The sequence below is a fragment of the Urocitellus parryii genome, chromosome 3 (assembly GCF_045843805.1).
Source record: "Urocitellus parryii isolate mUroPar1 chromosome 3, mUroPar1.hap1, whole genome shotgun sequence".
Classification (NCBI taxonomy): domain Eukaryota; kingdom Metazoa; phylum Chordata; class Mammalia; order Rodentia; family Sciuridae; genus Urocitellus; species Urocitellus parryii.
This window is the reverse complement of record NC_135533.1, coordinates 200546412-200617988: the sequence shown is the minus strand read 5'-3', so window position 1 is coordinate 200617988 and position 71577 is coordinate 200546412. Positions and strand designations below refer to the sequence as shown.

Genomic DNA, 71577 nt, shown 5'->3' with positions numbered 1-71577 from the left:
CCATGTCCAGCACCACAGAAAAGCATACAAACAAAAACAGTGATGTTGCTTCCTCTGTTCAGACATGGATAGATCATCAAGACACTTATCACGTAGGAAAACAAAACAACAACCAAACAAAATATCCTGGGGAAAAAACCAGGACATAGTGTGCTATCGTTTGCATAAAAATAAAGAGCCAGAGATACATATTTAAAAAAAAAATCCAAAGAGTTCAAGAAAAGTAGCAAAGGGCCACACAGCCACCACTAGCAATTACAGGGTGAAGACTTACTTACTGTTCCTTAAAAAAAAAATCACTTGACTTTACACACAGATAAGACTCATTCACTACAGAGGTTTTTAGTCAGCTTTTTAACTGCTGTGACTAAAAGACCTGACAAGAAAAATTTTGAGAAGGAAAAGTTTATTTGGAGCACACAGTTTCTGAGGTCTGAATCCACAGATGTCCAACTCCATTCCTTTGGACCTGAGGTGAGGCGGGACAACATGGTGGAAGGGTGTGACAGGGGAAAGCCATGGGGATATGGTACCAGGAAGCAGAGAGAGAGAGCACGCCACTCACCAAGAACAGAATAGATACCCCAAAGACAGGACCCCAATCACCCACCTTCTCCAGCCTCATCCTACCTGCCTACAGCTACCACCCAATTAATGTCTATCAGGATATTGACCCACTGATTAGGTTAAGATTCTCTTAACCCAATCATTTCACCTCTAAACTTTCTTGCATTGTCTCACATGTGAGCTCTTGGAGGATACCTTATATCTAAAGCAGAACATTCTGCCCCTGGCCCCCAAAAGCTCATGCCCATCTCACAATGTGAAATACATTTAGTCTATTTCCAAGAATCCCCATAGCCTTACAGTTTCAGGATTGTTCAGAAATTCAAAGTATTCACCAAACTCTTAGTGTAAGCTTTGGTAAAATGAAAATCAATACATATATATGCTAAGAGTAAACATTTCCATTCTGAAAGAAGAAAAAGGGACCTAGAAAGAAGCCACGGGACCAAAGCAAGAACAAAATCCAGCTGGACAAACAAATCCTGTGGCTCTGTGTCCAGCATCTGGGACACACAGCACCATGTTGTTCTCTCCAAAGGGCTTGTGTAGCTTTGCCCCTATAGCTTTGTTGGTTGCAGACCATATGGTCTCTCTTTTGGCTTGTCTGTGTTCAATCCCTTCAGCTTTCCTTGGATGACATTCCATGGTACTGGCATTTCTTAATCCCGAAGGTCTCCACTGCAGCTTTGGCTTCCTTCTCACATCTCCACACATGGCCCTCTCAGTGGCAGCCCACAGGAACTTGAACCCTGTTTCACTTTTCCTGACCTCCAGGTCTTCCTTTGAAATCTTGGTGGAAGCCTTCATGACCCCTTAACTCCAGCATCCTGTACTCCTACAGAACCAGCACCACGTGGTTAATGCCAATGCCTACCACCATCTCAAGCAGTAATCAAGTTTCTAGGAACTCTGGCTGTAGCAGCCCCTGTAGGCCTGAGTGGCTGGGCGTGATGAAACAACTCCCGGACCTGCCCTGTGCAAGTAGGGTGCCCACTGGTCTCTTCTCAAAGAAATTTTTTCTTTTACAACCTTGAGCCTGAGATAGGTGTGGTCTTGCCAGTTCCTAAGATGCCATCAAGTCATCTTTCCTATTGTCTCTGAGTAAAATGTTTAGCACTTCTTGAGTGGCTATAATGTCTGTAACAACCACAACTTCCCTAGCCCCGGTTTTACTCACACTTTTCTGGCAGAACTCCAAGTGTTTTCTAATCTGTTGGTTCTGCTTTCCTCTCCTGGTTATCACAATAAACTTGGCCAAAAGTTGCTAGCAATATCCGTGCCATCACCTGAATACTATGCTATCTAGAAACATATTTTTTTTTTCCTGATTAAGAAGCCCATTACCAGGGCTGGGGCTGGGGCTCAGCAGTAGAGCACTTACCTAGCATGTGCAAGGCACTGGGTTCAATCCTCAACATCACATGAAAATAAATAAATAAAATAAAGATATTGTGTTCTACTACAACTAAAAAAAAATATTTAAAGAAGAAGAAGCAAAAGCAGAAGCCCATTGCCTTTGAATTGAGCCTCACAGAGAGTCACAGGACATAGGCAAAAAGTAGATAATTTCTTAACTAGAACATAACATGAATGGACCCTAGTTCAATTTCCAATAGAGTCTGCCTTTTGCTCTGAAACCTCATGAGCCCAGTCTTTACTGTCCACAGTCTTATTGGCATTCTGGTCTTCTGTGTTTCCACCAGAACTTACCCATTAAGCTCTGCTGACAATAATCTAAAGTTTTTCCAATTTGCACCACAAATTTTTTCAAAATTCCTTCAAGAAATTCCAAAAAGCTCCGAAAGCTTCAGGTTAGTCACAGTAATGACCTCCCTCTTGATATCAATTTCTGTTTTAGTAAGCTTTTTCACTGCTTTGACCAAAAATCTGATAAGAGCAATTTTAAGGAGAAAAGGTTTTATTTGGAGCTCACCGTTTCAGAGGTCTCAGTCCATGGACAGCTGACTCCATTGTTCTGAGTCTGAGGTAAGGCAGAACTCCAAAGTGGAAGAGTATGGCAGAGGAAAGCAGCTTGGGACAAAACATCAAGAAGCAGTAAAAGAGAGCTCTACTCAACAAGAACAGAATATATACCTCCAAAGTCTCATCCCACAATGACATGCCTCCTCCAGCCACACCCTACCAGTCAATAATTACCACCCAATTAATGCTTATCAAGGGATTAATGCACTAATTAGGTTAAGACTCTCATAACCCAATCATTTCACCTCTAAACTTTCTTGCATCCTCTCACATGTTGGGGACCATCTAATACTTAAAGAATAACAAGAGATCTGCTGGTAAATGACATAGGCTTGTGTAGGAGGAGTGAAGCCAGTTTGCCCAGATGCCTCCTGGGTGTCCAGGCTGACCTGTGGTGAACTGTCCACCTCCCAGACAGCCATATCAGCAGGCCTCAGGAGACAGACACCCTTAGAGACTGCACCAGGAAGAGCAATGGCAGAGAGAGAGAGAGAGAGAGAGAGAGAGAGAGAGAGAGAGAGAGAGAAGGGAGAAAACAGAAAGAAAAAGAGGAACTTTGGCTATCTTTTGGACACTCAGAAAGATCTTGAGGAATTCTGATGATGCTTCACTCAGGACAAGCTCTTTAAAGTTATCTTCCCTCCAAGGGCACCTTGTCTCTCAAGACATCTTTCTGCCTCTCAGGATATCCTTTTGCCCTCAGCAGCTCAGAAGGGCTACTGCTGCTTGGCAGCCTTCTGCTGGGGACAGATCCGGAGACCCTGGATTATCCCTGTTTCTTGTCCCAGTCCTGGCCTTCCAGTGCAGTAACAAGTGACCATTGCCTATGACCATGCCTGGCAACCCCCGCCTCCAGGGTCTTGGCACAGGAAGCCCCACTAGCTCTCCCTCTGAAAGGGGCCTCTCAGCTCCTTGTGCGTGCTTTGGAGCAGAGATACTGAAAATCCTGAGGCCCTGGCAGGAAAGATACGTGGCAGAGTTCATATTTCCCAGATGTCTCTTTCTTATCTGCCAGGATTAATCTTTGGTGACACAGCCATTAAACTAGACAGAACATATGGGGAAAATGAATCTGATGCAGACATCCTGAATAATAAGGGGTGAGAACCGTGGGGAGAACTCGGAGTGCTGAGAAAGCCCTGCCCCAGGACAGCACATGTAACCAGAGGAAGCAGGGACCCTGGAAGGCCAGCAGGTCTCCTGGGACCTGAACACCACCACCTTGGAATCTTCTGTCATGGTTTTGTCACTCTATCAGCAGCTCCCCCAACTCAAAAATTGGACCAGGCTGGAGGGATGCCTATTTCTTGCTTTCTCCTCCCCACCTTCCAGCTGGGGTCAGTGAAACCAGGTAGCATGCCAAGGCCGGCATGACCATGGGCTGTGCTCTGGGACAGAGGATCCCTTCAGACCCCCTCCCCACATTAGGAACAGAGCTAGGCAGTGTCTCCAAGTCTTTTTTTAATTCCTGAAGAATTACTAGTTGTTATTACAAAAACAGTGTTTTTGTAATAGCAACTAGTATTTTAGACTCCTGCAGCCAGGCACTATTCTGCTCTAAGAGAAATGTCCCATTGGATCTTTGCAATGACCTTAGGAGGGAGATTCAATGATTTATCCCCAGTTTACAGGTGAGGAAACTGAGGCATGGAGAAGGTTAAGACCACAGAGCAGGCTAGAGGTGAAACCAGGGAGTCTTCCCATGTGTACCCTTAGGTCAGTAACACATCTCATTACTAACAAAGCCGATGGGAGGTCTCAGTTTCCATCTGTGGCTGAGGGGGCTTGTGAAAACACCTGTCTAAATGGGACAGGCTTTGTCATTCACTTGGAGGTGGGGAATCCAGCCTTGGAGCATACCTCATAGCTGAACAGGGACACTTGCCCCCAGGAAAAGAAAAGTCACAAGCAGAGCTCCTGCTACTGTACCCAAAGTGAGAGGAGGATAAGGGTGGATGTTACTCCAGCACTGGGAGGTGCCCCCTGGCCTGCATGGCACAATCACCTGGGGAATGTTTTAAACATTTCCATATGTCCAGTCTCTCCAAATGCCTGTCCCCGATGAAATCTGCTGCTCTAGGAGGGACATCTGTATGTTTGAAACTCTGCAGGTGATTCCAGTAGTCAGGCAAAGTTGAGAACTACTTCTAGGTCAACATTTCCTGGTGGGACAGTAAGAAAGTCCAAGAGAATGGCCACTTGCCTTTTACATGAATTTTGGGATGTGGACTGGGGTGAGCAACAGGCACAAAGCCTGTTGTGAATTCATTCTGGCCTCAGCTCCCTCTGTGCTGGCTGAGATCCAGGTGCAAAGGAGTGGGAGTTTGACAGTAGAGAACAGAGGGTGCATTGCTACGAGGGCCCCTGCGGAGAAGGCCAGGCTGCCATGCACCTTCTGGCCAACTCAGGTGAGCCCCCAATGGCCATTCTATTCCAGAGCTTCTGCTGCCTGAGTCAATGTCTTAGAATACACCCATTGCTAAATAGGTAGATAGATAGATAGATAGATAGATAGATAGATAGATAGATAGATAGACAGATAGATTAGACAGATGAAAATAAAAAAATTTTAAAATAAAAATTGATTAATCAATTAATTTTTTTAAAAAGAATACACCCATTGCAATTTCAATGCCACCCCCCCACCAGCAACCATTGCTCTTTCCACTGCCTCGGGAGATGGTCTTCTCCACTCCTGTTAACCTCTCTTGACAGACAGCTTGTCCTTGAATTAAACTAAAACTCTCTTCCTGTGACATCTACACCCTGACCAGAGCTCTGCTCTGAGGAGACATAAAGAGAAGTTCTCGGGCTGGGGATGTGGCTCAAGCGGTAGCGCGCTCGCCTGGCATGCGTGCGGCCCGGGTTCGATCCTCAGCACCACATACCAACAAAGATGTTGTGTCTGCCGATAACTAAAAAATAAATATTAAAATTCTCTCTCTCTCTCTCTCTCTCTCTCTCTCTCTCTCTCTCTCTCTTTAAAAAAAAAAAGAAATCTGATTTTTCATTAAAAAAAAAAAAAGAGAGAGAAGTTCTCTTCCCACCACAAGAGTCCTTCAGACACAGTAAACACTCCCACTGCCTCTAGAACCTGCTCTGATGTGACCTAGCACTCTTAGTTCCCCTAGGGCTGCCCAGATCTCCTGGTGCAGCCTCCTTTTACCATTTTTGGGTTTCTCCATGCATGGTCATTATGTCACCATGTACCAGTGGCAGCCGTGTGTCCCTTGGCCCCGAGTTCTTTCTGTATCTTGCAATTATTCTCTCGACTCTTCATTGTTGTGCTACTAAAACAGTGTGGTGAGCATTTTACAGATCAGGAAGCTGCAGCTCAGAGCTGCCAAAGTCGCCTGTCCAAAGTCAGGCAACAGATCAACGACAGAACTGGGGTACCGACCCAGGCCTGCCTGATGCCAGGGCTCAAGTTCATCTCACTCAGCCGCCTCTGTCAGTCGCAGAACAGCATGCCACAGCAACCTCTGAGCATGCCAGGAGCATTAACACCTCCCTGGCCTAGAGACTTCCTGTGTCTTCTAAGCAAGCATAAGATTACCTTTATCCTTTCTAAAACCACCTACCTGTCAAACTTCAGGAGGCCCAATCCAATAAACACCCCCCAAAAAACTCACCTGCTGCTGAAGTTCACCCCACCGCATCCCATCCCCAGCCCACCCAGGGGTGCTAAGAATGATTCCAGTTTTCCTCCTAAACGCCTTTGGATTTTGCCATTTCTATTTCTAACAACTAGCCTTGGGTCCTTCCAATATATTTTATTACTTGGAAAAAATTAGATGATGGCTCATACTGTACATTTTTTTTCATGGCTGCAGTTCCTAGGGAAAGTCTGAAAGGCAGGAATGAGCCTAAGTCTGGTCCAACCCCTTCCACACCGTTGCACGGTGGGCATGTTCTGGTTGTTTCCTGTGCTGGCAGATCTGGCCACTTGCTCCTTCCTCAAAGCTCTGGTGGGGTCAATGTGTGATGCAGAGAAGGCTAAGGCTTCTTGTAAAGCTAAAGAATGCTTCAAACCAGGGAAGAAGGCCAGCCCAGGAGGGAAAGGGGGGTGGTTTAAGGAGATGGCGTCTGAGTCTCTTATTATAGTGTCCACTTAATACAGTATCCACTTCACTGGTTGTGCAGTGTGTCCACAGATGAGTCATGAATCCCATATTTCCTGAAGCTCAAATACCATCAGTATATCTCACATCACTACTGCAGACACCTCTAAGAAAAATATTCCAACCGTTTTCTTATCTAATCAGCCATGAGATGCATCTCAATTTCAGAAATGCTAAAATGCGAGGGGGGAAAAACGGTGTGTCTGAATCCAGGAAATGAGGTAAAAAATACTTGAAGGTGAAATGCATTTGGGAAACCTTGCAGTGAAACAGTCCTCCTTACTGTAGGACTTTTCAGAGTTTTAATATGCTCAGGTGCACAACGAGCTCCTAAGAAGAGGGAAGGAATGAGCCATTCCTATTGGTCCACACGTGGTGGTCCACAGACACCTTCCTACCAGAGAATCCCAGAGAAGAGGCATCCTGTAGAGGCAGATAGTGAGAAATTGGGGAATGAGAAGCCTACAGGAGACTGAGTCCAACCTCTGGGAGTACTTAAATCTAAAAAGTAAAGATTATCAATCAAAAGAAAGAAAGAAATCCAAAGACAGGATTACTTGCACTGTGAGAAAAAAAGAAACCGTGGTGCAGCTTGCATGTATGAGAATCACCTGTTCTGACGTCGACCTTCTGCGCTTCTGGTCCAACTTCTATGGTGCTTTCAGAATTCTGTGGAGGAAAGCGAACCAGAGGGTTATAATTAACATAACCATGTTTGCTCACCCCCAAAATCCATTCAGGTGACCTGGAAATGGGAATTTGAAGATCAGGATTCTTGCTGTCCATCAATAGATAAATGGAGAAATAATGGCAGTGTCCCCAACTCCCCCCTCACACACACACAAACACACATACACAATGGAACATCACCCAGCTCTAGGAATGAAGCAAATTCGGACACATTACTACAACATGGATGAACTTTGATGATATTGTGCTAAATGAAATAAGCCAGTCACAAATGGATAAATATTGTATGTTCCACATATAGGAGGTACCGAGAGTAGACAAGTTCATGGGGACAGAAAGTAGATTGGTGGTTGCCAGGGGCTGAGGGTGCGGATCAAGTGGGGAATTATTGTTGAGGGGTACAGAGTCTCAGTCTAGGAAGATGAAAAAGTTCTGGGGCTGGATAGTGGGAGGCCCCCAGCACTATGGTCGGGTGACTCGATTCCCTCTCCAGGGGGAAGAGATCACCTACAAAAGCCGTTTACCTCCCAGACTCCAGGGGAAAACAGAAAAGAAAGGAGCAAGCCTGATAGGCAAGGCCCTGACTCGGGTATGGGTCACATCCGAGGGATGGGTAGGGCATGACTCTCTCTGCCCTGTGGGCAAGAGACTTACTAAGAGCCGGTTGCACAAGCTTAAGAAAGAAGAAGAGTCAGCTCTGTCTCCAGCTTTGCTCGTCCTCTTTCTCCCACTGGCATTTTATCTTGACCTCTTGGAGGTAATTGGGAGAGGTGATGGAGTGTGGATCCCTGGTCACTCTGAACATGCACGGCCACTTACTATCCAGTTCCTGAGTCACAAGTGCACTCAGCCCCCAGCCTGCAGCAGGCGACCAGCTGCTCCGTGCAGGTTTTCTGATTTGTCTTACTCATCCCAAGATTGAAATCCACCCTTCCATGTGGTTACCCCTCCCCGCCAGGCCAAGGACTCAGTGAAGGAAGTCCTTTCCAAGGAAGATTCCTCACAATCCAAGACCCTGGTGAATTCCCCTGTTTCAAGGGTCACAAAGAGGCATTTGCCCAAAGTGAGACTGCTGGGGAGGGTGGGGGTGGGGGTGGGGGATGGGGGTGTTGTTTCCTCCCTCAAACAGCAATTGGCCTGTGTAGTGACACTAGAGCGATCATGCACTGAAAGAATCTCAACTCTGTTAACTTGTTTAATCACCTGGAAAGCAAACTGCAAGAGGAACCCTGCTTCCGACAGATGCTCCTCCTCCTCTTTGTTCAAACCACATAAAGGTCATGCCCACCAGACTCTGGCCAACTCCACAAGACCAGGGTTACCACCAGACATCTGCATGGGCCAAAATGACCTTGTTCTAGAAGTCAGGGCCCTACCACCCCCCAACACACAAACATACTTTTCTTTTTTCTTTCTTTCTTTTTTTTTTTTTTTTTTGCAGTGCCAGAGATTGAACCCAGGACCTTGTGCATGCTAGGCAAGTACTCTACCACTGAACCATACCCCCAACCCCCATCCCTTTTTAAAATGAACTATGTGTTCTTGGCTGGAAAAGCTCATTTATTCCCCAGCTATTTATTGAGCACTGACAACACAGCAAGCACTGTTTCCAACACCAGGAACATCAACATGTGTAAGACAGAGACAACTTCCTGCCTTGAGGGGCTGATAATTTCTAGTCTGAATGAGATTGTAAAGAAATGTGTCTCCAGACTTCTCTTTCCAGAACTTTTCCCCCCACACCTCCATAGTGTCTATCCCCACCAAAGTGACAGGCACGCCTTTTATGCCAGCCCCCACAGCAAAGCAATCTCAGCTAACTTTACTGTGCTTTTGTTAGTGCCAAATACGGTGCTAAGTGAGCTATATGTATTAGTTTCATTAGTCTTTACAACACTCTATGAAAGATACTCTCTCGTAGCCGCAGTTCATAGACAAGCAAACTGAGGCATATAGTCAAAGGGAATTGCATAAGCCAGTAAGTGGCAGAGCCTGGGTCTGAATCTATGACCTCTGACTGCAAAATCCACATTAGTAGTTGATAAGCTATTCCATCTTGCTCCTGTAGTAAAGTTTATTTGCTCTCTGCAGTAAAGTTCCTGAGTCTACATACTCCACAGCTCTGGAAACCCAGGGATAGCCATGGTGGGGGTTGCCCTTGGTTGCTCAACTGAGTGTGGCTCTGTTGCATCTATAGAGCACAGGTATGCTGGGGCTTGGTGTGGCAGTGTGTCTCAGTGAAACATCATTATTATTTATTGGAGAGCCTCATTGCCCCTCCCTTGGGCTGGATCTCTGCTTCCTGCAACCAGAGGCACACATACCATGAAATCCGGAAAGCTCAAACGTTACCATAAGACCTTCCAAAGGCTTTTGGTCACATGTCTTTGTAACATTTGTAAAGGCACATATTTTAACTGCCAAAAAAAAGTTCTCTACATCTAAAAAATAAATATTAAAAAAAAATTTCTCTTCCCACCTGCAGTCCATTAGGCAACACAGCATCCTGGGGCTGTGGATGTTTTGATGATATCCAGCTAAGTGGAATTGGAGTCACATTTCACTGAGGTTTAGGAGGGTGCATTCAAGTAATCCACACTCATGTTCATCTATAGTTATTTGTTCTCACATTGTAGTAATGGCTTCCAGGAATACTCCCTCCACCCACTGGGCTGACTCACCAGATGAAGAGCAGAAGGAGCAAGGCCTGAATGGGTATCACATTATGAGCCTGCCGTCCAGTGTTCAACACCGAGAAGCATGTGGATATGGAAAAGAGGGAGGATACAGTTTGAAGTGTACAGAGCCAGAGGAAGCTTAGTCCATGGGAGATTTTTTTTAACACCTTTATTCTACTTATTTATTTTTATGTGGTGCTAAGGATCAAACCCACTGTCTCACATGTGTTAGGCAAGTGCTCTACCACTGAGCCACAACCCCCAGCCCTTGAGTATTTCTTTGTGTAATCTACATGTTTATGCTTTCTGAGTCAAATTGTGTCTTATCTGATGCGTCTTGCAAAAGGACCTGAAGAAATCAGTGAAAAGGAGCTGTACCATGCAGTTCACAGTAAATACACTACGGGGTTTTTTTCTGAATTTTGTGATATTTGTGATCTTTTTCAATTTCTTCAATGTCGTAATTTGTTTCCTTATTCTAAATAATCACTTTTTACACCTGATTTTTTTTTATTCGTAAGTCTGTGTTCTATTTTTAAGGTGATTAATCTCAGCCTCTACAAACCTATATCCGCATAAACATGTGGATTACACAAAGAAATACTCAAGGGCTGTGTTTCATGTATTTCTTGTTTTAACATATACAACTTCCAGTATTTTCCTGAGGAAAAGGTGTCTAGGAGATTATTTGTGTGCATGTGCACATGCGTGCATTTTCTACCTTACCTTTTAACTTGGTAGTTTGTGTGGATATTCTGAATTCCAAGATGGAATTTATCTTCCTTCATAATTTTGAAGATATATTTTTTTAATATTTACTTTTTAGTTTTAGGTGGACACAATATCATTATTTTACATTTATGTGGTGCTAAGGATCAAACCCAGTGCCTCGTGTGTGCTAGGCAAGCGCTCTACCACTGAGCCACAACCCCAGCCCCCAGAATTTTGAATATATTGATTCTTGCCTTTCAGCTTCCAGTGTTGTTCTGGAGAAATTAAGAACCATTTTGATTTTTGTTCTTGTCTGTGAGGTCCATTTCTTACCTCTGAAAGTCACAGCCCTCTTTGTCCCTAGGTTTCTGAAATTTCAACACAGTACTTTGATGTGAGCCTACGTGATCCACTGTTCAGGACATTCCATGAGTTTTCAAGTCCAGAAACTCATGTCATTCCTTCCTGGGGAACTTCTTGAATGATGTCATTGATGTTGTCTTCTCCTCTATTTAATCTGTTCTCTTTTTTTTTTCTAGAAAACCCACTGTATACACATTGGGGCTCCTGAGCTGTGCTTAATCTATCTACCAATTTATTATTTTTTTGGCAATGGGGATTGAATCCTGGGTCGTATGCATGATAAGCAGGTGATACACCACTGAACTACACTGCCAACCTCTCTTTTTTATATCATTTTTTTTAATTTCCAAAAACTATTACTATTAATTTTTTATTACATCTTGTTCCTACTTCATAGGTAATTTCTTTCTGAGAAAGTTGATCATGTTTTTGTTTGCTTTGCTTTGTTTTCTTTTCTTCTTGTACTCTCTTCTTTCTTCCATGTGACTTTTTTTTCTTGTTTGGTTAGTTGGTTAGATTTTTTTTTCTTTTCTTTTCTTTTTACTCTGTTAGACACTTTCCTGGGTTGTCAGATCTGATCAGATTTAAAAGTGAGAGATTAAGCAGCTGTGTCAGCCGGCTTGCCAACTAGGAGCCTCATGGTAGGGAGCTCTTCAACCTGTGGAGGGGGTCAATGTCTATATCTTTTGGTCTTTCCTCTTGTGATCCTCAAACTCCCTAAAAGAAGATGAGAAGATTCTTCCATCTCCAGTATGGATGGTCAAGCCCCTTCATCCGATTCCAGGAGGCTAGTTGGGAAGGGGAGGGAGGCTCTCAGCAGTCAGACACAGATGCAAATGTTCTCTTTTGTCTACCGGTTTTCAGAATGTTTCCTGGGCCTTCAGCTACGCCCGCAGCCCTCAGCCCAGATTCCGACATTTCAGTCTTCCTAGAAAACAACACTCAGACTTCCGGGATGCAGGAGGGACAGCTGCTCAGCCAGAAGGAAATCAGGCAGGGGTCCGGGAGCTACTAACTATGGTACTTCTCAAACAGTTTTCTCCCTCTTCTTCTTCACCTTCCATCTCCAGAATTGGAACTGCCCTTTCCTGAGGGTTTTGTTTTTGTTTGTTTGTTTTTTGAGGACTTCACAGTGTCAACGCTGTCATTTCTCAGTTTTCCCCTATTCAAATAGGGTGTTGGCACCTCTGAGTTCCGAAGGCAGGTACGTACCATCTGTCCCTCTGCTTTCTAGCTTCCGAGGTGATTTTGCTGCTGTCTTCTCTCTGTTCTCCCTCTCTGGGTAGTGAAAGAAGAGTGACCACAACACTCGGAGCAACCAAAAGATCTTTATTGCAGCAGTGCAACAAAGAGAAAGGAAAGAAGGAAAAAAGGAGAGAGAGAGAAAAAAAAGAGGAGAGATGAAGAGGGAGAGAGCAAGAGCAAGAGAGAGACAGAGAGCACGAGCAAGAAAGACAAAGAGAGCAAGAGAGAGGGGGGCCTGGCAGGAGGGGTTTTTATAGCCCAAATCTAATGGGGCCTCTGGGTCTGCAAGCTGCCTTGTTGGCCCAAGGGGGGTTGAGTGCTCAGCCTTGAGGGGGGTTGAATGTTCAGACTTGAGGCAAACAGGTGATAAAGGACCAGATCGAGGGGGGTTTGAGTGTGTAGGCTATCTTGCAGCCAACATCTGTTCAGCCTGCCCTGCAGACAACACAGTTCAGCCTGCTCTGCACCCAACAGGTAGGATTATAAATTTTCAAAAAATCCCTGCTTTGTAGCCTTTGTAGTTTTCACAAAGATCAAAATTTAGAAGGGATGGTTTATTTTCAAAATCATCTCTCCATCTGTCATTCTTCTCTAGTGATGGATGATAACTGCCTGAATTTCTCTCCAGTTCAGAAATACACTCTTCAAATTGATTCCTTCTATTCCTCCATGCTTGTAAACACGAAACAGATCCATACCTTTAGAAGAGGTCAGATTGATAGATAAGGATGAATAAGAACAGGAGGTGAAGAGAACAATAAGATGAGCCCACTGTACTGACTCCCCACACAGTTTCTTTGCCAAAAGGCCATCAGTTTGCTGCACCACCTGGCCTGAGGGGACCGGATATGAAACACCCTTCAACAAACTGACAAACTGAGGTGGGGGCAAAGGTCAGGCAGTCATTGTAGGTCATCAATGATGGGGGGTTGAGAAGATGAAGGCTGGTTATCAAAGAAAAGACAAAGGGTTGCTCTCCGCTAGCCTCTGGGATTGCACTTCCTGGCACCTGGAGTCTTTTGTGTTCCTGATCCTTCCTGCCCCTATGCTCCTAAGGAGAAGAAAGAGAAAGTGTGTGTGTTTGGGTGGGGGGGTGGGGGGATCCTGGGGTCTATAACAGAGCAAGACACACCCAAAGAAGTCCTTTGTCCCTATCTCTTTCTTAAATAAAACTTACTTTCTGTGCTTTCTTCTGTGTTTTGTGGGTGTTTAATCTTCCACAGCCCGGAAAAAGGACCTGATCCTGATCTCTGAGACCAGTATCACCTTGGCAATGCTTTGTTCACATTCCACTCCAAGAACCAAGACATTATTTTAGAACATCTTGCCTTCAACTATGGAGTTGGGCTGACACACAGGATGCTGAAAACCTTCCTGCTATTCTCTCTTTGCTGCCATTGTCCAGACCACCACTAATACTTCACATTTGGAAACTATTATTATTATTTAATTTTTTTTTTAGTTGTAAATGGACACAATATCTTTTTATTTATTTATTTTTTAATGTGGTGCTGAGGATCGAACCCAGTGCCTAGCATGTGTGAGGCAAGCACTCTGCCACTGAGCTACAGCCCCAGCCCCACATCTGGGAATTTTTGAATCTCATGCCATGTTCAAAAAGTTGGTATCAACTATTCCAAGGAGGTCTGTTAAGCAAACCTTGGAGAAGTGAAACAATTAGTCCCTTAGGTGTGACTTGTCAAGCAAGACTTCTGCTATTTTGAACTCAATGTCCTACTTTCCTCTTATTGTTGTTGTGGTGGTTGTTACTATATGTGGGATATAGCATATAGAGTTATGGTTATGAGGAGAGGATGCTGGGATATCTGTGTCTGCTCAGAATTAGGGAAAAAGACAACGCCTGCTTTCTTCTTCCTGATCAGCATAAACATTGCTAAAGGGTGTTCAGGTTTTTTTCTCAAGATCTCTTACTCTTAAGGAATTTGCCCTCAGTTCAGCCAGAATAACCAAGAGCCTCCCTATTTTTCATCCTCTTCCTTCCCTCTAGGCCTCAGTTTCCCCAGAGATCTGCTCAGTGAGGGAAGTGGCCTAGAATTTAAAAGTTTAAGGTCCACTGTAGCTTCTAGGTTCCTCCATAGGTAGGGCTGTTTGGACATCTCTGCCTCTCTTAATAAACTGTGGGCTCCTGAGGGACAGGTTTACTTGATTCTTATTCTTGACTATGCATAGAAGGAAGGGGGTGGGCCTCCTAAGGGACTGACTTCTCACCTCTGTTGACCATAGGGTTAGGGCCGCCTGAGAGGCTCAGTGTCCTTAAGAATTCAAGAGAAGTGCCATTCCTTGCCATTAATCCCAGCGGCTCAGGAGGCTGAAACAGGAGGATTTCAAGTTCAAAGCCAGCCTCAGCAACTTAGCCAGACCCCAAGCAATTCAGCAAAACACTGGTTCTCAGTTAAAATGTAAAAATGGGCTATGGATCGTGGCTCAGTGGTCAAGCGCCTCTGGATTCAATGCCATATATATATATAAAATCCAGACCGCGGACATTGTTTTGGGGGACTGGCCCAGCCTCTGTCTACCATGGACACAGGCAGCCCAAGGAGTCATCAAGTCATTTTGGCCAAACACTGGTCTGCCAGCCAAGAGTTCCTCAAGCATCCACTGTCTCTCCCTTTGGCCCTGTGATCCAACATTTGCTATGTGGCCTGCAGGGTGAAACCCATAGCACCTCTGGTGCCAGAGGTAGGGGGCACAGCTGCAGCTGGTGCTATGCACAGTACTCCCTTGTTCAGGGAGGGCATGTTCACAACTCAATTCAGGGACCCGGGGGCCTGTTCACGTTTCTTCTCTTACCTTTCCAACCTCACGTTTTCTCTCACTCATTCATTCTTCAAAAAATCAATACCAGGAGTTAGTGGTGTAGCTCAGTGGTATAGCACTTGCCTAACATGGGAGAGGCCCTAGTTTCTATCTCCAGACCACACACACACACACACACACACACACAACCACAAAATTTCAACACAACAACTCTGTGAAACTCATCCTGCACTGCCAAATCCTTCCTCTAATTTACCAACTGACCTGGTGACCGTGGGCCAGTCACCCAACACAGCAAGTCTGTCTGGCCTGCCTTGCTTGTAACGGAAGGGTTGCTGTGAGCATTAGAAACTAGCAGGCGAAGTGCCTGGGGTAGGCTGCAGGCTCATGGTCTTGCAAAGAGCAGCCCTAACACCGACTTGATGTCTGGTGAGCCTCAAAGCCAAACAGTAGGAGAGAAAGCACAGGAAGCCAAGACTCAGGTGACCCACGAGTATGATTCCCTTCCAAAGCGGCACACCTGGACAGCGAAGAGAAGTCGGATTGACTTTCCCCAAGTGAGGCCTTCGCACCTTTGGACTAAGAGATCTGATCATTCTTAGCTTTTGGGAAAGAGGACTAAGCCTGGGAAGGTGGAGACAAGTCCGACGTAATGCCACATTGGGTAGGAAGGAACCCAGCTACAGCGCCTAGGACGTCCCCACACCGGGTGGCTGAGGCAGGAAGGGGAGGAGGAGAGAGAGGAAGCACTGGTCTGGTCGGTGGCGCTCCAGCTGCGCAGGGCGGAGCCTGGGCTGGTCCGCCTGCGCGCAGGTGAGCTAGCCAGGGCGGAGCGCGGCGGACGGGGTGCCAGGCTCCGGCGCCCGCGGCCGCCGCTCCGAATCACAGACTACAGTTGTTTTCCCCATCAAGGGCGCCCCAGAGCCATGGCTGGCCAGAACTGCAGGGTCACAGTTGTACTGCTGGGGGGCCTGCTACTGCTTGCGGTGCGCCTGATGCGCGGGGCAGGTGAGTGCGGGGCTCGGGGCTGGGGTGGCGCCGAGCTGTGGGGCGGGCTCTCCGGCCCGCGCTAGGCGGTGGGGGTGCTGAGGAGTACCGGGTGCGGAGACTGCAGAATGGGATGGCGCGGCGGCTCAGTCGGGGTGCTCTGGTGGGATTGGATCCCCAGGACAGCCCGGCTCCTGCTCGCTCCTCATCGGGCGCCGTGGCGATGCCCTCCTGGGTTCCAGCGACCTAGCCCTGGGCTCAGGCTGTGGCACGTGGGAGTGTCTTGGACCAAAGCCTCTCGGTCCGAGTGGATGAGCCCAGCGCTGGCCGAAAAGGAAAAGGCGCGCCGAAGCTTAGCCCTGGGAACATGTCCGAGGGGGCGAGCTGTGCGTCCTGGGGGCTTTGCTGGGATTCTTGGGGAGAACCACACCGGGTGTGGGGAGAGAGCTTTCCGCTCCTAGCGCTCTACCTCCTCAACTGGGCCAAGGAGAAAGAAAAGAGTGGTCCGACCTACGATTTCCCATCAGATCGCCTCCTTTTACCCTTCCGCCACCCCCTCGCCTGCTCCAGAAGTTCAAGAGTGTTAATTCGAAATGAAAGCGCCAGGTAGGAGAAAGCTGCCAGGGTCTGCGCCCCAAGGCCAGACCTTCCTCCTGCCCCTGGCATCTCTGTGTAGTGGACTTTGACTGCAGCATTGGGTAGTTTCGGGGTGAACTTAGGCTAGTTCAGTTTGGGAGGAGGGGCCGCCAAAAGGTCTGAGCCAGTGAGGACGTGCCCTGGAAGTTTTAGAACATAGTAAATAATCTGGTGTCTTCATGTAAGAACTTGAAATGAGGTCTTTTCTGAGACTAGCACAGGTTTTGTGTTTTTGAACGAGGAGACCTATCCAGGAAGTGATTTGGGCTTTCGGTATCATTTGCCGCACCTAAGCGGGTGTTTATGTTTGACATGTAGATAAACTAGGGTAAATTAAAGAATGAAACTAAACTTTGAGGTTGAACTTGGACGTGACAGTGACAATCATCGTTACAAACCCAAGGCAGGAAAGTTTCTTGATTTCTTTCTCCAACATTAGGTGACATTACTGCACAATAGATAGAAAAGATTTAAAACATTGAATACATATTTACTGTAATATCATAGGACTGAAGTTCAAGATCCCATTTGTAGAGAAAGAAATCAGTTTAAGAGTAAAAAACGGCTTAGGGAGTGAAGTTAGGTATAAGTGTGTTAGAGAAAAGTGTGTGTCTACACACATTCTTGGAACTGTGTTGAAAATTGTTTGAGATGTCTCTAACTTTCTGTGATAACAGAAAGAACTTGTCCATGGAAATATGGTGTAAATCAAGGCATTATGGATGACAAAATGATAATCTATCTTGAACTGGCTTGTTACACGTCCAGAAAGTTCTTGAGGGGCTGAGCTCTGTGCGATGGTTTGGTGTATAAAACCCACAAAGCCTAGTAACTTCCCCAATTCACTTTCTTAAATTCCTCCCTATTACCTCAGGAACAGACTCTGAGAACCCATGGTGATACTCACTTGAGGGCTTTTGTGTTGGGAATAGAACTTAGCAGCAGTACATCTGATTTGCCTGGAGTTGTGGGGTGTATCTAACTGGTGGAGGCCTTTGGGAAGTTATTGGAGTCTATCTTGCAAGGACAGAGAAAGCCAGAGCCCTCTCTCTCTCACTGTGGATTTGTTTGATAAACTCCTGAACTCTCTGAAGAAAGACTTAACAGAGTGGAAATGGACTTGGTATCTCCATACAACTGAAAATATAGGACAATTGTGTTTTGATAGGGTGTGTGGGTGAGACTTTGGCATTCCCACCAACTCCCCCACTTCCAGGAATGAAGCACTGATTGAGTTGGAATCATAACCTTGTTAAAACCTTAACTTGGTTGCTTTCCAAGAACTGATACCAGAGTCTGGTTCAGTGACCCCATTGTTACTGCATTGTTTCCTCCAAAAGATGCAGACAGACGGATCAAATACTGTGTTTGTTCACCTCCGGTGAGTGTGTGTGTTGCCATTCTTCAGATTCAAAAGAGGAACTGCTGGCTGGTATCTGGAATGTGTAACAGGCAGGACTGATGAGTCCCACCAGCTCTCCTCCATATCCCACAGATTTGTACGAGTTGAGTCACAGGAGAGGGCTGTTCTGCCAGTCATAGATGTGTGCTGGGGCTTACCTGTCAGCCTTGGTTCGCCTCAGGTATTGTCATTCCATCTGTGATGACTGCACCCACCCACACACATGCTCTTCTAAAGGTTCTCTCTGGCTATCAGTGTAAAAGAAGGATGTTAAAAACAATAGTTAAAAACAACACATTTTGAGTAGCACAGAGTTATCACAGAAAAGTTGGCAATAAATATAACTCAAATGGAAAAAAAAAATCATCTGTGAGCAAACCACCTTGTTCATTTGGATGCAGTCTTTTCATCAAGTGTGTGCATAAACTAAAAATGGGAGAACCTCACTGTATGGCTTTAACTAGTCCCCTATTGTTGGGCATTTAGGTTGCTTCTAATTTTTTCTGTTTAAAATAGAGCATATTCAACAGTGGGGGACTGCTTATATTAATTTTGACAGGTCTAGTCCATGAAAAGTTCTTACAAATTTTGTCATGTAGACGACATAATGATATAACAATGTAATCATGTTGCCAAGGATATAAAATAGTATGTTGTAGAAACTGGATTATTCTATTTTGATTTATCTGAGAATGTTTTTGTGGCTATGTTGCTCTGAAGATTATTTTATTTAATTAATTGATTGATTTTTAGAGACAGGTCTTGCTAAATTGCTGAGGGGGGCTCAAACTTGTGATCCTCCTGCCTCAGTCTTCAGAGTCACTGAGCTTCTATTGCGCCCAGCTGTTTTGCACATTCTTGACTATTTGGTCCAGCTAAAATTCTGGAAGTAGAGTTGCTGGGGTGAGGAGGGAGTCTTAGGGCTTCAGATGCACGTTTCTATGTTGCTGTGGCAAGGTTGTCCTCTTGTCCTGCTGTATCCTCCAGCCGTTGCTGTGTGAGTACCTGTTTCTCACACCTTCCCAGGCTGTCACTGGGGTCGCTTCACCAACATCCATGAAAGTCCTCCCTAGTTCAGCAGGCAGTCTGAGCAGGGTTGTTAGATGCTCAAGAGTCTGAGGAACTCCCTCTATCTAGGTAGTATTAGTAGCCCCAAAGAAAATAGATCTGCAACCCTTGGTTTATAACACAAGGCTCACCTGCATTTTTGCCTAGTAGTGCTGACTGGGGTTTGGATGGGGTGGGGAGGTAGAGGTGACAGAGCAATTTGCTGGCTAGAAAGACCGCTGATGGAGGTTGGCATGGATGGGGCAGTAGGAGATGACAAGACCTCTGATGGGGGGAACCCATGGCTGAATCTGTCAGCCTTGGTGAGTAAGAAAAATTCTTACCCTTTAATTATCATTCTAAATTATAAAAATTATTCCACAATCAAATTATTTCAAACCACCTACCACAACCTTGTAATTAGCCCATCACCTTCTCCCGGCAGCTGGAAGCATTCTAGACCACCAGGCCAGGACAACCGGGTTCCTTCCCTCACCTCTTTCTAGCCTTGGATTTCTACTGGGTGCATCAGTTTTTAAAATCACTGACGACCACTGCTCCTTGTGATGTGGATGCATATTGAGCATTTTTTGCACCAGTCACTCTTCTTTTTTGCATGTGAGCATCTCCCACGTAACATCAGTAATCTATTCCCGAAAACTAGGCATTTTGCATGAAAACAACTCTTTACATCTCATTCTTTGGTGTGGGGAAAAAATCTAACCACCCACTGCACAGCAGTACAAAACCCCCCAGCAGTTTCTGAAAGAATAATGAAACATAAAGAGATACATATATGGAACTAGCAACTAATCCTATTGAATGTAAAATGCATAAGAAATCCCTTAGAGACTTCCAGGGCATTTATGTGATTGTCCACAGACAGCTGCTCTGTGTGTGGTGACCCCGCTGTACCTCCCTTTGTTGACATGCCAGTGTCTTTCTTGCTCCTGATGTTTTGGTCCCATTGTATTTGGAATGCAAGTCAAGACTACCTGTGCATTGTCTTGTTTAAAGTGCTGTATTTGAAGATGTAAATATATGTGTTTCCAAAAGAGAACATTGGCCAAAAATTACTTTTTTTTTTTTTTTTTTTGTAGTACTGGGGATTGTACTCAGGGCCTTGAGTATGCAAAGCAAGCACTCTACCTCTTAGTTGCAGAAGTAGCACATCCGCCCTTTTTTATTTTTTAATTTTGAGACAAGTTTTCAGTAGATGACCCAGGTTGACCCAGGCTGACACATGATCCTCCTGCCTTGACCTTCTGAGTAGCTGGGATTACAGGAGTGCATGGCTATGTCCCTGCAAAAATAACTTTGATGGATGAAATCGAAGTTCTACAATAAGTCATAAAAATGATGCCATTTTCTCCTGAGAAAATATAGATAAAACTCTTAAGTGGGCCTCTGTGTTGTGCCACTCTCTGTTTTCAAGCACGTACTGCTACCAACTTCCCTTGAGTAGGCACAGAGAGGTGAAGTGACCAGCCCAGGGCCACCCAGTGGCAATGGAGTGATGTTGAGGCATCCGGAGAGTCTGACTCCAGAACCAGCTCCCAACACAGTGAGCTGTGCCCCACACACCGTGGGCCTCGAAGGCACATGTGCTTGTCAGCCTTGAGACATTCACTGAGCTCCAGAAACTTTCTTTATTAAAAAAAATTGCCCAGCACAGTGGCATACACCTGTAATCCCAGCAATTTGGGTGGCTGAAACAGGTGGATTGCAAGTTCAAAGCCAGCCTCAGTAATTAAGCAAGTCCTTAAGCAACTTAGTGAAACCATGTCACAAAATAAAATAAAAAGGGCTGGGGATGTGGCTCAGTGGTAAAACGCCCCTGGGTTCAAACCCTGGTACCAAAAAAAAAAAAAAAAAAAAAGTCAAAAACCAGTTCATGTTATTTGTTCTAGGAATATGTATATGTTTTTAATCAAACAATTTAAAAATTGTGTAGAAAAAGAATTACACAGTTACACACTATCTAATGATGTTAATGATGTCTCGGTCAATGGTGGGCCACATATACAACCACAGTCCCATAAGAATATAGTGGAGGTGAAAAATTCCTATGGCCTAGTGATGCTACCTCAGTCCTCATAACTAGAGCAATGCATTCTGCACACACGTGTGATGATGCTGGTTGAAACAACCTACTGCACTGCCAATCATACAAAAAAAGAGCACGGACAGTTATGGGCAGTGCAGAATTTTGGATAATGATCATAAGCAAGTATGTTACTGGTTATGTATTTACTATACTACACTTTCTATTATTGTTTTAGAGTATATTCCATCTACTCATTAAAAAAAAAAAAAGGCTGAGGCAGGAGGACCGCAAGTTCAAAGCCAGCCTCAGCAACCTAGTGAAGCACTATTTAACCTTGTCTCTAAATAAAATACAAAATATTTTTGTGGCTCAGTGGTCGAGTGCCCCTGAGTTCAATATCTGGTACCAAAATAGTAGTAGTAATAATAATAATAATAATAATATTAGCCAAGTGTGGTGGTACATGCCTGGAATCCCAGTGACTTGGGAGGCTAAGGAAGGAATATTGCCTGTTGGAGGCCAGCCACAGCCACATACCAAGTCCCTATCTCAAAATTACAAAAGAAAAAAGTTGGGAATGTAGCTCAGTGGTGGAGCCTTGCCTAGCATGGGCGAGGCCCTGGGTTCTATGCCCAGCACCACAAATAAAAACGGTTTATTATAACCTGTGCTGCTAAACTGGCAGCAGCCTACGCACAGCTTGTGTTTACCATGTCGCCATGTTAAGTGAGTGACCTACACCATCTAGGTTTCTGTACGTACAAGATATGACATTTATGCAACCATGAAGTTGCCAGGGATACATTTCTCAGAAGGCATCCCCATTGTTCCATGACTGTACTACAAAATGGGTGGGGCAGTGTATCCCCTCCTGCCTCAGGCTCTGGACCTCCTCCCAGAGGCAGCCACAGGTTTCTTGTGTATTGTTCTGGAGCTATTTTTATGCTGTTTATAAGTGATGTACCTCCCTCTTGTGCACATAGCGTACTATAGTGCCTAGTGTAGTATTTACCCCATAGTCCTCTTGTTTTTCGCTTAGGACTCTTGGTGTTCATTTCATATCAGAACATACAGAACAGCCAGGTGCCTTTTGACAGCTGCACAATATTCCTTGTCGGGGGGAATAGCATGTTAAATTTAACCATCCCCTTATGGATGGATTGTCCCTGTTCTTTTGTTACTATGAACAGAACCTCAGTGCCTATCTTTGAAGCCAACTTTGTTGGGCAAGTTCATCTGTAGGCAAAATTCCTAGAGGAAGCTGGGTTCAGTGGTGCACGTTTGTAATCCAGCCTCCAGGCTTGGGAAGCTGAGGCAGAAGGATTGAAAGATCAGTCTCAGCAAAAGCGAGGTGCTAAGCAAGTCAATGAGACCCTGTCTCTAAAATACAAAATATGGCTCAGTGGTCACGTGCCCCTGAGTTCAATCCCCAGAACAGCCCCACTCCACCCAAACAATATCCCTGGAGGAAGAATAACTGGATCAAAGAGTTTATTCAGAAAGTCTCCAGAAACAAATGGAGGAAAGTAAACAAGGAGGTGAAGCAAGTAAATAAATAAATATTTTATAAAAAAAGAGGTGCAGCAGCTTACCCAAGGTCATGGCTAGCAGGTAGAGGCGCTGGCTGTGGATCAGGTGGTCTCCTCCCAGAGTAAGAGCTTCCACTCCATTTTCTGGTTTATTTATTTATTTTCCAGTTGAAACTAATCACAAATGTCAGGTGAAACCTTGTCTCATTTTGAATTTCCTTTCACGTATTTGCATTTGGTTAATGTTTTATGTCTGCTCTGAATCTCTTCCTGGGGTATGGATGCCTCCATCAGTTAAATCCCATGTAAATCATGCAGTCGCTGGGTCCTCTTCAAGCTCTCTGTGGCTATTTGTCTTACAATAAGTTTTTCTTGTTAGTGAAAAACACGCAGAGACTCCCTGTTCCTGGGTGGTGACCTCTCCGTCTTTTTCCTCCTCTGACACACATCTAGAAAGTCACATGACTTCATGCCTTCCATTCTCTGCTCATTACACTTCATTGTGCAGAGTGACCTTTTGTTGATTGCAAGGGGCAGGGTGACCTCTTACTGATTGCAAGGGATGCCTTGCGGTCCTGATCTTCCTGAACCATTTCAGGATGCCCTGAGCCCTGCATGTCAAGCAGACCGAAGCCTCTGGTGGCTCTTCACATTTACACCCATGATTGGTTAGCTCTTAACAATTCCATACTTTAGGTCTCATATTTAGGGTAAAAACCTGTCTTAAGCTGCTCTGATACATATACCCAAATGTGTACGAATAGTTCACACACGATAGATATTTTTTTTCTTGCTCACCTAAGATGCAAAACAGAGGATGTCCTCCAAGCTGTGATGTAGGGACTCAGGCTTTTCCATTTTTTGAGACCTGCCGTCTTCAACATGCTTGCTTCTGTGTTCATCTACATCAAACAGATAGAGTCAAGCAGCTCATGAGAAATCTCACATTGGAGGTTTTCGTGAGCCACAAAAGGAAGTTGCTCACATCACTGCTGCTGCTGTTGTGTGGGCTGGACCTCGACAGCACAGCCCCACTGAGGCAGAAGGGAGGCTGGGTTGTGTAGTATGGTTGTGAGCCCAGGAGGTAGCCGGGAATATCCATGTTGCAGGCAGCCAGCAGAATGGTCAGGATTCCCAGTTCTAACCTCAATCATGTCAACAGTTAGCTTTATATGAGACTGGGGGCAGTTGCCTCACCCCTTTGGGCCTCCGTTTTCTGATCTTTATAATCGATGAGTTTGACCACACATAGAAACTTCTTGCACACGTGTTTTATGAACTGATTTAAACCAAAGCCAACTTATGGACCTCCTTGGGGACCCTCAGGAAGTTTTATGTCCAAGCACCACGAGTTAAGTGGCTAGAATCACACCTGGTACCTGGTGGCCTTTGGTACCTACCTGTGGAATAAACAAGTCCATGGTCAAGGTCTGTTGGCAAATCTTTCTAGGAATCTTATAGAAGTCAGGTCACTTTTTCAGGTCACACTGTGAGAAAGTGGCAAGGGCAGAAAATTCTAAAGCTTGGGTCTTCTGGCTTCAAATCTGATGCAAATCAGATAGACGAGGAGGAGAAAGGAAAAACAGTCCCCAAGGCTTCACATGTGGACACAAATCCTGGGAAAACTGGAAAGTTAGAGGAGAAAAGAAAGTGTGGATGGTCAAAGGAGCCCAAGCTTGCTGTCTCTGCAGAGGTGGGGGAGATTGTTCTCCACCCTGCACCAGGGCCTGGCCCCTTTGCTCTGTGAAATGTGCCCAGGGTCTCCGCTGATCCCTTTCAACCTGGGACCAGGAAACAGTGGATGGGGTGTAGGCAGGTTGGCAGGAACACAGTCCTTCTCTGGAATAACCAGAAAATAATGATGAACTGCTAATGAAACAATGAAAGAAGCCAGGTAGTCCCAGGTACAGTGTGGCTACAGTTGTTATTTGCTCTTTCTGTGTGTATCTCACAGGAAGACATAGGGGGAAAGGCTGAAGGAAATAGCAACACCTCAAGTGTCTGCCTTACATGTGGCTCAGCAGGGTCCTCATGGTGAAGGGCAGTTTATTAGTAGCAATAATGAACATGACAAGAACTTTGTATTGTCCCGTGAGGTCCTCCATTTTAACTACATCACTGTATAGCCATGCAGATTTGTGATAGAATACAGTAGAAAATCAGAATATTCTTTATAGACATCTGATTGGATGTCTTTAAACGTTTACGAAATTAAAAGTTCTTTCTTGCTGGGTGCCATGATGTGGGCCTGTGATCCTGGCTACTCGGGAGGCGGAGGCAGGAGGATCACAAGTTCAAGGCCAGCCTCAGCAACTTAGCGAGACTTTGTCTCAAAATTAAAAAATAAAAAGGGCTAAGGATGTAGCCCAGTGAAAGAGCACACTGGATTTTATACCTATCTTCAATTACTGCATTTAGAAAATAATGTGCACTTCTTAATTCTCTCCTGGTGGGGGCCCAGGGAACCACTGAGAGCCTTGTTAACCTGACTGCATAGGGGATGGGCTGTCTTTCACTAGCAGCCATACTTCTGGTAGACAGAAACACCAGTCAATAATTAGACTGCAGGGTCAGTGAATGCCTCGCCTGAGTGCAAACATCCTTAAATAATAAATTTGAAAATGTCTTGAAAAAGAAAATTAAAACAGCTTCAGGAGCACAGATGGTGTAACTTCAAGTTCTTTAATGAAGCACAAGCACTCCTAGCCTCAATGACAGAAGATCAAAGCGTTCTTAGAGAAATGTGCCATTTGTGCAAGAGTGTACAAGGTGACAATCTGCTATCTTTGCCTGGGATGATAAAAACAGTCTCTAGAAATAAAAGTCCCATCCACTTTCTGAATCCAGAGATAGCACAGAGTTGAAGTTGGGCCGCTGTCTTTGTTTCTGGGTCTGCCCACTTCCTTGGCATTTTGCCATGTCACAGAACACTTGGAACCATGAGAAGCATCTGCAATTCCTGATAATGTGTGGTCCAGCTGGAAGCCGAGCTGGAGTGGTGCGTGTCCAGGCACGTGCCTTGTTTGCCCAAATAGACGCCTTATCTTCTATTACTGATCTGGAGGCAGGAACATCAGGCTATTTCAGCCAAGGATGTTTCACTAAAACAATATGAAACCTCAGAGCAACTTACAAACATTTGGCATGCAGGTCCCAGGACATCACAGAGGTGATGAGATTAAACCTCTGTGTTTGAAGGTCTCAGGGCATCTCCCAAACCTGACACTGGGCTGCTATGCAGGTGGTACACGGGTCATAGTGGAGAGGTATGTGCCCAGTGCCTCTGCTCTGCTGGAGTCCCCAGGCCACAAGGACCTCGTCTCAGGAGGACCCAGCCTATGTGATGGACCATCCTCTATCCACTGCACTGCTGGCAAGTCTGGTTCAACACTTCTAAGGATACGACATCCAGCCGCCATAGGTTACTACACTTCTGAATTCTTGCATGTCACCATATTTCCCATTTCCTCAATGCACACATCCCAAAGAGCTCAGATTCTAGGCTAGAAACTGACCCAGAGCGAGGAAGTGGAGAAATGGGTGGCTTGGAGCCAAACACCTCCTGGGCTCATGGTTACCTTTCTAGCTTATTGACAGTGATCTTACTCAGCAAGCTTTGGCATTGGGCAAAGCTTGGTTCAAATCTCGACTCCACTGCTTATTAACTTGGTGAGTTGGGCAAGTGACTTAACCTCCCTGAGACTCTGTGCTTGGTTACAAAACAGCAACAGCCGTATCTGGAGGTTGGCTGGAGGTCCCTATGAAAGGACATTTGTAAATCACTCAGTCCTGGCCTAGAACAAATCTCTCCACTAATCAGAATTATTATGATTTTGATCATCTGAGTTGAGCCCAAGAACATTTGTAATTTCAATGGCAGATTCTCATCATCCATGTAATCAGCTGCCTATTAGGAGATGTCAATGCTACGACCTGCTTCAGCTACTCCCAGGGATTAACTTTGGGCACCTATGGGGATATATATGGGGGAAATTCCTAGGAGTGGAACTGCTGGATGAAATCTGCAAGAAGCCATTTTCAATGACATTAGAACGTTTCCAAAAGCTGTTTGCAATAGAGTACCTTCGTACACACGAATTTCCTGTTAGCCAAGGAACTGACCGGACAGGTTTTGTACAACGTAAGTGCTGTGCTCAGTTGCACATGATCACTGAATGAGAATGTCCTAGAAGGCTTCTAGGGATGGCAGCTTTCCTTTAGACAGGAGTCTTAAGTGGAGATGGTACTGGAGCATGCCAGAGCTAGAACCCCCATGGACTGGATGGAGTCTGGCAGTACCCCGGCCTTTAATTCTTATTGAGAGATGGAGAATCCTCTAGAACTGGTCTGGAAGTCGCTAACAATCTTATCAGGTACATCAGCCTTGGTTAACCCTGTCAGGAGCTTGCTCTTATTTTGTCAGGACACAGAAGACACTTTTCACTTTGTAAACAGAGCGCGGGTCATCTAGCAGAAGCCCAGCCACACCCAAACGCAGCCCCATCCTGGAATAATATCTTCCAGCCTTTGAGTCCTCAACCTCTGTTGGGCAATATAACCCAAGTTCTAGCCAGAATCACTGGGAAAGGTGTATGTCTCACTGGCACCTACCAGGTAGATAAATTACACTGCCTCCAATAGAATACCAGGCAGCCATTTAAAAGAATAAGGTAGCGTTCTTTAATCTGATGTGGAGTAACGCACAGGGTACATTGTGGAGAGGAAAACCCAATGTTCGGAACAGTGGTGTGACGTGCAAACTTTTGGCAAGTTAAAATAAATAAAATTAAATAGAAATGGTATATAGATATACACCCACACTTTCCTCGACTACCCCTGGACCAATGCACCCCCAAAATGGTAACGGTTGCTTCAGGGAACAAAACCAGACTTAAGGGTAAGAGAAAAATATTTTACTGGTCAGGTGTTTATCATTTCATTTCATTATTTTATGCCTCACATAATATTTATCTAAATGTAAAAAAATATTTTTTAGTTCTATTGAGGTGTAGCATACACACCATAAAAGTCACCAACCTCAGTTGTGCAATTTGACAAGTCCTACCAAGTGCATGATATGATATTTCCATTTCCCCACAAAATTCCTTCCAACCCCTCTACAGTCAGTTCCTGCCCCTTGGCCCCTGGCAATGACTGATTTGCCTTCTACCACCATAGTTTTGCCTTCAAAATATTCTCTTCCTTCCACCAAAGGGGTTATCGTGTGTATGTTTCTGTGTGTGTGTGAATTGAGTCCATGTAGTTTTGCTCAACTTTTGGTTCTCATTCTCATTAATGATTAGCAATTAATTCTCCTCTATGTTATGCTAAACGAAATAAGCTAGACACAAAGGACACATCCTGTATAATTCCACTTATTTGAGCAGTCAGATTCAGGGAGACAGAAGGTAGGGTGATGGTTGCACAATAATGTGAATGTGTATAATGCCACTGGACTGTACATTTAAAATGGTTAGAATGACAAAGTTTGTTATGCATATTTTACCACAATAAAAAAAAAGTGGGAAAAAAGTCTATGGGCTTATTCATGTCTGCTACTCTTTTCCCTTTTCTTTTTTTATCTTTTTTTTTTTTTTTTCAGTGATGGGGATGGAAGCTAGGGCCTCATGCTTGCTGGACAAGTGCTCTACTATAGAGCTACACCCCTGGTCCTAGTTTTTTGTTTTCTTTTTAAAATCAAAATAGAAAGACTTTTTTTTCTCTCTCTCTGTCTGTCTCTTAGAAGAAGGAGAAGAAGAAAAGCAAAACTTACAATTCTAAATCTTGCTTTATAAATGACCTAGTCTATCTAGATGCCCAGGACAGCACCTTCAGCCTGCCCAGTCCCCACAGAACTCACTGTACTTGCTCAGGGTTCAGATCGGGGAAGGACTTGGGGTTTAGATCATGGAGAAGGACCACACATTCAGAAGCCAACAGGGTTTTCTCCTCCAGCTTTAGCATCATGAAAAAATAATTTGTTATACAAAACCTTGAAGCTCTGCAAGAACCTGGTTCACTCAGAGTAGACTTCGGACTGGGATTGTGGATAAGATCCCATGGCTACCTCTGTGTAGGCTCAAAAAGGGACTCCGAGGATGTCTGCTGCATGCCCAGAGGGACAGGGGAGAGTTGAGTTTTTTAATCATCAGAGAAGCTTTCAGATAGCTAGCAATCGTTCTCCCAAGTTTAAGAAATTGTTTTATTGATATGTAATAAAGTACACAAATCCTAAGTGTGCAGTTTAGGACCTTATATATAGGAGATATATTCGTTTCATACATATAATGTGTGTGTATATATATTTTTTTTATATAACATGATATATATCTCATATATAAGTGTATACATAAAATGTTCCTTAGTGGCAGGAATATAGTCTGAGAAATGCATCATTGGGCTAGGGATGGAGCTCAGTGGTAGACCACTTGCCTAACATATATAAGGCCCTGAGTTTGAACCCCAGCACTGCAAACAAACAAAAAACAAACAAAAAAAAGCATTATTATGGAATTTCATCATTGTGTGTACTTGCATAAATTAATTGGTTATCACGTCACTAGTATAATCTTTTGGGACCACCATCATATATGCTGACCTATTGTTGCTCAAAACTTTGTTATATGGCACATTACCATGTGTATGTGTGCGTATGTGTGTGTGTGTGTACATTTTCGCACCTTGTAACCATCACCCAAATCAAGACTGGAACATTCCAGTATTGCAGAAGTTTTTCACTTGCCCCTCCCACCTAGTATCTGCTCCCTAGAGGTTTATTACCCTGACTTATACAAGCAGAAGATTGGCTTTATCTCAATGTACAGTCAATGGAATCACCCAGCATGTAGTCCGTTGAGTGTGGATTCCTATGGGACCAGCCCCCTGTTGGTTTTAGCTATTTAATCTCCAGTGGCAAAGCTGGGCTGTGAGATCAAAGTCCTCCAGAGCAAGAAACTGGAAATTCAGTAACTTCTAAAACATTGAGCTTCTGGGGAGGGGCTGTACAGGTCCATGGTCTGTCAAGGTCCCCGAGCATTTGTGCCGATGAATTGTTTGATCCCCTCCTCTGACTCTTTCCACATCTGTCCTTGTGATCCTTGGTGACTTTTCTGATTTCATACCTGAAGGTGTAACAGAGTGAAACTAACATTTTGTGGAATGAAGTGCCCTGTGGCATATTAGCATATCATCATGCATTATGTACAGTGGCCGCATACTGAAGTATATTTGTTGTTGAATCCTGCAGTGCCCACATTCAGAGTCTGTTACTCTGCAGCTCTCTTACCTTGGTCATCCTCCTTGAAATCATTTCTCCACCCAGTATGGTTTGATTCCATCTGGGGTTACATCCTCAAGCCCAGTCTTGAATTGGCAAGGAGCCATAACACAGCCACAGTCCCAGAGAAGTGTAGACATAGAGATAACCATTTGTGGTCCAGACAGGGCCCACAGCCCAGTGGAGGCACATACCTCTCTAACATGGCCTGTGTTTTTGACTCATGAAAATGAAAAATACTGGGGAAGGGTCTGGATGGCTTCATGCCAGCCCTTTACTACTTTGGAAAATGGGTTAAATACCTGCAGACCGAGCTGATCACTACCTTTGCTTTCAGAAGATGGCTCAGTAACTTCAGAAGGTTGATAGCTTGCATCATTGCACATAATTTCCTTTGATAAGGAGTTTGGGATGTGAACTTGAATTGACTAAGAATACACACAGGTTCTTTTTAACATTGCTGTTGGAACTTTATTTTCCTGCCCTCTATGATCATTCCAAGAGTTATGGAAATAGTAGCTATTTTAAAAGGGACCTGTGGGTCTGTTTTACTCAGAGGATGGAAACTTATTCTGTTGAGCCCTGAGGTCCCTGGAAGTGACTCTGGAAGTTGAGGCCCAGCTTTGTTCATCTTTGTATGTCAGCCCCTGGCCTAGAAGGCAGGTTGTAGCAAAATTACTTTGATGTGGCGAGAATCAATCTTCATCAGGGTCAGGGGGTTTTGTTTTTTTGTTTGTTTCACTTTGTTTTGGACCAAGGATTGATTCCAGGTACCCAACACTTAAATCACTGAGCCACATCCCCAGCCTTTTTAAAAGTTTTTTATTATTTTATTTTGAGACAGCGTCTTGCTAAGTTGCTTAGGGCCTCGCTAAATTGCTGAAGCTGACTTTGAACTTGTGATCCTCCTGCTTTGGGCTCCCAAGCTGCTGGGATTACAAGCGTGCATCTCTGTGCCCCAATTCATCAATATCTCCTGCGTCCCAGCCCCACGCTGCCCTTGATCACTCCCCAGATCCTTTGTGTATAATGTTCTATGTCCTTTGCAGCCTCGACTGGGGGCTGGGAAGCGGGATGGTTGCCTGTCCTGCCATCTACCCCTTCCTCCAAATCTCCATAGTAGCCCAAAGCATTCCCACAGCTTGGCCAGACTGCCACACCTTGCCTCAGCTTCTTCCTGGGGTTTCCTGGCAGGTAGTCATCAGTCCACACACCTGTACTTCTAAGAAAAAGGAAGAGATTTTCCCTGTTGCTTCTATGGACTGCTTTTCCCCAAGTCAGCCACAGGGGACTGAGGTCGGGGCCGGCCGGAGTGACTGACAGGGCTTGTCGCGGCCTGCTTAACCTCCACCCAGTGGACAGAGGCTTCAAGGCTCACCAGGACAGGTTGGGGTGGGGGTGGTCTCTATTCCAGGAAGAAGCATTTCCTGCTAAGTCACACCAGAGGCCTGGATGAACTTCACTCACTCTAGTTAAGGAGGAAGGAGGACGGGTGGGTGGGGATTTGGGGAATTCTCCTAAAGTTCAGTCTGATTTCACCCATGAGTCTCAGGGATAGCAATCTTGAGAAATAAGGCCCCAGGGCAGGGGCTTCTGTGGAAAGCTTTTCTGCCAGAGCCCAGCTCCCGCCTTTCACAATGCTTTGTTCTAGAATTATTGCTGCCTTTTTCTTGCCGCCTACTCAACCACATTCACCTCCCCTGCCCACCATCTTCCAGGCAGACAGACCCCCTTGAAGCTGTGGCATCCTGAGCAGCTGAACCTGTCGCCTTCCCTCTCCTAGAACCTTACACCAGGTCACTGCCCAAAAAGTGTACAGAAACACCACCATGCCCCAAACTTTTCAGATTCTAGGGAACGTCAAATCTTAGCTTTAAATCGGGCGACACTTTCAGATGATTTTTAAAAATTAATTTATTCCTGTTAATTAGGTATTTCAAATGATTTTGAAGTAAAGGAAAATGTGCATGAATGCAACGTCCACATTCAACCGTCTTAAACAAGCATCTTTCTCTCCAGGTTGTCCTGGAGGTGCGCTGGAGCACCCACAGCTTGGAGCGGTTCTCTTCTGTCTTGATTTGCCTTGAGGGTGAGAACAAACCATGCTCATCAAAAAGTTAGAGGTTGTGTGTGAATTGCTGGGGCAGGGTTAGGTCTGCTGAATACTTATTTATCATGCCCCAGGCTCCAGCATCAAACTGCTCAGCAGGTCTGAAACCCAGCCCCGCCTCTTCTAATTAGTCACAGACTCCTGGGCAAGTCACTTCACCTGCCTGAGCTTTCCGTTTCTTCATCTGCAACTGGAGATACGTGCTAGAGCCTCCCCTGCAGGATGGTCGTGGGGACTTGTGACTACTTAACATACTTACACGTGTTGATGAGTCCTGCTTCCCTGAATGTTGAAGTATAACACCAGAGCAGCACGCAGAGGCCAGGGTGGAGTAGAAAGTAAGGAGCTTTATTTAATAAAGGAGAGTAGAACAGACTTCTCCCCCGAGGAAGAAGGGGACCCAAAGTCGGGATCCATGTGATGACGAAGTCCCATCCCTTTTACACATCTAAAGTTTCCTTTTTTCTTTTACATTCTTCCCCCCTTATCTTGTTCATTTCCCTTCGTGTGACTGGGAGATGCTGGTGGGAAAACCAAAATGTGGTAAACAGATGGGCTGAAGGAGCTGGGAGGAAGGATGGGGCCAGAAGGGGGCCCAGGGTGAATTAATCAGCAGTTCCCTGTGTGCTGGGGGGGGGGGGTTACCTTATTAACAATTCTTTAGGAAGGGCTGTATTGGCTTTGGGGGACATTAGCATTTCAATCTCCCACCCAGAAGTCTTCAACCTTTGGAACCCAAACCGGTTTGGCCTGTTTTTCTCAATTTGGCCCTATTTATCTATCTACACGACTACCTTATTTTTAATTCTGGCTTCTTAAATGTGGTGCATGACATGGGCTAAGCTCTTGGGAAGTGCTTGGTGTTATTCAGGCAGCCCTGGGGTCTAAATTCCCAAGGCTTCCTGTGCCAGGGAAATGAATCAGTCCCTGAAACAGCAACTGGTGTTCTAGTTCTTTCTTATGTGAATGTGGAAATTAACCACCTCCGGGAGGCAGATCTGCGACCTACACCTCAGTGAGCCAGTCTGTAAATGGGCCTGGCCAATTCAATGGCAAATGGACTTAGGGTATCTAAACTGTCTGTCCCTCTGCTGCCTTCTGGCCTCACTGGCTAACAGGCACTGTATTAGAAAGACCCCAGGCTTGGGGTCGGGATGGCTTGGCACTCCCTCCCTACAGCAGACCCCATAGAGATGACTGGTGGTGAACCCAAGTCCCTTGGTATCAGCCAACAGCTCCCTTCACTTACTGAGGACTGCAGCAGCCCTTCCTCTGCTGGGTGACTTGACCAAGTCACCAAGTCACCAGCAACTTGCAGGAGGCAGTTCAGTATGTCCCCTGGGGGGGGGGGGGTGAAGACGGCAGGGGCACTAAGGTTGAACCAGAAGGTCCCAGCTGCTTCTAGCTCAGCAAACTTGGTTAAGTGAGGTCACATCTCTGAGTCTCTGAGGTGTAGGAGTCACATGAGTCACTAGTTATAGAAGGGCTTGATGGCCAGTGGGCAGGGCCAGGGCCAGGTGAGGCTGGTAAGGCGTGCAGAAGAGGGCAATCACGTTTGCACAGCTCTGAGAGTGAGTACCTTCCCGTTCAAAGTTTGCCCTCCAGGTACCCTCCCTGCCTCACCTAGGCCACCCAGCCAATCAGGACTCTGGTTAGACTCAGCCCAGCAGATGCTGGACTTGTCTCTGAATACCCTTCAATGGTGCTCATCACTAGGACTAGCTGTTGAAACATCCCATCATTAACAATATCGAAACAATAACAGCTAATATTGATTAACTACCTGGCACCATTCTGAGCATTTTCTAGGTAGTTAACTCATTCAGGGTATCTACCTTTTGCAGGGTTTCTACCCTTTGCAGATGAGGAAAGTGGGGCTCAGAGAAGCTGAGGAATTTGCCTAAGCAGACACAGCATAAGTGGTAGGACCTAGGCAGCCTGCTTCTAGAATCTGCACTCTTAACCACTACATGCAGCTACGAAGATGGGCTGGTCCCAATCACTGAAGCCCAAACTGTGCCCAGCCCTCGCTCCCCTCTCCAACACTTCTATCTCCTACACCAAACTGTGAGGTAGCTCCAAAGAAGCATCATCTTCACAACTCCACGTCTTTGCCCCTGTAGCTTCTGACACCCATCTCACTATCACCAGCTGGAAAATGCCTGTTCCCCTTTCCAGGCCCGAAACCTTCCTTGACTATCACCTCCAGATAGCCGATGCCCAGCCCCCGCCCCTGCCCCGAGTCTTCAGAACACTTGAACTTCCTTGTTGCCCTCAACTTACTGATTATCTCGTGGAGTCTGGTGGGCAGAGAGATCGACAAATGGACATTCAACTTAGGTGAATTCAGCAGTTACTCCTGCCAGGGAATGAAGGTAGAGAGAGGTCCTAAATGGTGAATCGCTGTCACTCTGCAGGTGTCACTTCCTCGGGCTGTTCCTGGTATGAGCATCCCACGCTCTGAATGAGCATCCACAATCAATGAACTATATTTTGCAAACCAGCCCCTCAAAGCAAATCACTGTTAATCAGGTGCACAGCCTGAGAAACTGGGATCTGTCTGCTGTGTGGAAGCAGGAGATGCTCTCTCTGTACGTACGCCTGGAGTGTGAGGAGGCTGGTCTACAACATGACATCTTCCTAAGAGGCCACAGGGCTGTTTTGGCCATCGGTGGTTTTCTTCTTACGTGCTTGCTTTAGGATCTGACTCCCACACCAGCTGTGACTGATCAGCCACACTGATTCACACCTAAACTCCTTGGTTTCTGAGTCTGTCTCCCTCAGCCTCCTGGGTACTCCCCCAGAGCACTGTGCCATTAACATGTCTCCCGGGTGCCCAAGCTTAGCCAGACCCTGGTTAGACTTTTATTATTATTATTTTTCCATATGGAGAGCCAACTGTCCCAACTCTAATTATTGAACATATCAGTATCTTTCCTTCATGAGTTACTAGTGCTGCCTTAGTTGTTTGTTTCATTTTAGGGTCTACAAAATCCAGATTTCCATGCAAACTCATTTTGCAAACAAGGACAGTGAAACCTTTACAGTTCATTGTAAAGGAGCTGCTCAGTTCACTGTCGTTGGACAGAGAAAATGAATGAGAACAGAACCCCACCAAAAACCACACCCAGAATAGAGACACATTGATTCTGACATCTAAAACTGTTTCAGTGATATCTGTCAGTGTTTTAAACTGGGAGAAATTACTCCCCTGGTATTTATCTGGTAGAATCTCCTTTTCTTTCTTTCTTTTTTTTTTTTTTTTTTGCATTTGTTTCCTGTTTCCCTTACTATAGCAAAGATAGAGAGGAGGGAGAAATAGCAAGGAGTGTTTGTAGACTGTCTTGTGACAGGGTGAAGAATGAATGGTGATTAAAGCCATTGGACATTCCCACCTGAGAAGTCGCTGGTGGGAGGGAACTAGCAGAGGTATCCTAATAAGGAGGTGGAGGTGGGGCGCTGAAGAGAGAACCTTGACTCAGGGGCCCAGCCTGGTGCCCCACACACCTTCCTGAATGCCCCAAGCCTGGGAGTTTAGGAGCGGCCACTGAGAAGGCGACCTTGATTTCTTTTAGTCCGGAGGATCTTGCAATCACACCAGAACCTGGAACACTGTCTGAGTTTCTCTGAACTGAAGCACAGATCTGAAATATCAGACCAATGAAATACAATGTTTTCAGGGAGGGGAAAGAGAGAGATACAGAAGAAAACTCTCACCCATTTCCTTTAAACCACAGGCCATTTGTCAAGTGCTCAGAAGTGCCAGACCCCATGGGGGAGGAGGGAGGGAGGCTAAGATTTTATTCCACGGCGCTGGGGTTTGCAGGGTCAAGGTGTAAGAGTGGTGGTGATCGAGGAACAGGGGGATGAGCAAGCACGGTGTGCTGAAACTCCAAACATCTGTGATCAAATGAACTTATTTTACCTATGCCGTGGGGTCTCTGTTTCTTTGATTAAAGTAAAATAAACAGAGGTGGAGTTGATGGGCAGCAAGAGTCCCCATCTCAAGAGTGTGTAGGGTGGAATCATCTTCTCACTCCCAATCCCCCGACCCCAGCTCACTTCTTCATCATTTGGATGAGGGGCAGTTACAAATGGCAGCCGCGTGGGTGATGCGTCCTGGACTGTAACCCTACAGCCTGTAATACACACCACCCCTCCTGCTGCAGAGGTGCTTAGACTCTGCTATGCAGTCTTTAGCTTAGTGTCCCCACTGTATGCCAGATGGATCACTCAAGCCCAGGTTCTCTGACCTGGGTCCCTGGAGGACAGAGTAGAACTTGCTGGGTTGTTCACATCCAGGTCAGCATAGGGAAACATGGTGGATATGCTGCAAGAGCTCCAAGAGTGAGTCCTTGTAAAGGTTTCATCATCCTTGTTTGCAAAATGAGTTTGCATGAAAATCTGGATTCTTTAGACCCCACAATGAAACATACAAACAACTAAGGCAGCACTAGTAACTCATGAAGGAAAGACACTGATGTGTTCAGTAATTAGAGTTGGGACAGTTGGCTCTCCATATGGAAAAAATAATAATAAAAGTGAATTCCTACCTCTCATCCTCCACCAAAAGAGATGTTTTCAATGCAGATTACCAGGTTTCATTCGAGGCCAGCCAGGTCTGAAAATTTTTTCTTTTTTTCTTTTTTTTTTTTTTTTGTACCAGGGATTGAACTCAGGGGCCCTCGACCACTGAGCCACATCCCCAGTTCTATTTTTTATTTAGAGGGTCCCACTGAATTGCTTAGAGCCTCGCTTTTGCTGAGGCTGAGTTTGAACTCACAATCCTCCTGTCTCAGCTTCCTGAGCCACTGTGCCTGGCAGGAACTTTGTCATTTTTAAAATTGATAAATTACACTGTGAACTTTCTGAGAGCAAACTCTGGCTGTTTTTGTCATTAAATCGTTATATACTAAGTATGGTCCCTAGAATACATTATGAACCTAAAAAATGTTTGTTGATTAAATAAAAGATTTCAAAGATTCTTTTAAAATGAATTTATTGAAGAGATTAGACCTTTTCCCTTGGTCATCATTAATACTACAATGGACTACCACATACCCAGAATTATTTCAGCTATTTACCTAACTGAAAACAGGAAAAAAAATGAGTGGAGATATTTTGGTAAGCTTAGCTTTGGTCTCCTCTGAATCTAATTTTAAAAGATTTGAAAATATTGCATGTACTTTGAGAGCAGCTAGGCCCACCCAAAATATTATTATTTTTGTGTGTGGTACTGGGGTTTGAACTTAAGGCCTTGTGCATGGAAGGCAAGTGCTCTACCCCTGAGCCACCTTGGCAGTCCATCACCACCCAAAATATTATTAAACCATATTTAGGTATATCCATAATTATTCCACTATTAGTTTATTAAATGCCTTCTTTGTGTAGGCAAACACTCTTTTGAACACTTCTCCTCATTTCTATTAAAATAATATATAAAATGAACACCACCACTCCCCGTGTGCATTGTGATGGATTTGGGCATTTATATACAGCAGGTAGTCGCCACCATAGTTAAGACCCAGAACAGTCCCCTCATTGTGACATTGGTCATGATTCTTACAATCAGGGAGTCCTTTTAAACATATGTAAATTATGCCTCAAAAATGTTGATTTTAAAAGAAACGGGGGGGGGTGGGGGAAGCATAGCTGTGAAATGAAAAGCTCTTGGTAGATTGCAGTCTACCCACTGACCTCTTATGGAGCACCTTATGTGTACAGGCTCCATAACTGGTACTGATTGACCGTGTCTTTATGCCAGAACAGGGTGAGACAGAAGCCCCCGTGTTAGTGCTGTGGTTCCATCAGTCTGTATGGGCCCTGGGTTCCCTCCACAGGACCCACCTACAGCCATCTATCCCACCCCCCTCGGCTCCCAGACCAGCCTGCCTACGAACAGAACCCTACAATCAAGACCAGGGCAGAGGCTGCTAAGAAGGGCTCTTCCCCTTTGATCTAGAGCGTTTAAACATTAATCAAGCAATCAAATAGGATAGAGACTGGGCCCATGATGACACGGGCACTCCTCTGCTTAGTAATCAGTCCCCACCTCACTGGCTTAGTATTATTTGCTCAAGTGTTTTTGCTGAATCCCAATCTGAGGTAATAGTTTTTTGTTTTTGTTTTTTTTAACTTTCCAAGCTCATTGATACAGTAGTATCAATGAGTAAACATCAGAAGTATGTTTACTTCTAATTTCTGCAAACATCTTCCTACCCCCAACCTACTCCTATACATATGTATGTTCTGGACGTGCCAAGTGCTACAGCAGGAGACAGTGGCTCTTTGCAGATAAACGTGCCTCTTCACTGGGGTATTAGTCAGCTTTCTGTCACTGTGACAGAATGCCAGAGAAAATGGACTTGAAGGAGGAAAGACTTACTTTGGCTTGGGGTTTTAGAGGCTTCAGTCAATAATCACTTGGCTTCATAGCTTCTGGGCATGCAGTGAAGCCTTACATCCTAACAGAAGCACATGACAGCCAGGAAGCAAGACGAGAGGAAGGGGCTGGGCACAAATGTAGCCTTCAAGGGCACAGCCCCAGTGACCTTCTTCCTCCTCCAACTAAGCCCACCTCCTGATAGCCACTTAAGCTACCAATGAATTAATTTATGCATGAGATCAGAGCACTTTTGAAGGCTCCACCTCTGACCAAACCTTCCACACGTGAGCTGTTGGGAAGCATCCCAGATACAAAATGTTGACAGATGGTTTCTTCTACAGTCATATCAAGACGATAAGTGGAGCCGGGCATGGTTGCGAACACCTGTAATCCCAGGAGTTTGGGAGGTTGAGGCAGGAGGATTACAAGTTCAAAGCCAGACTCAGCAGTGAGGTGCTAAGCAACTCAGTGAGACCCTGTCTCTAAATAAAATACAAAATAGGGCTGGGGATGTGGCTCAGTGGTCGAGTGCCCCTGAGTTCAATCCCCTGTTCTCCTCCCTGCCAATAAAAAGACAAGTGAAAGTGACTCTGGTCATTATTTAATAAGTCGGGTGTCTGAAAACAAATTGCTCAAGATATCTGGGACATGGTTTTTAACTTGTAGCAAAATCAATAATCAAAAGAAGAGACAGACAGATGTTCGTGCCCGGCCAGCAGTGCCCTGGTTCTTTGGTGCCAGCAATGTCAGCGTTGTCGTTTTGCACCATCAGACCAGGAGGGAAGGCACGAGGTGTGAGAGAGAGCATCCTCCCTGAGCCAGCTGACAGGTGGGCAGGTGTGCAGACCTAAACATCCGCTCACTGCATCTTTCTTCCTCCCTCCAGAGGCTTCTGAGATTGCTCTGCCCCAAGGAAGCAACATTACCATTCTCATAAAGCGGGGGACATCAGCTCCGCCAGCGAAGCCCTGCTTCATCATTGTTTCTAAAAGGCATATGACTGGGTTGTTCATCAAAGCTGGAGAGAAAATGGTCTTTACCTTTAGCTGCCAGGACCCACAGAACCACTTTGTCATGGAGATCCAGAAGAATATCGGTAAGTTGGCCCTCGGGAGCCGTGGGCTGTGGCTCCGCCCCTCCCTGCCTCTCTTTCCCCCACGAAGCTGGACAGGTGGGCTCTGCACTCTCCCTATCCAGCTCTTGTGTGGCCAGTTCTAAGTGCCTTACATAGGTTAATTTGTCTGATCTCCAAAAGATCTCTAGGAGACGTTTCCAGAGAAGGACTTGTCCAAGATGGCACAGCTAGTAAGTCACAGGCCAGGGGAGGAGCCCAGAACTCTGGATCCAGAGTCTGTCCTTAACCACTCAGCCACATGGTCTCTTCATGGAGTCCCAGAGAGGCCCATGAGCTGCAGATCTTCAGGTCAGCAAAAGTCAAAGGAGTTCACCTTCGTCCATTTGTGCTACTATAACAGAATCCCTGAGACTGGGTGATTTATAAAGAATAGAGATTCATTTTCTCATGGTTCTGGAATTTGGGAGGCCTGAGGTCAAGGTATAGAAAGTGGCAAGGCAGGAGAGAAAGAGAACTCTCCCTTCAACCTTAAGCTCTTTCGAGGGTTCCCAAGCCCATCCATGAGAGCTCCATCAGTCTGCGGGTTTGGAGGAGACACATTCAACCCATGACAGAGTTGGAAGCAAAAGGAATCAGAAGGTTGAGGAAGTAAGAGGGGCCATGTGTCCACAAGCACCATGGAATTAACCAGCTTTAGAGAGTGGTCGAGCTGGATTTAGCTTCAAGCTCCAGGGCTGAGTCATGTGACCTATCCTGAGGCTTCACATGAGTTACTCCACAATTTTGTGCCTTAGTTTTCTTATCTATGAAATAAGAGAGTCATCATACCAAACCACTAAGGTTGGTAGGAGAATGAAATAAAATAATGGATTGAAAATGTATAACACAAGAATTCAAAGTATATGTATTTGATATTTTTATTATTCATAATTTGAGCTTGGGATAGCAGGTTGATATGGAAAACAGTCGGTGGGGTGGGGGGAGCTTTCCTCATTTCTGGTTTTCCAGCCGGCATGCCAAATAAGAGGGAGTAGATGTTAATGACAGTGAGGGCACTCTTTGTGATCGAATCGATGCCTTGTTTAAGGTGGAAGAAACTCATAAAGTCAAAGGAGAAATGAAAGTATTAAAAGAGCCATAGTTTAAAAAACTATATTCGCTGGGCGCAGTTGGCGCACGCCATATTCATCAGACACAGAAGTGTTACCAATAAAACAAAGAACAGGGTAGGAGTTCCCATCCTGCAAGCTGATGGTCTCCATTATCCAAAATTTCTAATTAAATTTTTATGGATGATCTTAACAAGGACACACAATACGTCTCAAGCAAAATGGAAAATTTTGCGGAAAGACAAAAGAAAAGACTTCGATAAAAGAAGAGAGCTATCACATTCCTTGACAAAAAAACACTTAGTGTTTTTAAAGCATCAATTCTCCCCTAGATTAATTTATCAGTTTAAATTGAAGGCAGTTAAAGCCTCATTGAAGTCTTTACAGAGCTGAGTAGAATATCAGTATACTTTAAGAATCCAGTGGAATGGTGTGTCTCCGTTAAAAGAATGTTAAGTTTGTGTATTCGTCATGGAAAGAAGCCAAGGGTAGTTTGGTTCCATCAAGAACAATGCAGAAGGCTGAGGCAGGAGGATCATGAGTTCAGAGCCAGCCTCAGCAATTTAATGAGGCCCTAAGCAACTCAGCAAGACCCTGTCTCTAAATAACATACATTAAAAAATAAAAAAGTGGGAAGCTGGGCTGAGTATGTGGCTCAGTGGTTGAGCACCCCTGGGTTTAATCCCCAGTACCAAAAAAAAAAAAAAGAAAAGAACAATACGGTCTATAGCAGGAGAACACAGGAGAACAGTTTGTTGCATTGTGTGAATAAGCACACACATAACATGCACACCCACACGCATACACGTAATCATACAGAGCCCAAAGTCGGGAGAGATAAAGAACAAAATGCTAATCCCATACTATATCTCCTGGGGATGGGGTAAAGGAACAGGTGACCTTCGCTTTCTTCTTTCTATCCTTCTGTACTGTCCTTTGTTTTCTTTCTTTCTTTTTTAACAAGTGTTCATTTCGATTCCATTCCATTCCACTCTATTCTATGTGGCTGGGGATAGAACCCAGGGGCTCACACTTGCCAGGCAAGCCCTCTGCCACTGAGCTCCACCCCCATCCTATGCTCTACTTTCAGAATCAGTTCAATAAAGTGAAAAAGATAACAAATGACATGTCACAAACAGTTGAATATATTCTGCCTTTCGGCCCCAGTTTGCCCACGCTCTTTGCTAGGTAGTAAAAATGCATGCTCTTAACTTTTGAAAGTGATAGGGAAAAATCAATTTTTAAAATAACCAATCTAGACACTGGAATCAAATCCCGTGGTCTGCCCTCTCCCTCACTTCCTTTTCTGGGTAAGCAACAGAAAGTTTCAAGGGAAATGACATCTCAGTTCTCGTCCCATCTTCAATAGTCCCAAGCAAGTTAATGGATGTAGACATCTACAGGAAAAAAACAGGTTGTCAATCACTTCAGAAATGACACTTCTCCTTCCTCTGGATATTCCTATATTCCTTCAAGTTATTTAAAATTTTTTTGCAGTGGACAGAATGCGGGAGCCACACCAGAAGGTGTGGAGCCATGCAGGTCATTTGGACTATTCCAGGGTACCAGGGATTGAACTCAGGGGCACTCGACCACTGAGCCACAACCCCATCCCTATTTTATATTTTATTTAGAGACAGGGTCTCACTGAGTTGCTTAGCGCCTCATTTTTTGCTGAGGCTGGCTTTGATCTGGCGATCCTCCTATCTCAATAGCCTCCTGAACTCCTGGTTTTACAGGCATGGACCACTGTGCCCGGCCTGAACTATTCATATCTCTGGGTCCATCCTAAATACCCCCAAAGTAATGAATGAAAAATTGTGTTCAGAGCCTAGCTCTTTCAGTACCATGGCAGGTGGCAGAGCTGAGGATGGGAGGTGGGGCCTTTCAACCCTCGGTCCTTGGTATGGAATTAAGTCAGAATCCCTCGGGTGGTCCAAGCATGCATATTTTTAAAATATTCTCCAGGTGGGTCTGGGGTGGAACCAGGGCTGAGAGCTTTAAAAGGAATAAACAATCCCATAAGAGTACAGAACCCAGCAGAGCCCAATTAATGCTACCCTGGGCACAGTGGGCATATGCATGGAAAGCTAAGAGGTGAATTAATATAAACAACCAAGTTTCCGTGAGCTTCCCAAATAGGTACTATCTTTACCAACACAGAAATTCTAATTTCAGCCACATTAGTCACCTCTTTATCTAATCCTGTTTTATTGATATGGCTGCACAGTGCATTGGCAAACTCGTGCTTGATCAAACAGACTGGGCCTTTGTCCTGGCATTGCTGTGTACTGCAAGTGGTTAGAACCAAGATACCTGGACTCCAGGGCTGTTTTGCAAAAATGAGAGGTTTGGCATGGATGATTTTAGAAGTGCTAGACAGCTCCAGATTTCACCTGTCATTCTATTTGAAGTCAACAGTCCTTTCAAACAACCCACAAAAGCAGGAATAGCTGTGCATGGTGGCGCACATCTGTAATCCCAGCAACTGGGGAGGCCGAGTCAGGAGGATTGCAAGTTCAAGACCAGCCTGGACAATTTAGCAAGGCCCTTAGCAATTTAGAGAGACCCTATTTCTAAATAAATAAATAAATAAAAAGGGCTGGGGATGTAGCTCAGTGATCAAGCACCCCTTGGATTCAACCCCCCTACCCCCCCCCCAAAAAAAATCCAGGAATAAATATTTAAATATTTGCAGATTATTACAAAAGCCATCACACCCTTCAGAACCCCTGTGCACTGAAGTGCCTGCTTTCTATCACCTGTCTCCACTTATTTCTTCCTTGATAGTAATGCGTTTCACTTTGTTTTAAAAGGATTAGGAAACAAAATACATTTTAAAGGGTGTCATTAGTTGTGAGCACTTAAGAATTCAACTACAATGGCACTGAAACACTTCCATACAGTCACCCGGCAGGAAGACCACTTTGCTGCAGGCTCCAGACACCCAGGAGTTGTAGACTTGGGGTGCACACCTCAGCATGTGGGTGAGGATATTGATGGGGAACGCAGGTGTAAAAGGTGGATCTTGGCACTGCGCCCTAGAAATTGTGAAACCAGAACTCAGAGTAGAGGAAGTTGGACATCCCAAAGCACGGACTTCATTGCACGCAGCCTTCTTCTGGCCTCCAGTAAGGTCTGGTCAGAGGTCCACCAGCCAGGCTCCACTTGGTCAGGAAAACACAGTAGTTAGGAGGCATCTTGGGTCGGATGCCCTGGAAGCAGAGCCTGGGACAAGGGTTTTTGTTTAAGTCATTTATCAAGAGTGTTCCCAGAAGAAACCCAAAGTGAGGGAGGCAGGAAAAGCCAGGGGGAAGTGAGCACAGATATGGTTTCTGCTAACATCTGGCCTCAGCCTGTTCTCATGGAGAGGGCTAGAGCATGAATGGCACCCCGGGTCATGCCACTCAAAGCAGGAGTCAGGCTTTTCGGTCCTGCCTCAAGCAGTTATTGGCTGAGGACTGCGACTCCTGCCTTGGGATGGGAGTGAGGGGGCAGCCAAACCTCTTAGGCTTTTCTGTCAAAAAACTGAGGCTTAGACCAGACTCAGCTGAGGCTCTCCCCAGACCTGCAGCAGCTGGGGAGTGAGTGCACCTGCTGGTCAAAGCCACCTGGGCAGAGCTCCAGGGGGCTGAGAGGAGCAGCATGTGGCCTTACCACATCCATGATCAAAATTGCTCTTGTGGATTCTTGCAGACTGCATGTCAGGCCCCTGTCCTTTTGGGGAGGTTCAGCTTCAGCCCTCGACATCGACGTTGCCCACCCTCAACAGAACTTTCATCTGGGACGTCAAAGCTCACAAGCGCATCGGCCTGGAGCTGCAGTTCTCTCTCCCACGCCTTAGACAGATCGGGCCCGGGGAGAGCTGTGCCGACGGGGTCACTCACTCCATCAGTGGCCGCATCGATGCCACTGTGGTCAGGATCGGCACCTTCTGCAGCAATGGCACTGTGTCCCGGATCAAGATGCAGGAGGGAGTGAAGATGGCCTTGCACCTGCCGTGGTTCCACCCCCGAAATGTCTCTGGCTTCAGCATTGCCAACCGCTCGTCTATAAAACGTGAGCACACCCCTCCCTCCCTAGTAGGTGGATGGAAACACAGGAAGTGGCCGTCATTTTTCTAGGGCAGGGATGGCACATGGTCGGCCATTCTGTAGCAGTCAACTAATGCCCTCAAGGAAGATCCCATGCTCCTATAAGCCACTTGGGCCACTTGTGAGAGCCTCCTTTCTCTCTTAAACAAACAGAACATCTCTTTTCTTTGTCCTGTCTGCATATGATATTTATTTTCACAAACTTGGTTGCCCTACCTCTGTCTCCATCACATTTTCTATATGGGTGTCAGTGAGTGCACGCTCACAATGGCTCCTGGGGGTTGCTCCTTAAGTGTTCTGGAATTTTGTGAGCTGATGTTAAACAGAGTTGGTCTCAGCAATAACACTGTATAAACTTACAATTCAATAAAGCATTTTAGAAGCAGAGGTAATAAATACGCCCAGCTCATCACTTCCTAATTATTTTACTGCATTTTACTATGATCTCTGATCTCCAGGTTATTTATGACTCTCCTATCTTTTTGGCAGACATACAATATAATGGTGTCTGTTGCCCGACTCTGTATCCAGTTGTGTTGGAAGCTTGAAGTCAGCCATGGTGGGAGTATTTACACCAAGGAAATGGGCACAGTCCACAAAGTAGGGCTTTTCCCCTGCTGAGTGTAAACATACATCCAAACTCACTCCTAGGAGTTGGGAACTGTGATTGTGTAGTCACCTCCTTTTCTTTCTGGTCGGGTTCCATTCCCAACAGGCCTGTGCATCATCGAGTCTGTGTTTGAAGGGGAAGGCTCGGCCACCCTGATGTCTGCCAACTACCCAGAAGGCTTCCCCGAGGATGAGCTTATGACGTGGCAGTTTGTGGTCCCCGCACACCTTCGGGCCAGCGTCACCTTCCTCACCTTCAACGTCTCCAACTGTGAGAAGAAGGAGGAGCGGGTGGAGTACTACATCCCCGGCTCCACCACCAACCCCGAGGTGTTCAAGTTGGAGGACAAGCAGCCCGGGAACATGGCTGGGAACTTCAACCTGTCCCTGCAGGGCTGTGACCAAGACGCCCAGAATCCAGGGATCCTGCGACTGCAGTTTCAAGTTTTAGTCCAACATCCACAAAATGAAAGCAGTAAGTAAGCCTGGCTCTCCTCTCCCAATCTCCTGCACACCCTCTCTGATTCCCTGGGGAGTCGGCTTGGGTGGGGTCCCTTGCCTGTTTTCTCATCTGGGCTCCTGGAGCACTTGGACTCTGGCCCCTAGAAGAGTTTCAGGAAGTAGGTTGCTAGGTAACAAGAGGCTCTCTGGTGAACACCCAGCATGCAGTTTCATTTTAGCTCAATAAGCAAGCAGCAAACGTGATCTTGCATTCAGGGTGCTAAATTGTTTTGAATGAAACCCAGGGAAACCCTCTTTCTAGACCTCAGGTCTTGACCCTGCAGTGTGAATGTGATGTCACCAGCACTGTCAGCATGATGATGACAGCTCTCAGTTTTTTAGCTGAGCACCCCTTACCATGGACACTCACTGCAAGCCAAGCCCCGTGCCAAACACTTAAACAGCATCCTTATCCTTACTGCAGCCCTGTAGGGGAGATGGGAATGATCTTTTATCAATGAAAAACCAGAAGGTTCAGAAAGGTTATGAAAAAGGTTGTGAAACCAGCCCAATGTCACATAGCTTATCAGGAGCAGAGCAAGCCCACTCTGGACCATACTGAGCTCTAGGCAGATGGGACACTATTCCACAGACATTGCTGAGACACCATGAACCTAGAGGTGGAGAGTCCAGCTCAGGATTGGGTGCATTCAAGGGACCAGGATGCAAAATTTAAGGAGGCACCCAATTGGAGGAGCCTCACCTCGTCCTGGCACTATTGTGACTTTTGAGATCAAAGCAGAGGAGTCAGTGTCTGTACCTGGGCCCATCATGCACTGAAGTCTGGGGAGGAGTGAGTTATGACAGGTGGTCTTCAAGAGGACACTTCTGACACACACTGAGGGTGGGCTGTGTCCTGAGAGCTGGTTCTCATTCATGTTTTTATTATCATTCACTCTAGGAAAGGGGCAGAGCCAGGCAGAAACATTTCTTTCTGCAGAGCATATAAACATCCAAAAAGTGATAGCATGGGATCTTCTCAAAAGACTGCCCAATTCGAACTGGGAATCTTGCCACTCTTTTGCATGTGTGTATGTGTGTGTGTACACATGCCATACACACTTACATATATGTACACATGTATGTGTGCAAATATGCCTACTCAAGTGTATCCCCTGAGACATTTATTTTGTTTCCACTGCCACCGTCGTGTCATCAGAGTGTGGAACACAGTGCAAAAGGATCTAGAAATGGAGTGGGTCTGGGTTTTAGAAGACAGAAGGGTTTGTTTATCATCTCAATCATGGTGAAGTGCTGCTGAGAACCTCTAATGAATTCTGTTTCCTGCAACATCTGCTGGGCTGGTTTCTAAAACTAATCATATTGTTAAACAAGCCATAAACAGCATCCAGGAGGGAGTGGATTCAGTTCTGAGATGAACAGAGACTGAAGAACTTCGGGGCCAGGTGGATCACAGAGTCGGCCTGTCGAGTCCAGTTTGGTCCGTACTGTTCTAGAGGAGGAGTGGATCTGGCCAGCAGGAATATCTCTGGGGAGAGAAGAAGGGTGGGCTGGACTCCTAAAAGCTCTGGCAGCTCCCTCTGATGCTGTGAACCCCAGTGTAGGCCCTGCATTTCCAGGACTAGTCCAAGGAAGCCAGTCCTAGGCACCCACACACCTGTCTGACCCGTTCCTCATGCAGGAAATGATGATGGCAGCTCGTTTTGTAGGCAGGGTTCCCAGTGGGCAAGGGCACTGACCTGGGGAGTCAGCCCAGGTGGATCTGTCTCCCATCTTCCCTGTTTTCCTTGTGACCAGGTCAAGCCGTTTTGCTTCTGCATGACTCAGCTCCTCACCTGTGCGGTGGAGATGATGGATGCTGCAAGGCCAACCTGAGGCAGCCCAGGGCCCAGCAGGTTGTAAGCCCTCTCTAAATGCTACCTGCAGGGTTCTAGGTCAAGAAGAGGATGCAGGGTTGGAAAAGACGGGGAGATGGTCCCCAGAGATTGGGCTGTGGCCCAGAAGAGAAGTGATTTGTAAGCGGTAGCAAGTCACTCCTGGAAGGAGCTCTGCAGACCTCAGGCTGGGAGAATTCCAAGGGAGGACTCATGGCAGAGTCTGCTCTTTCCCAAGCTGCCCAGAGGCCCCATCTGTGCGGCGGTGCATGCCCCCTGGTGACCCCAGGAAGGGATGCCAAGTGTAATTTTGGCTTTCTTAGCTTGGAATTGAGCAAGCAGAAGTTGAGGGGAGAGGGGCTTCAAGGTGAATGAGTCCCTTGGGTCCAAGCCTGTGTCCTCCCTTCTCATACAAGAGCTAGAGGAAACCTCCTATAGCTGGTGCCCCCCTGAGCCCTCCTCCTGGTGCACCTCCCTGAGCCCAAGCCAGGGCCTGCTGCTGTCACTGGACCGTCTTCAACCCCAGCATCAGGGAGCAGCTGCCCAGACCAAAGACTATACCCCAAGAGCCCATGTGGCTGCTCTGCCTTCCTTATGGGCCAAGTTGTATTTATCCATCTGCACACCTGAGTCCCACTAATCTTCATCCAGTTTTGTTCCTCTTTCTGTAGCCACCAGTTTCTGCACATTCCAGCCTCTCCATAAATTCATAAACATTGCACCAATCTCAGGAGGCAGTATCCTATCCCAAGTGGCACAAGATCCAGACGCATCATATAGAAAACTATAGAAAACCAAAGGGCACCACAGGAATGGTTTAAGAATTGAACTCCCTTGCTGATGATTTAGTGGAGAAAATATTTTTAAAAAAGAAAAGAAAACCAGAGGACTGCACTGGAGGACCCAGTCGGCTGAGACCCTTTGCCATCCCATGGCCAGACCTGACCACAAGTGGGCCCAGGCTACAAAAATATTTCTGAATGTGAGCAGCCAGGCACATGTTAACCTTGAATCTTATTGTCCCCTCCACATCACCACCACCACCAACCTACTATTATTCCTCTGTCCGCTTGCTGAAAAATATCAGTTGGTTCAAGTGTACCCAGGGGACTCCTGCATTCAGTTTTACAGTAAGTCATGCACAGGCTGCCCAGGACCAAAGGAATAATGGATGTGCCCCCAGCTGTGACTAATGTGTCCACTGCTGGCTTTGCCTCACAAAATGGGAAGCTCAGAGGCTCAAAAGAGTTCATGTGCATCTCCACCAAAAAAAAAACCTGCCTGTTAAAGGCGTCATAATGCACTCTCTTCTTTTCTCTTGATAGTACAGAATTATCATGTCACACCGGGGGTGGCTACCATTTGTACCCTGCGGCCTGTCTCCCCTGTTGTGTAATTCCTAGAAGATTGGAGTAGCCCTGCTGATGACGATTACATGAGTCAATAGTGTACCTCCTGTCCACAGCATCCTCCTTAGGGGGAGCCTGCTAGCCTCTGCGTAATGCATCCTCCTTGATATATTTCTGAAGATATATTTACTTTCTCTGAAAATATCAAGCAAATTGGTATCTTCAAAACCCCTGGGCCAGCTGGGTACAGTGGCACACTCCTGCCTTAGGCTCCCGAGAGTCCAGAGATTCTCCGGAGCCTGAGGCAGGAAGATCTCAAGTTTGAGGTCAGACTTAGCAACTCAGTAAGACCCTGTCTCAAAATTAAATTTTCAAGAGCTGAAAGCATAGCTCAATGGTAGAGCACTTGTCTAGCATGCTTAAGGACCTGGGTTCAATTCCCAATATATATATATATATATTTCCATCCCCCAAAGGCATAGACAGGTTTAGAGAGCCACTTTTGGGGTATAGCAAGGTATACATACTCAATCGAGAAATGTGAGCTATCTTGAGGAGTATAATGGGTTTTTAAGAACATTTTTTAAAGTATTTTTCAACATTTTAAAGAATATTTAATATTTATAAAGGCACAGAACAGTCAGAAAGAGAAATGGAAAGAAAACTATGTAACTTTTCATGAAATGGAAAGTAAGGTGGTAACTGATCCATCGGATCCAAAAGTGCAGAATCAGAAACAACAATGGGAAAGAAGAAACCTGGTTTGTCCCACAAAGGCGCGAGAAGTAGCAAGTCAGATCCAGACCGGGGGACAAACTGGGGCTAAGAGTGGAAGAAGCCACTAGAACACCAGGTCCTTCTTCTGTGACAGCAAGTGCCAAGCTCCTGCAGCTCTTCCCCAGCCAAGGACAATAATGTTTCTCCTTGAGACAAGATAAGACAGTCATTGACCCAAAGGTCCCAGCCTTTGCTTTAGGGAGAAAACTGAGCACCTGGATTGTCTGGAAGTTACCCACCAACTACCGTGCCACCTTCCCCTCACTGAGCCAGGCACACATTTCCTCCCTTTTTTGGAGTGACGGGCTCTTTTCTGAGGGAATCCCACCAATCCAAGAGACCCTGTCCACAGCATCCTCTTTAGGGGGGAGCCTACTAGCCTCTGTGTAATGCATCCTCCTTGAACTTTCTGAAGATACAATGTTAGTGGTTTGACTGGAAGCAGTCGGGCCATAAAACCCTACAGAGAAGCTCCATCAACAAGCAGAGGTATTCCAAATAGCTTCCAGGGTCCCCTTTCAGTGAGAGCAATAGGCAGATCCCCAGGCACCTGTAGAAGGCCAGTGAGAAAGACCAGGACCAAAACAAATTAACAGAAGAAAAGTAACTGGGAGGAGGCGGAGATATTGGATGGAGAAAAACCACAAAAAAGCTATCAGCCGGGCGTGGTTGTGCACACCCATAATCCCAACAGCTTGGGAGGTTGAGGCAGGAGGATGGTGAGTTCAAAGTCAGCTTCAGCAGGAGTGAGGTGCTAAGCATCTCAGTGAGACTTTTCTCCAAATAAAATAGGGCCGAGGATGTGAACTCAGGGCCTTGGGCTAGGCAAGCTCTCTACCACGGAGCCATAGAACCAGCCTTTTTAAAATTTTATTTTAAGACAGGGTCTCACTAAGTTGCCCAGGCTGGCCTCAAATTTACAATCCTCCCACCTTAGCCTCCCAAATTGCTGGGATTACAGGTGCAGGCCACTGAGCCTCGTCTAGGTTGTAATGTTTTGAAAAGAGCTTTCCAAAGGATCTCTTAGAGAAAAATCCAAGAAATAAAAAATGGAAGGGGGGCTGAAAGATAAAGATGAGGAAATCTCCCAGAAAGTGGAGTTTGGTTTGTTTTGTTAAGAAGAAGAAGAAGGAGAGGAAGAGGAGGAGGGGGAGGGGGAGGGGGAGGGGAAGGAGAAAAGAAAATTTCCTGGGCAGGAAAGGAAAAGTAATTATAGTATGCAACATGATATGACTCTATGAACACTGTCTTAGTATTGTATTTACACAGTCATGATAATGCAGACAGAATAATGATTTCACTGTTAAATATAACTGTTAGAGAAAATGAAAAGGGAAGTATGTGTATCATACTCTATATGTTTGCTACAACATGCCATTTGCTCAGTACTACATCTAGGAGGCTTTTAGATCTCTCTCAGTCTTTTTAACTGCTGTATAATATTCATGAATGTCCCGTAGTTTATTCAACTATCCAGTGTCAGTTGGTTTCTGGTCTGCACAGCCCTGAGATAAAATGTGGGCACACATCATCACATCACACGGCTGAGTTCCCAGGGCTGCAAGGTTTTCATTTATACACTGCTTCTCAAGTGACTGTGACAGGCTGACCCAGGCTTCTGCCAGTCTTGTGGGTGAAGCACCTGTTTCCCTAACCTCCCTGGCACACGGTATCACCATATGTTTATGTTTTCCCCATCTGAGTCGGGGAAAAGAGACCCTTGGTTTTAATTTGCTTCCTCTGGTGACAAGTGACACTAAAAACCTTTCATATTTTGAATATCTGGACACTGATGTCTCCTTCTGTGAACTGCTCAATCGTTGCCTATCGGCAATATGTCCCCCTCCCTCTGAGTCCCTTGTCTCTGTTACTTATAGCACCTATTGCTGATGGAGATTTTAATCTTTTCATTCATTTATTTGTTTTGCTTTTATACTTTGTGTTGATTTCATATTTCTAATATTTGATTTTATTGGGTGAAGTCCACTGCTTTTTAATTTTCTTTGAAAGTTACTGCAATATGACACTAATAATAAAAAACCCATGCCCTGTGCTACTTTCCTCCTCGGGAGAGGTTGACTACAGACTCTTACCATCTTAAGTGGCTGCTGCTGGTCCGTGCATCACACCTCGTTTCTATTCGTGTTTTCAGATAAAACCTACATAGTTGACTTGAGTCAGGAGCAGACCATGTCAATCACCATCGAGCCACGCCCCGTCAAACAGAGCCGCAGATTTGTCCCTGGCTGCTTCGTGTGTCTGGAGTCTCGGACCTGCAGTAACAACGTCACCCTGACACCGGGCTCCAAGCACAAGATCTCCTTCCTTTGCGATGACCTGACACGCCTTTGGTTGAATGCAGAGAAAACCATAAGTACGCCCCTCACTGGTACATGGGTCTCTGGCTGCAGGCAGCTCTGCCCCTGCCTGCCCTCCCTTCTTAGGAGGGTTCATTAGGTAGGTTGGGAATTGTCTGATGTGAAATACCCACCCAAGTGCAGGTGAGCAAGGGCAGCAAGAAGGAAACAGCATGTGCAACACACCGGCTTTAGGACCAGCCTCAGTTGGAACGTGCCTCCCTTGAAATTCCCTACTATGTCTGTGCTATGTCTCTGCTGGCCTGCCAGATCCCCTCTGATGAAATCTCTCCTCTGCTTAGCCTACTCCAGTCCATCTGCCCCTGCACCCTCACTTCCGTATTCACTGCCCACCTGTCTCCTCTGCATCAGACTGAGAAGAACTTTGCCTAATTCCATTTTTTAAAAAAAATCCATTAAACCCTAGTAGTGCTGAGCATGTGCTGGTCACTTAAAGAATCCTTGATGAATGAAGGGCAGCAGAGCCTATTGTCACCTCCCTGATGAGCCACTGTGAGCTTTGACACGGGTGCCCTTAGAGTCTCTACAATGCAGGAGCTGAACCCACATGTAGACTTCAAAGGTCACTCCCTTAGGAGCTGGACATGGTGGCATACACCTGTTATCTCAGTGACTCCAGAGGCTGAGGCAGAAGGATCCCAAGTTCAAGGCCAGCCTCAGCAACCTAGTGAGACCCTGTCTCAAATAAAAAAATAAAAAAGGCTGGGGATGTAGCTCAGTGGTAAAGCGCCCCTGGGTTCAATGTCCAGTACGACCAAAAGTAAATAAAGAAATACATCAGCTCACTCCATTAGAAGTACAAATTAACAAATTAGACCTCTAAATAAATAAATAAATAAATAAAAAGATCTCCCCGGTGGCACTCATAGATGTCTAGATGCGACTACTACACCAAACAGCCTGCCCTCACCACACTTAGCATCTCAGACACAATGCAAACAAGAAGAGAGCACTCATATCCTAAGTCCTGCAGATGGCTGACAGTGGGAATGGGAGAGAGCAGGGGAAATCCAGCAAAGCAGATGCAGGGAGCCAGAAAGGGGGGATGGGGGACCACGGGGATGCGACACGGGACAGACCAGAAGGAAAAAGTCTGCAGGGGAAGGCAGGGCGGGCGTGGGAGCCAGGGAGGGCGACTTCCGATCCCTGCACATAGGAACCACCAGCCTCTCTCCTAGGCTGCACAGACCACCGGTACTGCCACAGGAAGTCCTACCAACTCCAGGTGCCCAGTGACCTCCTCCAGCTGCCCGTACAGTTGCATGACTTCTCCTGGAAGCTGCTGGTGCCCAAGGACAGGCTCAGTCTGGTGCTGGTGCCCAAACAGAAGCTGCAACAGCACACTCATGAGAAGGTCTGCAATACCAGCTTCAGCTACCTCGTGGCCACACACCTGGCCACACCTGGTCAGGAACTGTACTACGGCTCCTTCTGCCCTGGCCCTGGAGGCTCTATCGAGCAGATCCAGGTGAAGCAGAACAGCTCCGTGACCCTCCGGACCTTTGCTCCCAGCTTCCAACAAGAGTTCTACAAGCAGGGCCTGACCGTGTCCTTCACCCCACACTTCAAAGGTAAGGGGGACCCTCACCCTCTCTCTCCCATCTTGTTTGGGCAATTTAATTATTTTTTTAAAATTTATTTACTTTTTAAGTTGTAGTTGGACACGACGATACTTTTATTTATTTATCTATTTTTAATGTGGTGCTGAGGATCAAACCCAGGGCCTCACACGTGCCAGGCAAGTGCTTTACCACTGAGCCACAACCCCAGCCCAGGGCATCCATGTTTACCTTGAGTTGTGTGAGTCCCTTAATTAAGTTGCCAATTTGGAGAGAAGGGGTGACTGAGGCGCTGATCTCCCACGCAAGAGATTTCAAAGATGACGAGTCCTGATTCCGGTTTTTCCCATCAACCTAGGATGGAAAATTCCAGAAGTTTGAAAAGAAAAAAAAGAAAATGTTTCTCCCAGCTGAAGGCAATGGTTGGTAGGCAGCAGAACAAATAATCAGGTTCAATTCTCTTTTGGAAGCAGGCAGAGCGTAAATGAGAAATCACCAAATATTCCCCAGCCCTGAATTTTTAAGATGGGAACATAAAAATTCTTTTGCAGACATTTTTATGATTCTGCTTTTACAATTCAGGACGCAATGTGGAGAGAGAGCCCGAGGAGGAATTGGGGGAGGGAGGTGACTCCCTGGAGCACAAGGGTCCCTTTCTGCAGCCTGGTGAAGGTTAGATTAAGGTCTTCGTGTCCGAGGCAAGAAACGAGGTCTAAATGGCTCACCGCAGTAACCTCCAGGTGGTTGATTTTAAAAGTCACAGTTGCCATGATAAGTTGCTCAGAGAACAGTGCCATTAAATTAGAGGCCATTTCAAAATTGACCAAGACCTTTATTTAAGGTTTACTTTGTATTTTTGTTCTCAGAGGCAGGAGTGGGAGGGAGATGAACTTTTAGCCATAGATTAAGATCGGTCCAGACTTCCTGATATCTCCAAGGTTACCAGAGAAAATCCTCTGGGCAACCTTTGAAATTAAGGTACTCTCATTAGAGTGGAAAAGTGGGGTTTTTATCTCACCGGAAGGTAAGAAATGGATTTATGAATGTGTTAGAAGCTGTTTCAGATTTATGATTCTAGAATTCTTCCCAGAACATGATGGTTCTTTGGGTTTTGTTTTTGTTTTTTTTTTTTTTTTCCAGTCTCTGAATCAGAAATTGGTATATACCAATCCCAATGGAGCAAGGCAGCAGACAAGCATTAGCTATGTTGAGAATTATTTCTGAGAGGAAAATGAGTTAACCACAGGTTTGGCAAACTGAACTGTTTTCTGTTTGTGTTTTCCAAAAGACCTAGACACCTCATCTGACTGGAACTAATTTTGCACTGACTCATACACTAACTATCAGCTACATGTGCTTATTTAAATTAATAGTAAACAAATCTAAATTGCCGTTGTGTTAGCTTTCTGTCACTGTGATAAAATACCTGAGATAATTGACTTATAAGGAGGAAAGGTTTATTTGGCCTCATGGTTTCAAAGTTTTCACTCCATGGTTGCTTGGCCCTGTTGCTTTGGGGACCAAGCAGCACAGTATATCATGGCAGGAGCACATGACAGAAGAAACTGCTCACCTCATGGCAGCCAGAAAGCAAAGAGAGAAGAAGGGACCAGTTCCCTCGGCACCACCTCCCAATAGGGCCCCAGGCTGGAAACCAAACCCGTAACACCTGAGCCTTTGGGAGATATTTCAGATCCAAATTTTAGCACTCAGTCCAATTAGTCCCATTTCAATGGCAACCACACATGGGGCCATGGAAATGCTATTAAACGGTGCAGATAGAGAATATTTCCAGGGGCTAGGGATGTAGCTTCGTGGTAGAGCATCTGCTTAGCTTTGATCCCCAGCATGTTAATAAAAGAGCCAAGAATATCATCACTGCAGAAAGTCCCGCTGGACCGTGCCAGTCTAGCAGATTTAACATGTCCTCCTGTACCCCTCCTTTCTCTTTTTTTATTTTCCATCTGGATGAAGTGAAACGGTGTCTTTCTGGATCCCCTTCCCTTTTCTGCAGAGGATGGGATTTTCACCGTGACGCCAGACACAAAGAACAAGGTCTACCTGAGGACCCCCAACTGGGAGCGGGGCCTGCCAGCCCTCTCCTCCTTGTCCTGGAACATCAGTGTGCCCCGTGATCAGGTGGCCTGCCTGACCTTCTTCAAGGAGCGCATCGGCGTGGCCTGCCAGACGGGGTGGGCGCTCATGATCATCCAGGAGCAGAGGTCACAACCAGAGGAGATCTTCAACCTGGAGGAGGTCATGCTCCCCAAGCCAAGCTTCCACTATCACAACTTCTGGGTCAACATCTCCAACTGCAGCCCCGTGAGCGGCAAGCAGCTGGACCTGCTCTTCTGGGTGACTCTCACCCCAAAGACCCTGGGTAAGAACTTCCACAGTCTTTCAGAGATGGTAGTGATCAGGAAAAAAAAAAAAAAAAACGGCATCTGAAGAGCTAGGAATAAGCCTGGGAGATAAGTCAGAAAACAGAGAGAGAGTCCTGGTATCGGTCAGTTGTTGCATTGATAATGCTGCGTAACAAACCACCCAAGAAGTTAGCAGCTTAAAACAGCCATTTATTACTGCTCATGCATGGGCTGAGTGATTCTGATCTGAGCTGGGCTTATTGGGCTCACGCATTCATGCAGTTGAAGGTTGGTTAGAGGATTTTGTTGATCTTAGCTGGGCACTTTCATGCGTAAGGGGTTTAGCCAAGCTATCTGACACAACTAGGCTAACCTAACCCTTCTTCAGGTGGTCTGTTATCCTCCAGCTGGACCTGTTCTTTTGACAGAGGCAGAAAGATCCACAAGAGACTTGCAGAAGCATGCACAGTCTCTTAATGCTGGAATTGGGAACTTTTTTTTTTTTTTGGTACCTGGGACAGAATTCAGGGGTACTTGACCACTAAGCGACATTCCCAGCCCTATATTGTATTTTATTTAGAGACAGGGTCTCACTGAGTTGCTTAACACCTCGCTATTGCTGAGGCTGGCTTTGAACTCGAAGTCCTCCTGTCTCAGCCTCCCGAGCCACTGGGATAACAGGCGTGCCCACTGCGCCTGGCTGGAATTGGGAACTTTGCACTATCCCTTCTAGCACATTCGTTGGGTCTGCCTAGATTTTCTCAGCCGAACTTCCACAGTTCTGTACTCTTCATCTCTTTCTCACATGGGGGGAGTCTCTGCCTCCTGTGATCTTCTTTATCTGTAAAGTAGGTGATTACTATATCATAAAAGTATCATGGGGATCCAGTGCCAGGGATTAAAAATGTGACATAGATATGCAATACTGCTATTTTTTTTTTTTTTTTAATTTCATCCCAGTAAAACTTTGGGCTCCATGAACAGCCCCAGTCGCAGGCCTTAGAGCAGGGTGGAGAATTTTCCTCTATGACTCCAGGAAGTGCCTACAAGGCAGGGTGATCTGCAGTGGGACCGTGTGTTCTCCTTATGGCCAGAGTGCCACAGAGTGTTGGAGCCTGAAGGACCGTGGAGGCTATTTTCCTGACCTCTTCCCTTTCTGGAGGCCAGAGGGATTGGATATCCCCCCGAAGGTCACACAGCTGCTTAGCAGCAAGAGAACTAATGGGAACCAAAGCCTGGGTGACAACTTCTCCCGTGTCCTCAGGTTATCGCCTGGATTCTCCTCCTCTCCTCCATTAGTTTTCTATCATTTCTTTTCCTATTTCCTCCGAAGCGCATCTTCTGTCTTCTTGGCTCTTGGATTGACTTTCTCTTTCCTCCACTCGGCTAAAGAAAAGGTCAGTGTAGATGAAAGAGCCCTCTCCTCACCCTTCACCCTTGACGCTTGACCCCCTGCTTTCTCTCCCACTCTGCTCTTCCCTCCTCCAAGACAGACTGGTGACTGGGGGAACCCACCTGGTGGTAGACCAGGAATACCCTCTGGAGTAGATCTGATAGGTCTCCCCAATTGTTCCTATTTGTCTATTGCTACGTACATACCACCCCAAAATGTCATGGCTTAGACCTTAACCATTTTCTTGGTTCACAATTTCTGGGTCAAGAATCTTGGCAGGTCACAGCAGGATGGCTCCTCTGCACTCCAGGGCATCTGGGTCCCCTGACAGATGCCTAGAACAGCTTAAGGTTGACTGGGATGGAGACATGTCTGGGACCTTGGTTCTCACTTTGTTTTTTCGTTTTTGTTTTGTTTTGTTTTTCCCATGGAGTCTCCACATGGCTACCTTGGGCTTCCTCCCAGCATGGTGGTCTCAGCACAGGCAGACTTCTAACATGGTAGCTGCCTTCCCCTCACAGAAAAAATACAAGCTGGGCAAGGCCTATAGCTTGGTGGTAGAGTACTTACCTAATATGTGTAAGCCACTGGGTTCCATCCCAGCACTACAAAACAAGGTGCAAGCTGATAGTCTTCTTAAGGATCAAGGTCAGAAGTGACACAGCCACCTTCTGTTGGCCACCCCAAACTCAGGAGAAAGGAAATACACTCCCTCTAATGTGAGCAGTATGTGGGTACAGAAGGGGAGGGCCTGGGGGCAGCCAAGCCTGGAGTCCACTCGGGTTCATCATTGCGCTGACCACCCCGTCTCATCTGTCTCCTTGTGTCTCTGCCCACAGACCTGACTGCTATCATCATCGCTGTGGTGGCAGGTGGGGCCTTGCTACTGTTGGCCCTCGGACTCATCATTTGCTTCGTGAAAAGGAAGTAAGTGGAATCCCTCCAGCTGTCTGGCTGACTTGATGTCTCCTCCATCACGCAGCCCAGATGTAGTATTAATTATCGGCTTTGTGTTCTTGTTTCTCCTTCCTCTCCCACAAAGATCCGTGTTGAATAATATTGCTAGGTCTGAGTTATGGTTTGGTGGGGGGGTGGGAGGAGATCCTATCCTAGGAGGGGATAAAGGAAAAATAAAAGCAACACGCTGTGACTTTCTGGCCGCAGCTTCTAGCTGCCTGGGCACAAGAGCCCCGTGAGTCACTCTCTTGTTTGCTCATTAAACTGATCCACACAGGGGACCTTGGCAGGAAGGTGCTCAGTAGGCCCTGCCAGGCCAGGCCAGGCCTCTGGAACTGCACGCTCTCTCTCCCCTGGAGGAACACGCACACATGTTGCCCCTGCTTATTCTCCTGCAGTTTATTAAACAGACTGTCTGCTTTGAGCTTGTTTGTTAGACTCCAGACAAGCACCAAAAGGGCATCTCTACGGGTGAGAGGAAGACCCATCGACCTCCTCCATCCCACCTTCCACCCCCTCAGGAGGGCAGCTTCTGTTGCATGAAAGGCAAATGACCTTTTTTAGACAGAGTCCATGCTTTGCCACAGATTTTACAAATTCATATTTCTGATGAAAACCATGCGGGAGAAGAGACATCTGCTTTCCGTAGCATGTTTTGACCTTCCAAAAAAAAAAAAAAAAGCCAACAACAACAAAAATGGTTTGAAATTAACCATGACTCTGAGCAAACCAACTGAAATTCCTCATCTGCAAGGAGATGGTCTAGAAATGTCCCCACTGATGAGGAAGTCCTGGCTCTTTGCAGGTCCTAGAGAGGCCTCTTGTCCATGAAATGTGGCTGTGGGAAGGACTTCTCTTAATGAAACGTCATGTTACTTTTCCTCTTAGGAGACTCTCTTGTCCAGGGCACACAGAATGTCCCACCCAGTGAGGAAAGCCTGGTGTTAAGACTGAGCAACAGCTTCTCACCAGGAGGGACCTGGGCAGGGGCAGTGGTCCAGCCTTGCCTCCATCTCTAAACTGCTCCACTTTGGGCCTGAGGATCACTAGCCCTGGCCTTGTCGAGGTCCCCTTGCCTGTGTGAAGCCATGTGTTGACAGGTTTATATAAGCCCATGCATCTCCAGGTTGGTGTAGCTAGGGTGGACAGATTCTGCAACACGAACCAGCAGAGACAGCACCATCCAACTTGCTCACTGGGCACGTATTCCCTGAGGGTCTCCTAAGCACGAGGACCCACGCAAGATGCTGAGGATAAAAGCAGGAGCAAGACGCAGTCTCTTCTACTGTCCATGGGGTAGAGGAACAAAAGAGGCAGGTTTGGGATGCAGGAGAGCTTTGGAGAGGTCAAGCAAGACACTGTGGGAGTGTGAAGGAGGGGCATCCATTAGAGACCTCAGGCAGGAAGCCTAGGAGCCCATCCTCTTGACCAGAAACTCCACATAACAAGCTAACAGTACTAGATTTATTTTTATCTCAGGTTGCTGATCCACAATTAGTGAACTGCCAGCCCCATGCATTATGTGGTCCATTATGCTAATGGAGCTAATGTCCTCCATTCAAATCGCTCTGGTCAGCTAACAAGTCAGCCTTCCCTGCTATTTGGCTCCCAGAGACGGAAGGCGAAGCTTTGTTTTCCAAGGCAGAGAGTGCTAATGTCCAGCCACGTCCAAGTACCAGAGAACATTGCACTCCAAATGTTAATGGCGTTATTGTGGAACACTGGCACGTGGCCCAAATTCTGTCTTCATTTTGGCTCTTATCCTCTCTAGGAGGTTACCATCGTTGGAACCTCTGCAGATACTAAGCTCTTCTGTCCCCAAAGCGAGCAGAAAATTAGCTCCACCCTTCCCTCCTGAGTCTCCTCTATGGCCACCTGGAATCTAGATGGTCAGAGCTTTTACCCGTGTGAGAGAAAGATGAAATATGAGCTACAGGAAAGTAGTAAGAGTTCCAGAAGGTTGGCCCCAGGTGTGCAGAGCCAGACGGGGTTTAGAAGAGCTGGGACACCATTTGTGTCTAGTAAGAAAGAGGGGGAGACCTTGTCAGGTGTTCACACCATTGGATACCAGGTAATCCATCAAAGAGGATTGGAGGAGTTGAGGGTGTGACTCAGTGATAGAGCATGTGCTTAGCATGCACGAGGCCCAGGGTTCCATCCCCAGTTCTGGGGAGATGAAAGCCAATTTGAGCACAAATAGTGTTAAAGATGTCCCCTCTAAACCCTCTCTACTGTCTGTGATCTCTCGGTTTCCACCTTAAAAGCCTGAGACAACAGTAGGTCATTTCCAAATGTTCACTGGAGAACACTGACTTCCATTCTCACATGCTAAGAGTTTCAGGGGCTCCAGGGAGACTTGGTCAGAACTCTGAAGACTCTAAGCTCCCACAGGGGTTTAGAAATGCGGTACATCTAAGATTTTTTTTTTTTCCCTGACTTCCATCTTGTTCTCTTTCTACAAATAGGAAAAAGAAAAACAAAGGCCCTGCTGTGGGCATCTACAATGGCAATGTCAACACCCAGGTGCCGAGGCAGCTGAAAAAGTTCCAGAAAGGAAGAAAGGACAATGACTCCCATGTGTACGCAGTCATCGATGACACCATGGTGTATGGACATCTGCTGCAGGATTCCAATGGGTCCTTCCTCCAGCCAGAGGTGGACACCTATCGGCCCTTCCAGGGCCCCACGGGGGACTGCCCTCCCTCCCCACCCCCCATATGCTCCAGGACCCCAACTGCAAAGTTGACCACAGACGAGCTGCCCCCTTGCATCTCTCCTGAGTCTGAGAGTGAACCCTACACCTTCTCCCACCCCAACAAGGTGGAGGTAGGCAACGGGGACACAGACATCCCCTTGCTGGATACCCAGGAGCCTGTGAAGCCAGCCGAGTAACTTTAGATCCTTTCCAAAGACTTTGCTGAGGTGCACAAAGCAAGGCACTGAGACACTCCTCCAGTGTTCCTGCCCAGAACTCCTAGAGAAGCATATAGAAGAAGAGCAGGATTTCCTGGCCTCCACTGTCAGATTTCCCAGTGGACTCATTCCAGTGGTGAGATGTTGAAAAGGAGGGATTCGGACCTGGATACAGTCACCCTACAGTGTTGTAGGGTAGTCCATAAAGAGACGTGAGTCACCTGATAGAGGGGTCGCCACAAGCCCGGATTTGGAGTGATAAGCAGAGTCTTGCCCACTTCATGGTGACAATTCTGATTCCTAGGAGCCCACCTGAGGTCCTGGCTCTCATTAGAGTCCCCTGGATGAAAAGGACACTGTGCCTTATTATTATTTATGTGGTGTTCCTATGTATTTAAGTGGCCAAATGTATCACCACACAGTTCTTTTCACCTGATATAATGTTGACTTGTGCCAACGGGTTCCTATGGCGGGGCTTTGACTTCTACCAGCCACTAGATAAACTTGTGCTTGTCCCCTGTGAGGTGCGATAATTTGCAGTCTGTCCCACCAGAAAAGGGTATGTGTGGGAGCTGCAGGGACACCCATCTGCTTGGGTAGGAGACTTCCTGATTCTCTCCAGCTGGGTAGTGTTATTCCACTGCAGACATTTAGCTTGTGTTCCTTTGTCTTTTACTCCTAGAGAGAAATTTCTTTGAGTTGCCATGTGTGGCTCTCCCAGCTGCAGCAAGACTCTGACATTTAAACAAAAATTCAGAGAATACTTTCCTCCTCCAAAAATGTTTAAATACATACCAGAGAGTAAGCCACCTGGGTTAGTTTCTGTGGCTACTGCAACACATTATTATTTGGTGGCTTCAAAGCAACGCAAATATAATGTCTTACCGTCTAGAGATCAGAATTCCCAAATGGTTCTCTTTGGGCCAGATTCCTGGCATAGACTCTAGAATTCATTTCCTTAGCTCTGGTGACTGACTGGTCAGGTCTTTCTCATACAGCATCACTGGTCACTGACTGCCCTACTTCCCTCTTCTACTTCTGAATCCAGGATGTTCTCCCCACCTCAAGATCTTTACCATCGGGCTGGGGATATAGCTCAGTTGGTAGAGTGCTTGCCTTGCATGCACAAGGCCCTGGGTTCAATCCCCAGCACCCCAGGAAAAGAAGAAAAAGAGATCTTTACCATCCATAGTGGAAAAGTCCCTTCTGTCACGTAAGGCACACATCCACGGGTAGGGATTGGGACCCTGCTGGTAGGGTGCCATTAATCTGCCTGACTCACCTTCCTGCCACTGACACCCACAGAGAAACTACAAAATGATCCAGCTCACCGGGTGTTTTGTTTAGCCTGCCATCTTTTTAAAGAATTTGTGACTAATGTTTAAAACTCCAAAATATTGCATTAAAATCCAGAGCAGAAGATCTGCCCACACTGAGCTCACACTCAACCCAGCGACTGCTGGACGCGGTTGTTGGTAGAAAGGTGCTCCCACAGAAATGCCATTCCTGTAATGGAAAGACCCGGACCCTCGTCTCTTCCCCAGTGAGAAGCTAGACCACAAGGCTGGCCTGTGTTTCAGGAAAGTGTTTCCTCCTAGTGCGTCTCCTTCCTGTATGCAAATCACCAGCCCCATTCCTGTGAACCTTTGCCAGCGGGAGAAGAGCCGCAGTGCAAAGTTCAGTACTTCCTGCAAAGAATAAAGGTGACTCTCATGGTGTTCCTCACCCTGGAAGTGCACCACCTCTCCTGGTCAGGTGGCCCCAGTGGAAGGGCGTTGGACAGTCACCTGGATGGTGTGTGCTCCACACACTTGACCTCTTTCCAGAAGGAAGAGGATTTATTTCTCTGATCATACCCTGTCCTTTCTGAAAGGCTGGCTCCGCCCACCTCCTTTCAGATTCCATCCCAGATGCTGGGGTTGACCATACATACTATTATCACTTGCAAGGTCCCCTTATGGACATTTTGCTTTATTTTTGGGGGGATCCCAGGGATTGAACTCAGGGGCACTTAACCACTGAGCCGCATCCCCAGCCCTTTTTTGTATTTTTTTAAGAGACAGTGTTGCTGAGTTGCGTAGAGCCTCACTCAGTTGCTGAGGCTGGCTTTGAACTCTCAATCCTCCATCCTCAGACTCCCGAGCCACTGGGATTACAGGCATGTGCCACCGTGCCCAGTGGGCTACATTTGCTTTTAAGGGAAGGCTCAAGACTCTGGGCTGAGTTGCTGGCCCCCTGATCCTGCAGGTGGATGAGTCTTCCCTAAACCCAGGCTCAGAGAAGGGGCCCAGTCTGAGCATGCGGCTCTTTAAGACCCAGACCCCACTTATGTACAATATTTCCAGGACTCTGGAGACCAGTCAAATGTCATGTTGATTTTTGCTGTGTGCCAGCATCGTGCCCTTCCATCCTAGATCTGCAGATGCCCAGGCAGCCCGTATGCCCCTTCTGCTTCATCTGTGAGCGAGGCTGGCTCACACAGGATTGATCTTCAGTGCTGCGGACACTGCATGGGAGAGAAAGTTCTCCAAGAGGAGTCAAGAGGGCAAGCCGAAGTCCAGACCTCAGGAGAGGTTAGGGGATGGTTTGTGTGGATCTGCAAAAGCTGAACTGGAAATAATTTATTTAATGTAGATACTTTTTACGTAGCATTTTATTCATTTCCTATGCTTTTTTAAAAAATAAACAAATGTACAAAACAAATGAGTATTGGGTTGTTTAAATGCTCTGACTATTCGCTCTCTGGCTCGGTAGAGGCCCCAGTTTCCCAGTTGTTCCTTTTCACAGGCTTCGCAGGGGCCAGCAGCTTCTGGCTTCGTTCTTACCCCAGGGCTTATTGTACAGGGAACTGGGCTTTGGGATGCAGTGTATGAAGCAGATGTTTTTGAGCTGAAATAAAAATGATCGTCTTGGGCTGGGGATGTGGCTCAGTGGCAGAGCACTTGCTGCCTGGCATGATGTGAATCCCTGGGTTCCATCCCCAGCACCATTAAATATATATATATTATAGTCTTAGAATCTGGCTGTTGCCCATTTCCAAGTCTGTGTATGCAGGGAGAAGGAATGGAAGCTCTCAACAACTCAAGAGGCCACAGCTCATTCTGTTCTGTTCTTGTTAAGGCAGCAGCCCCTCTGTGGGACCACTCCCACTAGCTGACCCTGCAGAGGCCCGGGGCTGCCCTCCCCACTCACCCAGCTGCAAGTCATCACCAGCCACCAGTATGGAAGTACAGGAAGGGGCAAGAGAAGGAAGTGCCAGAGGAGCCCCCATGGACTTGGAGAGGGGACCCAAGCACACTGGCTTGAACACATCAAGGAGATCAGACGTTGCTGCCTAGACAACCATCCCAAAATTTAGCAAGCCATCTCAGCTTTTGCTCTCAAATCTGTAATTTGATTGAGCCTCAATGGGGACTGCTTATCTGTGCTCCTTGGGACCTTAGCTGGGGCGGCACAACCGGAATCCTCTTTGGAGATGGCTCTTAACATACCTGGCAAATTAATGCAGGTCATTAGCTGGGAGCTTTGACTCAGGGACACTTGGGCCACTCCACAGGGCTTTGGGTGCTGCTTCATCACATGGTGGCTGGTTTCCAAGAGTGTTTCCAGAGTCAGAAAGTGGGAAGTGCTGGTCTCTCGAGGCCTGAACCTGGTATCACTTCTACTCTATCGGATGGTGTGCCCGTCACAGAGCCCACCCAGATTTAAGGGGAAGAAACAAAGGCCCCCACACATACATCTCAGTGGGAGAGGTGTCAAAGGATTTTTGGCTATAGTGGGGCAGGGAGATCAAGTGTCCTGTCCTTGAATGGCACTGACGGCCTTGATCATCGTGCTCTTGATTTACCCAACATCTGGTCTACACCCCACCCATCTGCTGGATGATGGCATCTCCAGTGTACAACCCAGCCCTCCCCACCCCTTCCCCCAACCCACCCAGGACCTCAGAGCTGAATCCCGTTGGGGCTCAATATCCTCAGGCTGTGTCAAGGGACTCCTGCCTGCAGCCCTCTATGTGCCATCACCCGGGACAACTTGTGGCAAAAAGCTACCATCCCTCCCCCTGCCCACTGATTGGAAATCCTACCAGTGCTCCAGACTGTGCCAAAGAACTTACTTCCTCCAGGAAGCCCTCCAGCCCCACCAAGTTGTACCTCTAAATCCCAATCATCTTTCTGATTCATAATTCTGCATTTAGCCACATTAGGCTTATGGCTGACATGTTTGTACTTGCCTGTCTTTTTACCTAAGAAGTATGTACGTTTCCCAGATGCAGAGGCCCATGTCTTGTACGTTATTCATCTGCCTCATACCACCTCACACAGTGAGTGCCCTAGAAATAACATCTGTTGCATTTACTAGTCCGAATACACTCCTGCACTTAAAGCAGGGACTTCAGGGAGGTGTTATTCTAGGGCATCCTGAGGGAGGGAAGGAGGTTGATGTCAGGTTTTGCAAACCTTATCTCACCTCGCCCTCTGATAATCCTAGGTACAAAGTTCATCTCCAGTTTACTACTGAGAAAGGAAGGCGCAGCAAGGTGGATTTACCTGCCCAAGGTCACAAACCAGCAGAAGGCTGGGCAGCAATAGCTCAGTGGCTCACCAGCGCCCTCTGCTGCTAGGCTGGACTTGAGCTGAGAGACAGGCTCAAGCAAGGGGATGCGGGGAGTCTGGTGGACCTCAGAGCTCCCCAGAGCGTCCTTGTCTCCCCTGTCTCCATTCCTTCCTCCAAGAGGCCATAAATTTTGGAGGAGAGAGCAAGCCTGCTTCCCGCTTCAGGCCCCCTCTGGCAGCTCCTCCCCCATGGCAGGCCCACCCAAGGGTCTGGGGTTCCAGCCACAGGGTAAAGCATCAGCACCCCAGGCCACTGCCAGACCTGCCTTCTCCACCCTTGCCCCTGCCCTTCAGCCTGCACCTCTCACAGACTCCTGCTCCCCAGGAAAGAGGGGAGTCCCATTTAAACCCAGGTATCTTTGGGAATGGGTCAAAGGGGTGCCACATCAAGGCGACCTGGGCCTGCCCTCCAGGACATGAAAACAAATCCCAACCCCAAGGCTCACCTCCCTCTGTTGGGGGGATTGGCGGGGCTGCTTCTTGGCTTTAAAGATTCTCATGAAGAACGAGGAGGCGTGGAACTCTGTCTCCACCTGGCTGGTTCCCTCACCTGCCTCTGGCCTCCTAGGAACCTTTCACAGGTGCGGTGAGTTTCAGGGGTGAGCCAGCACTGCCTCTTCCCCACTCTGTGACGAATGAGGGGACAGCAGGGAGCTGGGCTATGAACCTTCAAAGCCCAGAAGACAACACACCAGGAAAATATTAGCTGTGAGTATCCCACAGGATTCCAGAGAAAGGACAGAGAGAGAATTGATGTCAGGGAGGAGCCCCAGCCTCACCCTCCACCTTGGGCCCGCAAATGCTGGTGGTCCTGCCTGGTGAGGGCCAGGCCACCTCAAAGCCCTCGAGCAGCTCCCTGGTCCCACAATGGACTATAGCACAAGGCTCAGAGCTCAGAAGAGCCACACTTAGTCTCCACTGTTGCCGGCTCAAAATCCTTAAATAATTTCCAAACCAGGGACTGACATTTTTAATTTGCACTGGGCTCCTACCAATTATATAGCCAGCCCTGCCTGGAGTCAGGATGGTTACCTTCCCCTTTCAGAGGAAGAAGCAGTCTTTGAGAGGTTAAATTACTTGCCAGGATCCCACAGCTAAGTGACACAACCAAGATTTGAGTCTGGAAGCCCCTTAATCCCCCTCAACCACTTTCCTCAGGGCACTGGCTGCTGCCTCCCCACTCAGCCTCTCCTTTCCTATCCTGTGACCAGACTTTTAAAACACTCTCAAATGTCAAGCCTTTGGCCAACCTCTGCACTTCAAATCCACCTTCCTTGCTTTATTTTATACTCCTTCCTATTTATCTCTAAAAAGCTAGATACTTTATCTTGCTTATTGTTGTTCTTCCAACTAAATTGTAAGCTCCCTCAGGCAGGGATTATTGGCACGTTTTGCTCATCCCGTACCTTGGACTTGGAATAATGGTACCTGGCACGTGGAAGGCAGTTTCAGGCAGGCTGTTCCACTGGATGGCCCTGGGACGCAGCTCCTGAACAGCCCTTTGTGACCTGATGGTTGTTTCCCACAGCCTCTCAGCTCTGTTTAGATGGGGATGACCACAATGCCTCTTCTGTGTTCTGCATTTCCACAGAAGCACAGGTTCACACCCTGGGTTTTGCAATTGCTGTCTGAAGTCCGGGCAGTCCTTCCTGTGCAACCGAGCCCCGCACCCATGGGATCTGACACTAGTTCCAGGTACAGAATGGAATTGAAGGACACCTGATACTGGAGACCGGAACTTCTGACTTGGTCATGACAGAAAGGGCACCAAGCCAGGTGAGTGGGAAGGTGCAGGTGAGGCTTTCATGGAGGGGCCGGAGTCACCTGGAGGAGAAGGGAGACAGCACTGAATGTGGAGTGACCCACTGATGGCAGGACAGCCCCTAACTTCATTATAATGTCATCTGCAGGCTGAATGACAGCCCAGGCACCATGACAGTTGACAACGGCCATCACAATGACCAGAAAGAATCATTAAAGAAGCCAAAAGAGGTGGTACCTGAATTCCCAGGAAATATCCACCCACTCCCGAGGTGGGATAGAAGACATAAGGATAGGGAGAAAAGAGGCCCCTGGGACAACATGATTGGCCATGATTAAAAGTCCAGATTCAAAGGTCATGTTCTCATTCCTTTGTCACAAACAGTGCAATTAGATCAATTGCCAGACCTGGTCCACAGGTACACCAATGTCATATTGTTTAAATTCACAAAGCAGAAAAAAATGACCCCCACCCTGGTAATGGTCAACGTCTAGTTACCAGCACCAATAGGAACTGAAACACCCTGTTAGATCGCGTCTGTACTAGATTTCACCCGTCTAAGTGCCCCTGAGATGTAGCTATCCCGTTCTTCTCCAAGACCCACACTCCACCCTTTCTCTCACTAAGATCAATCTGTGCCTCCCTTTGACACATCCTTAAATTCCTTTCTGTGACAATGTCCAGGAAAATCACAGCCTGAGTTGAGGTCCACCTCCCTTCTGGGGGGACTCCTCAGGACCCCCCACCCCAGAGGCAGGAATATTCCTCCCCTTTATTAATTCTCCAAGAGTGAAGGAAAGGACCCAGCCAGGCGTGGTGGTGCACATCTGTAAAGAGGCTGAGAAGGAGGATCGCGAGTTCAAACTCAGCCTCAGTAACTTAGCCAGGCCCCTAAGCAACTCAGTGAGATCCTGCCTCTAAATAAAATACAAAACAGGGATGGGGATGTGTCTCAATGGTCCAGTGCCCCTGAGTTCAATCCCTGGTACCAAAAAGAAAAAGAGTAAAAGGACCTAGTTTAGGTTCAAAATTTGATACCGTCACCTCCCAAGATCCTGTAATAAGCATGTAACTGAAACGCCAATTTTAGTGTCAATTTACTAATGAGGACAAGGTTTTGAGAAAAAGGAGAAAGAAGGTTTATTGCTTTGCTGGCAAAGGAGAAACATAGGACTCCTCTCCCAAAGGCTGTCACTCTCCCCATCAGGAGGGACTGTGGGGGGGTTAAAGGAACTCTTCAAGGTTTCCATTCCAGGTGTGCTCTAGTAAGGGGCCCCAGGGCGCCCAGATGGCATGTTAGGATTCACTTGTTAATTTGGGAGATGTTCGCCTCCCAGATCCTCGGCAGGCATCTCCATTGTGTAGTGGGTATGTGAAGGGACCACTAGACCACTATTATAAGCACCCAGTTATCTAGAGAAATGGTGAAACAACATAGCGATTGTTACCATGTTCCAATTACAAAGCCTTGGGTTCCACAAGGTCTCCTGTGGCAGTCTCAGCTTTCTCTTTTGGGTTTTTTAACAAACAACACCCACCCGTTTACCCATGAGTATAGAAAAATCCCCAGGCGAGTTCAGGTGCCCCTAATATCTTGCCAAAAGAAAAAAAAAAGATATGACTCAGAGAAATACATGACTTCCCCCAATAATTGGCATCAAAAATAAAAGAGAATATCCACATCACATAAACCCCAAGTCTTCTGTAAAGGAAGGTAAGATGCCCTAGCTCTAACTTTTGGAATTATGCACATTACAAGTTGGACTCAGAGTAACCTATGGATTTATGACCCTATAGAACATTAACCAGATTTGAGTTCAACTTAGAGACATTTTGGTGTGCCTTTCCTGGTTCCTCAGATGCTCTGGGAACCAACTTACCATCTCACTGGTTTCCTCACTGATGAATACATTGAATAAAATCTGTGGCTTGTTCTGTTTTGCGTACGAGTCATGTTCGAACTTAGATTTTGACACAAGAACTGTCCACTGGCACAGTAATGAATGAGCCTTGTCCTCAGCTCATTGGCTCCAGAACTCAAGTCCCACAGGAAGATGTCCAGCTCATGGAGGCCAACACTAGCTGTCCCCGGCATGGGAGAGGGAAGGCAAGATCCCTCTAGCAGCCACAGTAGGAGGGAGATGCCAGGAGAATGTCCCCCCAAAAACCAGAATGCCATTGGTAAACAGGGATGGATGTGCCGCAGTCTGGCTGGGCACAAATCACAAGCCACTCAAGCAGGAACAAACTTTTTTTCTGAACTCCACCAGCACACTCCACACACGCTCCCCGGGAAGTCTCCCGAACACCACTGCACGCGGCTCCTCCAGCAACCACCAACCGGAAATCCCTCCTCCGGCACTTCCCCAACCAATGTGAACTCCCCAGGAATCGAACTCCAAAGTAGCAGACAGTAAAGGTGTAATATACAATTGAATCAATCCAGCATCATCTTTTTTTTTTTTTTTTTAAGAGAGAGTGAGAGAGGGGAGAGAGAAAAAAATTTTTTTTTTTAATATTTACTTCTTAGTTCTCGGCAGACACAACATCTTTGTTGATATGTGGTGCTGGGGATCGAACCCGGGCCGCACGCATGCCAGGCGAGCGCGCTACCGCTGAGCCACATTCCCAGCCCCTCCAGCATCATCTTAATGGCTCACCTCTCAACCAATACTATTGGCAAAATGCCAGGGGCCATTCCTACTCGGCTGTGGCTCTCAGCATGAATGTCAAGCAACTGCAACCTCGGACAACACTCTGGCTCACAGAGGGTGTGACCCTCACTTCCTAGACCAGCCTTGAACTTTGATTGCCATTGTGGAGGTGTCCGGAGGTGGGGCCTGTAAGAGGTGTCAGAGGAGATAAGAGATCCATGCTTTTCCTGCAGTAAGGGGAAGTTCTTGCAGGAGTGTATTCCGCTCTGAGCTCTGAAAATGAGCTGTTATCACAAGAGTGGGTTGTTATGAAGCATGCGACCCCTCATGCTTGCTCTTCCTTGCACACACCTGCTTTTCCTTCTTCTGTTCCACTTTCATGTCATGTAGCATAGGACCCCCACCTGGAGCTGAGCAGATGTTGCCACCATGCCCTAGGACTTTCCAGCCTCCAGAACCACCAGCCAAAGAAGCTTTTTAAAAAATAAATTACCCAGTCTCAGGTACTCTGTTATAGTAATCAAATTATCTGTCTTAAACTCGGCTTGTCCTCATTTTCAGGAAATTTTTGTCCCCAGACTGAAGAAGACCTTGTAATCATTGAGAAGTAGCTGAAAAGTACAAGCTACGTGACCTGGACAAGTAATCTAACTCTTCTAGGCCAAAATTTCCTCAAGTATAAAATGTGAGCAATCCTCAAGCAATTAACATGCCTACACATTGAGCTGAGCAACGACCTGCAGACAAATACAATATGGAGAAACTGAAAATGCCAAGCCTTGTCCTACATGAAGGTATCTACCGGGCATCTGCCTACCTAGGAGTCAGTGCCTTTAGCAAAAGCAGCTTCTCGAAGCCTCAGTTACAGTAGGAGAGCCTGGTGGCGACTCCTTAAGAAGCTAACACCTGGAAGAGACTGGAAAGTGTGTGGTTATGGTTTGCCTCTTCAATGTCCCCCAAACTCATGTGTTGAAAGCTTGGTCCCCAGTGGATGGTCAGCACCTTTGGGAGCTGGAGCCTAGTTGAAGGAAGTGAGTCCTCATTCTCTCTCTTTCTCTCTCTCTCTCCCTCTCCC

General features: G+C 46.5%; 1 protein-coding gene and 1 non-coding gene across 2 annotated transcripts; both read left to right on the top strand.

Moving 5' to 3' along the window:
• Positions 1 to 16065: 16065 nt before the first annotated feature.
• Cdcp1 (CUB domain containing protein 1) lies at positions 16066 to 61449 on the top strand. The gene is made up of 9 exons (XM_026389862.2): positions 16066 to 16147; positions 39445 to 39654; positions 44439 to 44801; positions 45552 to 45920; positions 52060 to 52281; positions 53464 to 53856; positions 55859 to 56224; positions 58440 to 58527; positions 61023 to 61449. Exons 1-9 carry the CDS (start codon positions 16066 to 16068, stop codon positions 61447 to 61449), a joined length of 2520 nt encoding a protein of 839 aa, XP_026245647.2.
• A 1105-nt stretch (positions 61450 to 62554) lies between these two features.
• Trnaa-ugc (transfer RNA alanine (anticodon UGC)) lies at positions 62555 to 62628 on the top strand. Its single transcript has one exon. It is a non-coding gene; the product is annotated as a tRNA-Ala (tRNA).
• The last annotated feature ends 8949 nt before the right edge of the window (positions 62629 to 71577 follow it).

Excerpts from the sequence above, each read along its gene's own strand:
- Cdcp1 (XM_026389862.2), top strand. The coding sequence starts at position 16,066 with ATGGCTGGCCAGAACTGCAGGGTCACAGTTGTACTGCTGGGGGGCCTG. Across the intron at positions 52,282-53,463 it reads GAATGCAGAGAAAACCATAA|GCTGCACAGACCACCGGTAC; the intron begins GTACGCCCCTCA and ends CCTCTCTCCTAG. Across the intron at positions 56,225-58,439 it reads TCTCACCCCAAAGACCCTGG|ACCTGACTGCTATCATCATC; the intron begins GTAAGAACTTCC and ends CTCTGCCCACAG.